This window comes from Dipteris shenzhenensis, chromosome 14 (assembly GCF_047967505.1).
Source record: "Dipteris shenzhenensis isolate YYH24624 ecotype China chromosome 14, Dip_SZ_1.0, whole genome shotgun sequence".
NCBI lineage: Eukaryota > Viridiplantae > Streptophyta > Polypodiopsida > Gleicheniales > Dipteridaceae > Dipteris > Dipteris shenzhenensis.
This window is the reverse complement of record NC_141609.1, coordinates 37184004-37256092: the sequence shown is the minus strand read 5'-3', so window position 1 is coordinate 37256092 and position 72089 is coordinate 37184004. Positions and strand designations below refer to the sequence as shown.

At 42.9% G+C, this 72089-nt stretch overlaps 1 protein-coding gene across 5 annotated transcripts; it reads right to left on the bottom strand.

Moving 5' to 3' along the window:
- Positions 1-32543: 32543 nt before the first annotated feature.
- On the bottom strand, positions 32544-64114 carry AUG1 (HAUS augmin-like complex subunit). 5 transcript variants are annotated; one of them, XM_087384906.1, is made up of 7 exons: positions 63747-64114; positions 63501-63633; positions 63290-63424; positions 63094-63217; positions 62875-63012; positions 62679-62801; positions 32544-32888 (listed from the first exon to the last, which is right to left on the bottom strand). In XM_087384906.1, exons 1-6 carry the CDS (start codon positions 64045-64047, stop codon positions 62691-62693), a joined length of 942 nt encoding a protein of 313 aa, XP_087241032.1. In that variant the 5' UTR covers positions 64048-64114; the 3' UTR covers positions 32544-32888; positions 62679-62690. The 5 variants fall into 5 exon arrangements, with proteins under 5 accessions (XP_087241032.1, XP_087241033.1, XP_087241034.1 ...); XM_087384907.1 differs by having other exon boundaries at positions 32546-32820; XM_087384908.1 differs by having other exon boundaries at positions 32815-32833.
- Between the last annotated feature and the right edge of the window lie 7975 nt (positions 64115-72089).

Here is a 72089-nt window from a genome sequence, read left to right as displayed (position 1 = left end):
AAGGGTGCTCTCTCCCCTCATGTCAATGGGGGAATGATCAAGCTTATACCAAAAGAGGGCCTCAAAGATGAGAAAAAAAATTGGAGGCTTCTAACAATCCTAAACTGCAGTTATAAGATCTTTGCAAAGGCTTTAACCCTTAGAATCCAAAGTAAGATGAAACACTGGATACTTCCTGAATATAAGGGTTTCATAAAAGGGTGCCATTTCCTTGAAGCCATTATTAATATCTGGGAAGGATGTGAATATGCTAAGGAGACTAAGCAAGATATATGATTCCTTAAGGTTGATTTTGATAAGGTATATGATAGACTGGAATGAGAATTTTTAATACAATCCTTGCAAGACATGGGACTTGGTCCTTCTTTTATCTCAAGTGCTAAACTCCTACTCACTAATGCTTTGGCAAAGGTAAATGTCAATGGAGTTATGAGTGAACCTTTTTTCTTGAAAAGATCAATCAGACAAGGCTATCCCTTAGCCCCTCTGCTCTTTGCTATAGCAGTTGATGCACTTTTAGAAATCAAATTTAGGAAGGTAACCTCCAAGGGATAGAGATCATGAATGAACCAGTTAGTGTGTTAGAAATTTGTAGAGGATACCATGCTTACCCCAAGGAAATATGAGTAGGATGTCAGATGTGTTATGGACTACCTTGACACTTTTTGAAAAGCCTCAGGCTCCATGATTAATCATTCAAAAATAGGCTTTGACACTTTAAGTGGCAAGGAGCAACTGGTTTTGCATGATCTAGGATGTCTCGGTATCACGAAGGGCACAGTATTCAAACTGTTGGGGATCCCCATGGGTTTTGAAATAACAATGAAATAAAGGTGGGAGTGGTTTTTGGATAGATTTTTAAAAAAATTGACAAGTGGAGGGGTTTTCAGGCCAATTCGCAAGGGAGGAGACTAGTTCTCAACCACTACATTTATCCTATTTCTCTTTTTTATCTCTCTTACTGGTCTTGTTCAAAATCTAGATTAGACAAATTCATTAGAATTTGTAGATCCTTTTTGTGGGGAGGCAGCTACAAGATTTCTAAGGTAAGATGGAGCTACTACATTAATCCTAGGAAAGAAGGAGGGCTAGGAGTTACACATATACTAGCTCGTAGCAGCCAAAAATCTCACTGTTACTTGGGTGATTAAAGCCCTTTTAAACCTAGAGTGTTATTGGGCTCAACTTCTGCTGAGAAATATGAAACACATTAGACCCTATAGGGCTCTCAAGTGGAAGAACTACCCCTTAGTTTCTATTGTTTTTAATCTTGAACCCTGCAAAGACAAAGGGAACCCACTGTGGAAATCCAATTGGGGAGCCTTTAAGGATATAAAAGACTTTATGTAGTTCTCTAGCAAAGGTGCTTTCATGGCCATTGATTTAATTTGGGTCTCAACAATTTTTAGGAACTCCCTGTTAAATGATGAGCAATTTACTATGGCAACTACTTTGTTTAAGAAAGGATTGCAATCTTGGGGCCAGTTGTGGCATAGATACCTTTTCAGAGGGAAGATATGACATGAGATCAGAAGGGACTTTTCTCTATCTAATCAAAGCCAGGGCCTTATCTTGAGCATTGGAACTATGGCAAGGAGATGTTAGATGGAAGGGTGGTTCTGTGCTAATCTTACGTATAGAATTCAGTTGGGTAGGATGCTCTTCTATCCTTCCTATTCCAACTCCAACTGCTGATATGGATGGCGTCTTTAGAACCCTTAATGCTAGATGGAATCTAAAGGACAATAGACATAAATGGTATGCCAGATTTGACAAACTATGGGTTAAACAGGTTCCAATGAAGATGTCTTGTCTTTCTTGGCTCATTCTTCACAATGCCTTATGTACAAATGCTACACGATTCAAAATAGGGAAGGGAGATGGGAAATGTAAAAGATGCCTTGGCCCTTTGGAGGATATTTTTCATTTATTTGTAGCTTGTCGTCATGCAAGAAGAGTTTGGAAATTCATACAGATAGAGTGTAGAGAGCCAAATAACTGGAAATCTATACTACTAGGGGATGCATGCAAAACCAAGCATGAACCTTGGTTCCAAATAAGGACACATGCTCTATGGTATATCTGGGTCTCTAGAAATAATTTTCAGTTTAATCATAAAGATTTACGTACTGATGCCTTGTTTCCTTCATGGTGGGACAAGAAAAAAAGAAGACTCAAATTTAAAATAGGGGCCTACAATATGGAACACACACGGTTGAATGCTGACATTATAAAGCACAAGCGCTAGTGTTTTATCTCGGATGAGCATGACAAGATGCCTCATTATCTACAAAGAAGACCCCCCACAACTGACCCCAGCCCTGCTGATGCTGTTGGCCCTTTTACATAGAACCCTTTTGCCCAAAGTCATGATGATGCTACTCCCTTACTTTAGCCTTTTCCTCCTGCTTCTGATGAGATGTCTATTGATCATTTTCAAGGTGTTCCTATTGCTTCTTTTGCTACTACTACCTCTGCTCACAGAGCAGGTCTCAATGAAGAGGCTACAAGCTTCTCCTTTCAAGTGCCTTTTGGTTCACATAGCAAAGTTTGAGGATCTTGTTTTTATTTTTTGTTACTGGTCTTTTTGCAAGATGTTAGTTCTATCTAGGGAGATCACATCTCTATTGGCTAAACTCTGATGATGTACAAAGGTTACTCAAAGATAATATAACATCTCTTTTTTTTTTGCACCCCCCCAAAAAAGAAAAGGTTTGATTCCTTCAACCCCCCCTCAACAAGGGAGCTACCTTTGTCCTTCCCCCTAAATGACAAACAAAATGCTTAATTGCAAGAATCATTTTAGGTTTTCCATCTCACTTTGCATTACATGTACACTCTATGTTCTTAATAAGAGAAGAAAGGGTAGAACCACACTGTAGCTTATATACATATGACCACAAATGGTGGTCTTTGTCTATTAAATGGTAGAAAGATCTTCAAGAGAACCTATTATGTAGCTATCAAGTTCTTTGGAGGGAGCTGAGGGAATGCGGCTAGGGCAAAAGGTGTGAAAGGAAAAACGAGCAGTATTCCTGGACGTCAAAAATAGGAATTGAATCATTGGTCAATGTCTCCAAAAAAAAGAGAGCTTTACCACACTTCTTTATGTTTCTAAATTCATTCTACCCTTATTAAAATTTCTCCATTGCTATTTTTAAAACCCCTTCCTACATGTGTACACATGTAAATCGCTACATTAAAAAAAACCCCTCCATTAATGAATGTGCTATATTACAAATATGTAAAGTGACCCCCCTTAGAACTCTTCCAAGTCAAATTGAGGCATTACTAGCTCTCACTTTAAAGAACCTTGAATATTTTGAGGCACTTGAAACCAAAGATATTCAAAGGGAAGAAAAAATCTAGAAAAGATGCCATAAACATGTTCTTGAAAAAATTGCAAGACTTCCATAGACTTAGAAATACCCCTCTTGAAAATCAAATCATGGAAGCTAGTCTTTACCTTGGAAATAAAGTGTATAAATGGTTCTTTTGGAAACAAAGTATATAACTGGTGGATGAGCCTCAAGGAAACCAATAGGATTCCAAAGTATGGGGCTGAGTTTGAGCAAGCTTTCCTTATCAAAATTTTACCTAGAAAAGGCATGGGAAGCGTGGGATAATTGTAGTATGGAAAAAAAGAACTTTAGTCCAATACATAGCAAATTATAGGGAGTCATTCCTTAAGTTAAAGGGAATAGATGAATTCAAAAAGATTAGAGAAGATGATGAAGGCGAGGGCAGACACATTGGATCGTGGTGGTCAATCTCCCCACACATAGCAGCATGAAAGAACTTGGTCACCTAAATGACCATGACCAGGCTTGATACCATGTTGGTGGATGACAAAAAAAAACCTTGGATTCCATTGGTCACTAAGGTGACTAGAACCAGTTGCAATACCAAGTTGGTCATGTGAATGACCATAAAAATCCTTGTCACCCAAAATGAGATGGACCAGTCCCGCCGATACTAGATTGGTCACATAAGACCACAAAAATCATTGTCATGCAAATGAATTGAACTAGTCCCAGTACCAAATTGATACAAGATTGGTCACCTAAGTTACCACAAAATCCCTTGTCATCCCAATAACCTGGACCAGTCTCGGTATGAACTTGATCGCATACCGTCACTCTAGACTTCAAACCCTCGTGGCAATAGCATACTTGAGAATTTAGAATACACAATTATAAGTTTCATGGCTTACACTGGCAGCATCACAAGCTACAAGCATCTCCTTTACATCCATAATAACATTGAACACCTCCTTAGCAACTCGCATACACAAGCCTTTTTGGCTTAGGTCCTTCAACATTGCAAGGACATAAGAGGGCTACAATTAAACTTGCAAAGGATATGATGTGTTGATATCACTTATGTCCATTGCTCCCAACACATCCTCCATAAAGTACTTAAAGAAGAAGGAAATCAATTTGTTAGAAGAATCAAGTGAGGTCATGAATGAGGCATTCTTTTTCCACTCCTTCTCCAAGGATGGTTGAACATGGAATGCATAGATCTTTCCAAACCATGTTTTCATAAATCTATGTTTGAGTTTGAGTCTTGCAATCTGTCTTGCTCTGAGGCCAGTGCAATTTTTTATCATGGAGATCCTTGTTTTCCAACACAATACATTCTAGAACTGGCACATTGTGACAATTGTGCTATTCCCAAATATTGTGAATTGTTTTGCTTGGGATCTTTGTAATTCACTTGTTTTCATAGACATGTTTTGAGCATGGACCAATAAATTACAATAACCAAGAAAACTAGCATTCCATCTCCAACAAAGTGAACAAACTTATGTATTGAATGTGGAAGAGTCTATAGGATACAAGTTGCCTTCCATTAAAGGTCAACTATGAGATGGATTCTCTTAATCAAGAGCTCAGTTCCTTTGGTCATACCACCATAGACCAATGAAATCCCCCTATGAGGGAGACTAAGTGCCATCATGAAACACTAAGAAAGGTGTATTGATGGGCTTACTAGATGGATTGTTAGTTCTATGTGTAGTAGGTGCCAAGCATGAGTTGACCTCATAACTATTAGAACTATATTTCTCAAGGATATGCCCCATGATCAGTAGAGGAAACTTGCACTCAAGGCCTACAATTACACTTTAATAGGTGGGAAACTATATAAAAAAAGCAGCAATTGAGTGCTTAGATGATACACATTGGCTCATGAGAGGCACTCAGTCTTAGAGGAAGCATGCTCAAGTGTACCAATGTGAAATTTTAGAGCCAAGGTAATTGCCTGGAACATGATGCAAGTAGGATTATGTAGGTTGTCCTACTCCTAGATTCTATCAATTATTATCAGCAATGTGACATTTGCTAATGAACGAATCAACCCCTACCATTGGATCTTATGTCCCTATAATCAAGTTGGACATGGAAGGAATTTCAATGTTGCAGGCTCAATCTTAGGGGTCCTTTCAAGCAAGCCACTCAGCCCCTACCATGACAATCTTACATCTCTATACCCAGGTTGGATATGGGAGGAATTTCAACATTGGAGTGTCAATCTTATGGGTTCTTTCAAGAAGGCTACTCAACCTACTCAGATTAACTACATATAATCTTAGCTACTACTATGCTACTAAATGGTCCTCTATGGAGAATTCACTCAGATATAATTTTGTATGTAGTATGGCAAGATTCATACTCATCAACATTATCATTTTTTGTTTTTGATTCCCTATCAATTTTTGTGAATAATCAAGGCACCCACCAATTCATTAATATTGTATTTTTTACCTAAACTTTTGACTTCATGGTCATGGCAAAAGTAGCTACCACATATTACATACAATGTAATAGGCAAGTAGAGTCAACAAAGAAAATACCGAAGGTAATATTAGCCAAGATAGTGAGCAAAGTAGTACAAATTTGGATCATAAGTTGAATGTAGCATAATTAACTTTTTGGATAATGGCCCATACAGTGATTACATCCCATATCCCCTTTGACTTACATATGGTCTTAAAGTGGTGGTACCCCTTGAGTTTGTGATACAAAGCCTGTTGAGATATCAAGCTCTACCCCCGATATATCTCCTGGATGACTATCATTTATGTCACCGCCTATGTTAGTTGTACTCGTGGTGTAGTTAGACTACCACGTATGTTTTTGGTTTGGGTTCACATATGAACCACGTATTCTAGGGTTTGACATATAGGGTATTTCCCTCTTCTATTGTATTGTTGTTGTGTGCAAAAGTGAAGAAAGGCTTCACCCTCCAACCTTGTGTCCTCTCTCTTTTGTGTGTTGTGAAGAAAGCTGAACTTGAGTCTCCTATCTCTCTCCCTTATTCTTTACATGGTATCAGAGCCTTGTTCGTGGTAAGGAGCTCAAGAAAGCAAGCCAAGTTTGTGGTGTCCTGGTAAGAGGACCAGTGTTGCTTTCCTATTTCGAGTTTGGGAGCAAATCTCTGCAGGTAGCACAGCCAGAAGTGCAGGAGTGAGAATCTGTCTACCATTGTCAGTGAGAAGCTTGACAAGAACAACTTCCAAGCATGGAATTCATGTTCCAAAAATCACTAAGAACCTGGTTTCAGTTGGCCAGATGGTTGAGCAAGGTCTGCAGGTTAGATTTAATCCTGATGGATGCTTTGTTGAGGACTTGAAAAATAAGTGCCGCTTGGTTGCGAAAGGCAACAAAAATGGCAGAATGTTCACCTTGGATGTTGATATGCCTGAGGTGAAAGCTGCTATGTTTGCGCATGGGAGAGGTGTCATTGCAGATATTGAGATATGGCACAAGCGCATTGGGCACGTGAATATACAAAGGCTGAAATCTATGCAAATGAAAAACATTGTTGCAGGTTTGCCTAAATTCAGAGTTGAGGGAATGCAAAAGGTATGTGAAGCATGCCAAATGGGTAAGCAGGCCAGACATGCATTTCCCAAAAATGCTAAGGTGAGCAGAAGACCTTTGGAAGTGATCCATTCAGATGTTTGGACAACCAAAGCTGCTTCTATTGGTGGATGCCATTATTATGTGACGTTTATTGATGACTACACTAGGAAGGTGTGGATTTATTTTATGAAGCACAAAAGTGAAGTGTTCAGCCATTTCAAGGCTTTTAAGGCCATGGTTGAAAAAGAGAAAGGTGTCCATATTAAAGTGCTAAGATCTGATGGAGGGGGAGAGTACTTTTCAGAAGAATTTTGTGAATATCTAAAAGAATAGGGAATTCAAAGGAAGTACTCATGCAGGTCTACCCCTCAGCAGAATGGGGTTGCAGAAAGGAAGAACAGGCATATTGCAGAAGTAGGATGGGCGATCCTAAATGAGAAAAACATGCCTGATTATTTTTGGGCTGAAGCAGTAGCAACTGCTGTTTATATTATGAACAGAACCCCCACTGCAACTGTCCATGGCATGACGCCTGAAGAAATGTATACAGGCCAAAAACCAGATATTTCTCACTTGAAGGTATTTGGTTGCATAGCTTATGTTCATGTTCCTGATGAGAAGAGAACAAAGCTGGATCCAAAGGCAGAAAAATGCATCTTTATTGGATATGCTCTGCACCAGAAAGGGTATCGCTGTTATAACCCTTCCACCCGCAAAATGCAAGTGAGCAGAGATGTTGTTTTTGATGAAATGAGCAGCTGGTATGCACCAACTGTTATGGTAGGAGATGCAGATGCAGGAAATGGGAATGCTGCAATAAATGCAGAGCAGCAATCTCAAGCCTTGAGTGGACCCAGAGAGTCCTCTACTAGTGGATCTAATGCATGGACAGGGAGATTGAGATCTAGTGAATCGTCACATGGCAGCCCTGATAGTGTTGTGCAGGTATCACATAAGGGAAAAGAAAAAGTAGACCATGCTCCAGTGTTTGATGTGTCTGCTGGTAGCTCTCATGTTGATGGAGAGTCAAGCGGCTCTGAAATGAGCCTTGATGAGGAACTTGGGATTCCTTCTGTTGTTACACCTGGTGCAAGGAAAAGCAGGCATGATTTAAAGACTCCTGCAACTGATCCAGTTGTACGGAGGTCCACTCGTATTAAGTATCCAGTTGACAGGCTGAGATATGATGGGTATACAGCACATCACTATGCTTATATGGTCAAGGTTCTAGAGGAGCCAGAGCCCACATGTTTTGAGGATGCAGCAGGGCATAAAAATTGGGAAGCAGCTATGGATGAAGAGATGGCTGCCTTGGATGCAAACCACACTTGGGATTTGATGCCTTTGCCTCATGATAAGAAGGCTATTGGCTGCAAGTGGGTTTACAAAGTAAAGCACAATGCTGATGGGTCTGTTAGCAGGTACAAGGCAAGATTGGTTGCCAAAGGTTTTGCGCAGACATATGGAATTGACTATGAGGAAGCTTTCAGTCCAGTTGCAAGGATGGCAACCGTGAGAGCAGTAATTGCTATGGCTGCTGCAAAGGGATGGTCTTTGCATCAGATGGATGTGAAAAATGCCTTCTTGCATGGTGATTTGCAGGAAGAGGTTTATATGATGCAGCCAGAAGGTTATGAGGATAATTCACACCCCGATTTTGTATGCAGGTTGCGCAAAGCCTTGTATGGCTTAAAACAGGCGCCGAGGGCATGGTCAGACAAGATAGGGCAATATCTTGTCACTATTGGATTTCAGATTTCCAATTCAGATTTTTCACTTTATGTGAAAAGGACAAACAGAGGGATTGTGCTTGTAGTCATCTATGTTGATGACTTGATTATTACAGGTGATAATGATGCAGACATTAATGAAGTGAAGTTGTTGTTGAAGCAGAAATTTGAGATGAAGGATTTGGGAGAGCTGCGTTACTTCTCGGGCATTGAGGTTATTAGATCCCCGAGTGGGATATGGCTGTTGCAAAGGCAATACGGTTTGGACATGCTGTCCAAATATGGGATGACAGGCTGTAAGCCTATCTCTGTTCCATTGGAGCAGAATGTGAAGCTCAATGCAGAGACAGGTGAGTTTCTTGAAGATATTACTATGTACAGGCGCATAGTAGGTAACTTGATTTACATGACTATAACCAGACCAGATTTGAGCTATGCTGTGGGGCTGGTGAGTCAGTTTATGCAGGCCCCGAGGAAGCCACATTTGGATGCGGCTAGGCGCATACTGCGGTATGTGAAGTCCACATTGCATTATGGACTGTTTTATGAAGCTGAGTGTGCATTACAAGTACATGGATACACAGATGCTGACTGGGCTGGTAGTGTCTCAAAAAGGAGATCTACTAGTGGTTTTATGTTTTCCCTTGGGAGTGGTGCCATCAGTTGGAGCAGCAAGAAGCAGCCAACAGTTGCCTTGTCGAGCACAGAGGCTGAGTACAGGGGTGCAGCAATGGCTGCATGTGAGGTAGCTTGGTTACGGAAGCTACTTGCAGATATGGGACAGTCAATTCATGCAGTAGTTGTCATTCATTGTGACAACATTAGCAGCATCATGCTTGCTAATAACCCAGTTTATCATGCTAGAACGAAGCACATTGAGGTGCATTATCACTTTGTGAGAGAGAAGGTTCTAGCTGGTGAGATTGATCTTGTCTATGTCAGCACTGAGGAGCAGGTGGCTGATATTTTTACGAAGGCATTGGGTACCGAGAAGCTTCGCAGATTTAGGAGCTTGCTTGGTGTACATGAGATGGATTTGAGCTTGAGGGGGAGTGTTGAGATATCAAGCTCTACCCCCGATATATCTCCTGGATGACTATCATTTATGTCACCGCCTATGTTAGTTGTACTCGTGGTGTAGTTAGACTACCACGTATGTTTTTGGTTTGGGTTCACATATGAACCACGTATTCTAGGGTTTGACATATAGGGTATTTCCCTCTTCTATTGTATTGTTGTTGTGTGCAAAAGTGAAGAAAGGCTTCACCCTCCAACCTTGTGTCCTCTCTCTTTTGTGTGTTGTGAAGAAAGCTGAACTTGAGTCTCCTATCTCTCTCCCTTATTCTTTACAAAGCCTAAGGTAGCATCTAGGAGTATAAACTTGGTGAGACCAAGGAAATACACTAGATATTAAATCAACTTCTATGGCTCAATGAATTCTGTGTCCAAGTTGCCTCGTAACAAAAAGTGATCCAAAGAACAAGAAAAGCATGGCATGATAGGCATATCCTACAAAAGCATCCTATGGCAATAATTGGAGAAGGGTATGGGAGTATTCTCTAAAATTCTTGGTTGGACCCCAAGAATCCCAACTTAAAGTTCAGCTAGAATCATCCCAAGCCACTGAGATGGGGTCCAACTAAGGAATATGTAAGACAGCACATGAAATTATCAAAAGGGGTTTTTTTAATAGACAACATACATATCTTTTATATAATATACTTATGAACTCAAGGAATTGAATGGCTATAGAGTATGTAGTAAGTAATTTGAATGATTCTTCACTATTGGAGATGTTGCCTCATAAATGCCAATGTGATTCATTAGATTTGCACAAAAATTACTCATTCCACTTATTAAAAACTGATATTTAAGATTTATTCATCAAATAAATTAAGTGTACTAATTGCCTAATAGCAATTCTATAAATTGAATCAAAAGATATTGAGCCTTAAACTTTCCTCCTTGAACTACACATATCAGAACATCCTTCCATTGTTCATATTAAAATGCTTAAGCAGACCATAATTGTTCTATTCTTCTAATGAAGATATCCATGATGTGTGTTGCAGTGCTTCTAGAGCAAGTGTAATTCAATCTATCATCACAAAATTACATTAAAATTACCATTTGTATGGAAAGTACGTAGTCATTATTGCCAAAGAAAGATTAAACCTTGGTCGCCTCAAATGCAATCTTTTTCATCCAACCATCATTACTTCATTTCTTGTAAGAATCAGATCATCAATGTAATTGGCCTATCAATTGTACTATCTACTTTAGTGTACCTACTTGCAACCAAATCCCATTCTTTTCTTTAGGTAACTCAAGTGAATTCTATGTATTAATTTACACAATGTACTATTTGTTAGCACTGCCCCGTTAGGGGCAAGGCTCTAGCTACTATGAACTTCCTATTTTTGTTGCCCTTTGAAAACGGAAGAAGAGGCAATCTACAAGCAGTTATACTCATCCACTTGGTGAGGCTTTGTAGTACGTGGGTAGACAAAGGGGCAGTGGTATCAGGTAGGGACTATGCCCTCTTGTTACACTACCTTGGACTATTCACTATGTGTTAATTTACAGAACGTACTATTTGTTACACTACCTCTAACTATTCAAAAGAAGATGAGCCTACATATGATGCAAGTTCTTTGACAATATCTAATAAAAGAGAATTGTTTGCACTTACATTGCTCTCTCTGTCAATATTCCTTGTCTGATCAGTTCCAAAATTAATTCTTCAAGTTGTGGACTCAATAGCCATAGCTCTTTACAACCCATAATATTGTATCATTACCTTCAATGGTAATAGAGAATTATTTTTTCTCAAGAGATGAAAATCGATCTTTATTTCTAAACAAGTGTTGTGTTGCACCAAAATCAACTATCCATGCACCTTCTAAATGCTTTGTCATATATGAACCATCAGCATCGTCTTCTAATGAAATCAAATTCCTTTCATCTAGTCTACTTACAAACCTTTTGTTGAAATTACTTCGAAATAGTCTATCTAGAAACTTTGAAATAGTTTTTTCGTTGAAATAGTTGAATTGAAATAGTCTATTTAGAGACTTCTTGAATTTTTCCCTCAATCCATCATAATGATTGGCATTTTTTCTTTAAACCATCTCCTTCATTATGAGGAATTCCCCACAATGGATGTAATTACATTGCTTTTTTTCTCTATAGTTATCATGTTTGGTATAATATCTTTACTAGATTTGATTGGCATTAAAAAGACTGTCCTTTTTTCTTAAAACTGAACTTGCCTTTAGCTATAATTGTAAAAGCCTTGTTGTTAATATTTCATTCTGTTATCAGAGTCAATATTGTTCTTCAATAAAAATATGTACACTTAATGCATTAAAAATCAAATTAGTCATTCCACAAACTTAGGTAGGTCTCAAGCCAAAAGATTAATCATCTCAAGATTAGTATCACGTCATCAATATCCATCAAGTGAGCTCTTATAACTACAAATCATCTCATCGTCTTCCATTTGCTGGAGGAAACATAAATTATTTGCAAACCTTGTGCATTCATTAGTAAGACAAAATTGTAATTTCATCTTCTCCATGCCCAAGATGGTTGACTCACATTTCTAGCTAAAGAATATCAACTTCCCAATATGGAAAGATTGAGCACCAAATTGCTTCATCATTCTTTTCAATCCGCTTGTTCTGTGATGTCAACTTTGATTGATCACTTCTTACCTTTACAAACATGCTGGCAAAACTTAATTGTAACGAGATCCTTCATCCAAATCTCCCAATTACATGATCTATACCATGTTTTTATAGTACACTTTGGAGATTACCACACTATACTAGAAGACTTGTATGTTGAGATTAATTCTATTTTAAGCCAAAATAACTCTTAGATTAAAAATATTTATCAATAACTATCTTTGGAATCATCAATATCAATGAACCTCAAAAGTCACCAAAAAATCATCAAAACATTCTTTAAGCATTGTCTAATCAACTCCAACAAACCATACTTGATTTTGCACTCAACTTTGGTCCAAAATCAAGAAGATATGGGCCCCTAAAAGTACCATGAACTATTTTTCTTTCAACATGCCACGTGCTTTCTTTAAGCCTTATATATTCCATAAATAGATATAAAATCTCATATAAAAGCAAAGGCACCACACTTCTGTTCCAAAAACGAAGGTATTGGGTGATGGTAGCCGTATGTTTAACATGAATATCACATGCACCCTTGCAGTTGGGTGCATTGCGACACACTGGCTACATTGACAAGTGCTTAGTAGATCCGTTTATAGATGACTTTGTCATATGCCGTGACCCCATTGTGATCCCTCCATTCAGGGACAGTCAGGCACGAGCTACGTAGGTTAGTCTCCTAGGCTTAGGGTCAGTCATAAATAACTTGTACCCACTGGAGAACTATTCAGGATAGGTAGGTTCAGCCTAAGTTAGTAGTTAGGAGGTATTCTTAATGGCCAAGTTTAGGCAACTAACAAAGCTTGATGGGTCAAAGGTTGCCCGATCAAAGGTTGAGAGGGCAAAGGATGCTCGATCAAAGGTTGATTGGTCAAAGGTTGCCCAGTTGACTGGTCAAAGGTTTCCCAATCAAAGGTTGCCTCATCAACAATTGACTGGCCAAAGGTTGATTTGGACAGTCTAACCAGCCTTAGATAAAAGGACTACTTGGAGCCTTTTCATGCATTCAATCTTGAGCCTCTCCTTCAGCTTCAATGCAGCTCCCCTCCTACCCTAAGAGTAGCCCCTGTGCACCCCAAATCTAGCCCTGAATAGAGGCAGATCCTTAGCAATTTAGATCAACCATCTTTGGAGGGTGTTCATGCAACACTCTGGCCAACATTTGGAGCAACAAACGGAGGGAGGTTTGAGTTCTATTTGGACAAGCTCTTTGCGGTTTTCTTTTATAATTTACAACAGCTCCTTTTTAGCTCTCTTTCTCCACTTCACATTTCCATTTTCTCTCAGTTTCTCAGCTCCATATCTCAGTCCTTACATCTTTCCCTTCACCTCTCTCACTCACGCAGTAACCCTACATGCCCATGGATAGCACAAGCCTCATCCTTAGCCTTGCAATGTGTCTTCAATGTAGTGTTTCATGCGCGCTTGAGACGAGTGTTATTTGTATTCTGAAGTTCTCGAAGTTAAAATCAAAATTTCCCCTATATTGGGGGAGGGGGGCCTCAACGGGTACAGGGACCCACTCGGTTAGCATCTCCATTACTCTATCCTTTATCTTTCTCTCCCATCTCTATGGTGTATAAATACGAGCCTCGCTAAAGGTTTAAAGAAGGTCTTGCTGTGATTAAATGATCAAATAACCGTTGCATGTTACATTGGTATCAGAGCTTCGGTCTATAATCCAGCTTGACTACCGCGAGTGTATGGTTGTGTTGAGATTCGGAAAGATCACACATCCAAGCACCATGGAATAGAAAAAGGAGAGATGAGTCCAACATCTTAAAAGACAAAGTTCCTCAACAAAGTACGCTTTTGCTAAGCCATGAAGAGATCATGATGCAAAAGCTTATGGAGCAGAACTAACTACTCTTGGCTCAACTCAAAAAAAATTCTTGGCAGCTGAAGTCAAACAAAGAGAGTTGGACAAAGAAAAGAAGCAGGTTGTAGGTTGAAGAAAACATGGAGTGAGAGCCTGAAGCAGTCAAAGATGTCTCAGATTTTGAAAATTTGCTCTTGGTTATGTGTGAAGAACGCAAACATGAGGCAATTCGACGCTCAGAAAGGGACCTAACTGAGCAGCAGCTTCATCTTGACCGAGAGTCCATGCTGCTCTAGCACAAACAGATGTTAGCTACTATGTAGGCAAGTTTGAGCGCAACAGTTTTACCCCAGTCACACTAGCCTCCACATCAACTAAGGTTAGTCCTCTAACCCGGTCCACCCCAAACTTCATCAAGTGTGATGGTAAGTGTGACCACTCATGGATGCGTCAATTTTACGAGCAAAAACCTATGAGCAGGTTTATCCGAGCGTGTTTTTCAAGAGATTTTTAAAAATGTTTTTCTTTAGGAAACATGGTTTTTACACTTTTATTTTCACTAGAACTAGATCCCTTTATCATAAAAATATACAGACTAGTCACTCATTCATTTTTACACAACATAATTTTCTTATCTAGAGACATCCCTTTGTACCCCTGTTATTACCTTAAAAAAGTGTTGATTCCTTTAAGAAACATTCCTCATAATCACTCTCAATGTAATAATACTATGCATATATAATTACTTATTAACACATTTATATCATATGGCAATATCTTTTTAGTGTTTTTATAGCATATTTATGGACATGTTTCTAAAGAAGTTTAAATTACTATAAATAAGTATTAACTTGGGCTTATATATCACTCTCATAAAATACATGTAATATTTAATACTATATATGGAAGATTTTCCAAAATATAACTTCATAGATGTGCTCAAATGGGGTGTTCCGATCAATTTGAGTGGTTGAATGACTATATTTGGACATTGGATATGAAAGTTATGTCACTTTTAAAAGTGCTGTCCAAGGTAGTTTCGCCAGCGAAACTACCTTGGGAGACTTGCTTCAAAGGGGTTTCGTTGGCGAAACTACCTGGATGGCTTGCTTCAATGAGTTTTCTTTGAAGAAACTCTTTCATGAAGATAGGTTGAGAGAGGGTTTTCAATGTCACCCCCTATTAAGTAAAAGTTGTAGGCAGGATCATAAGGGAATTTTTATAGAGAAGTCTACTCTACATGTGGGTTTCTTCAAAAGCCATCCCATTATGCTCTCACCATTCCTACAGATTCACCTAAAGATTTTTGTATAAAATAGGCATTGCTATAATACTTTGCATATTTCTAAGTGAAACTATGTTTTCTTTTGATCGATTTTTGCCATATTTATGCATAGTTGGAAGCATTTTTTTTCCTTCGCTCGGACGCTCGGAAGATTTCGCTCAGAAAATGCTCGTCCCCACCACTCATCTATATTGCAGTTCATTCATCAACTTGTGGCTCATTTTCCTTTAGCACGCATTCAAGATGAACAAGACAAAGTCCACCTTGCAGCCCCTCATCTCACAGGTGAGGCAGTTACTTGTTGGTAGCAACATTGGGCCAGTAACCATACTAACCCTAACACACATGTCACGAATTTTGTTTGGGCTACATTTGTTGCCGACATGAAAGCTCATTTTCTTCCACCCTAGTATATGCTTAACTTGGAAGATGAGTTCTCTCGTCTCTCCCAAAATGGTGTGCCTGTATTGTCTTACGGTAACAAGATCATCACGTTGGCGCAACAATTAGGGGTGTCGAATAAAAACAAGGAGAAGCAATTCATCAGAGAATTGGATTCCAACATTCTTTTCCCAGGATGGACTTTGACCCGCTCACCTATGAGCATGCACTGACCCTCACTCAGAATCAAGAAATGATGTTGCATGGGGGAAAGCCCAAGCAAGTCCAAAAGAATACCAAAGCCTTACAACAATCCTCAAACCTAGCGGGTAAAGGTGATCAAAAGAAGCACAACCAATATCATAAGAAAGACGGTCAATTCTCAGGTTAGAAAAAGGAGTCTAAGCCCAAGATGACTCTAGATGAAAAAGCTAAAGTAGGTATTACAAGAGGCTACTTATAGCCCAATGAATAGAAGCAGTACCACCAAGAATATTGATGTTTCCATTGCCATCATATTGCCCGGCATGGAAAGAAATATTTTCCAAAGCGACTGGCCAAAAAGGCATCAAAAGCAGCGGCTTCTATTGTCGCCTCTGTGATAGCTCTTCAATTGTGCCAGTACCAACTTTAGCTTACCAATTCAGTTTTACCTGCTTTAAACGACGCCGTTCGAGTGGTAGTCTTTGAAGGTAAAAAGGAGGGCGACCTCACAGATCAGAAGAAGGCTCTTATTGGAGCATATGGCATAGCTAAAGGAAAGCAATTTGTTGTTCTCTTTGATATGGGAAGTTCTAAAGATGCTATTTTCCCACAGTTAGCAAAGATGGGGTGCACTCTGGTACCTCATGAGCTTGCCATGGACGGCTTTACACTCGGGTTACACACACAAATCACACATCAGGCCTCTCAATTTGCTTTCACCATTAAGAAGGCTTCGTTCCAATGGGATTTTATCATTACACCTTTTCTGGGATGCAACATGATCCTTGGGATTCAGTGGTTTCGTGAGCATTCATTGGTTCTTGATTGGCAGCAAGATACCTTTACTTTTGTAAGATGGTCTACTTGAGCAGCCATTATCTGAGGCGATTTGAGTATACCAGGGATTCTGTCGATTTCTCATATTCAGGCAGCTCGAGCAATCCACAAGGGCGCAGTGAGACCACAAAAACAAGGATAATCCACCACATGAAGACATGGTATTGACCGTAAGCCTTACAAATGGAAAAGGCTACTATGTGCCCACACCATACACATAGGTTCCACCTAATTTATTTAAGGCAGCCAAGTCTCCATCACCCTATCAAAAATCTTATCCAAGAGGATATCCTCTAATCATCTTGATCTCTAAACCAATGATAGTACTACTACCACCAATATTTGGACACATAACTAATGGTAATATTACAATTACCAATTATACTAGATGCTTTAATGTCAACAATGCTATTATAAAACGTCAACAATGCTTTAACGTCAACAATGCTTTAATGTCAACAATGCTTTAACATCAACAATGCCCAAGGTGTGTTAAGTCATTTGAAAGTTGCTATTATAAAAAATAGCTCACAAGATCTCATGGGGAATGAAATCTTTGTGGGCAACCTTCGTGGCAAAAGAGATTGACTCAAAAATTGGAAGAGGCTATGGGGACATCTAGGTGGATGTATCATCCTAAAGACCAAGGGAAGAGAAACTTGAAGGGAAGAATGAAATAGGGTGATGCACAGATTCCATTAGCAAAAGTGCTTTGGCTGTGGACCCATTATCTAAGTTGGTCCCCACTCCTTAGTGCACGTTGTCCTGGCCTTCGTCATGTTGGAGGGAGGCTACAAAGCCAATTTGGGGTCGCCTATGCCAGCTTGGTCATCCTTATCATCCGGTCCACATCATTGAATGAGCTTGGTGGGGTGCTTGTTCTGCTCCAAGGTTTCCATGTGCTCCAAGAGAGAAGTTTTTTCAACTCACAATCAATGAGAGATGGTGCAAGTGTTGCAGCTCGTGCCAGGTACTGTTCCTTGACCAGCTTGGGCTTTGAGGTGTTCAAGATATGTTGGGTCTTTTAGATTGAAGATTCAAGGCCTGATGTTTTGCTTGTAGCTTCTCTTGGTTGTCAAACAAGGCCTTGAAGGCCACACTCAGTGTGTTGAGCTCCAGTTGTAGCTCATTTATCTTAGTGTCCTAGGTGGTGATCCCAGTTGTGAAGTGTTCTTTGAGTTGTTGCTCATAGGTCTTATATTACCTTCTATTTTATCACAACACCTAGGGGAGCCCATTCTTAACAATGTAATGCAAAGTGTGTATAGCAATGCCTGCCTCATTCTGCAATGTCTACATCAAATAAGGATAATGATCAATGCCTTCGTGGACAAAGATATTATTTTCTATGCGAGGTCTTCTTGCTCCAATTGCTCAACATCTTTCTACTTTGGTTTCTCAAGGTGTCCCTACTAAGGTTTCTTGGTGTCCTTTTGCTCTTCAAATTGCTCAAAGGTAATTTCTTTGCCATCAAAATGCTCAAAGATAGCCTTGTCATGATCCTTTGGCTCAGCTTCCTTATGAAGATGCTTGAAAGAAGCCTTCTCATTTTCTTAGTTCTACCTCAATGTACCCCCCCTTTCATTAAGCTTGCCTTCACTTGAATGGTCATCATTCCAGTCATCATGAACAAAATTCAAAGCTGTACCTAGCTGCTCTTCCTCGAGTGACAGTTTACCTGCTAAAAGCTTGAGAGAAGGGGGTGCAGGAAGTTGAGGGCCTGGTCTAGCTAAGGTACCAGGCCTATCAACCAAAACACGGAGAGGGACCTTGGACACTCCTTGGACAGTGGGGCCAATCGATATCTGAACATGCACAAGTGGGGTCCAAGCTTGCAATGAGCTTGGCCCTTGCTTATTAGTTATAACTGCAAGTCAGAATTTTTGGCAAACACACAGAGCCAATTGATAACTCACTTATTTTCATAATCGCTAATGCCTTAGCCACAAAAGTGGGTGTATGCTACTTTTAGAATTCTTAAGGCCAGTCGCCAATCGATATCTGAACATGCACAACTGGGGTCCAAGCTTGCAATGAGCTTGGCCCTTGCTTATTGGTTATACTTGCAAGTCAAAATTTTTTGCAAACACACAGAGCCAATTGAGAACTCGCTTATTTTCATAATCAGCTATTAATGCCTTAGCCACAAAAGTGGGGGTATGCTACTTATAGAATTCTTAAGGCCATGCCTTAGGATTAGTGTCACAGTTGCTTGTCAAGAAAGAAATGCCTTATCTCCTTCAAAATAGCTTAAACATTTGCTAGCAAGCTCGAAGCCTTGACTCCACCATCTCTATTAATCCAAGCTTTAGGGGATGAATCTAAAAGTTACTTTTTCCTCAATGCCTTCCTCATGTAACAATGTTGTGACTCCCTCCAGGGATGTTGAGTGTCTTTTCAATCACGCTTCCATCAATAGAAAATTTTTGACTATGATAAACAATATGTCCCCCCTCCTTGATGTTTTCTTCTTTTGACATCTTGATGAAGTTGGCAAGAGAACACATATCAGGCATTCGAAGCTGGATGGGACTATGTCTCACAATTTCAAGATTGGAGGAAAGTTGGATGGGACTACGTCTCAAGATTTTAAGGTGGGAGGTGTTAGATGGCAAGCCAAAGGGATCCATTGGGGAGGGTTGTATGGTGAGCAAGAGGGATCCATGGGGAGGGGATAGATTACAAGCCAGAGGGATCCATTGGAGAGGGATTGGATGGTGAAGCAGAGGAATCCAGCTAGGCTTGGCAGCCAAATTAAGTCAATTGGTAATTAATTCAATCACTATGAAAAAAAAGAACACGTAGCAGCATATAAAGGGCAATTTAGAATTTGGAAAAAGCAATGTAAAAGAAACTTGGTATACCACATTGCTGACAACTAAATCTCTAGGTAGCAACATATATAAAGCCTCCTTTAACATGCATTGGTAGTAGCAAATAAGAAGTAGTTTCCACTTCTAAGCACAAATGGTACAAAACAATAGCACAAAATCACCCTTTGCTAGTAAGGTTAGTTCTTTGAAAAAAGCAGCAACGTGTTACTAGACATAGAGGCTTCAAAAGCAGTAAGTCATGGGCTGCAGGAGAGGAAGTGTACAAATGGCAAGTGGAAAAAGGATGGAGAAGAGCCTAGTGCTTTGATACCATGTTAAAAATCAAGATAGGAGAGAGTGCTCATTATAGAAAGAAGATCAACGTGGGATATGAGAGGAGAAGATTTGGAGGTGACCACAAAAACAAGTATAAGCCACCAACTGACGACATGATATTGACTATAAGCCTTATAAATGGAAAAGGCTACTATGTGCCCACACCATACACATAGGTTCCACCTAATTTATTTATTGGCAACCAAGTCTCCATCACCCTATCCACCAAAATCCTATCCAAGAGGATATCCTCCAATCCCAAATCAATAATAGTACTATTACCACCAATATTTAGGTTGTAACCATTACCATTATCGATTATTGTACACGCTTTAGCATCGACAATGTCATTAGGACCGATGGTCCAATTTGTCACCAATTTTACCATCAATACTTATGGCCTTTACTAGAACCAGTGGTATGTCTAAGCGGCAATAAGTTTAAATTTACTGATAGTAGCAAACATATCATCTACAAGAAGTATTGATCAGAGTACCAATAATAGATTGCTAGTTTTTACCTTTTGTACACCGGGAATATTTTTTGTAATTGCATCTATCATTGCATGAAAATGATATCCACGAACATATGGCTCCTACACTCTAGTCAGTTGCTTAATTTGTTTTTGGTGAATGGAGGCTAATTAACCTATGTTATTTCCTTGGGTTAATTTATTTTATGCATAGGCTAATTTTTATGTTTATCTATGTCTAGGAGGGGCTTCCCCAAAGGTTCAAGAAAAGACTAGAACCCAAAATCTTGTTTTTCGCACACGTGAGCCCTACCACTAAGCTATAAATTAATAACATATCCCATGTTTGTTATACTAATATTATAAAAGGTCCCTCATCCCCATCCCCCTTTGGGATGTCCTTTCCTCTTTAATGCACCCCCTCCTGAATCTCACATCCCTGCCTCTTTAATCCCCCCACCCTTCATTATTATTTAATTGAAGCTCTCCCCCTCCCCCCTTTATCCCTTACTTTAATCTTGGCCTTGCAATCTTCCTTCTCACCCTTCCCTCTCCCCCCTCCACAATAACTAATTAATTATACCCATATTTTCAAACTTGGGGGCCCTTATTCACCCATATAAATCACACAAAATGCACGTGATATGTGAATATGCAATCTCAACTATATACAAAGGGCAGCAAAATGACTAGTAACTCCTATTTGATGGAAAACAACAATTTACTCTCTACTAGCCTTGTTGATTGTATTGGCCTTATTGTAACAACAAGTAGTCGGGTGAGTATATCATTGAAATGATGAGGATGACGAATCTCATGCATGATGAGTGACTTTATGCTATCAAATTAGATAAATGGAGGATAAAGAACATCACAATATGCTATTTATGCCATATGAAATGATGAGGCTTGAGTGAATATAAAAATAAGGAGAGCACCATGGTGAATAAGGATGAGCTTATACTGAGAATAGTATACAAATCGAATTAGAGGGAGAGTATCTAATTACAAAGCCCACCTCAAAATGCGCCCTTTGGAAGGTAATACCATAGCATGCTATCATAACATGTAAGCTATTGTGTCTCAAGGAAGTATAAAAGTAAGGAAGCATGTGAAGTAAAGTAAAAGAGAAAGCTCCATTGACATAGAGTAAAAGAGAAAGAGAGTATAAGAGTAAGGATAGCATGTGAGGTAAAGTGAAAGAGAAAATGAGTTTAAAAGTAAGGATAGCATGTGAACTAAAGTAAAGTATCCTCATGACAATGAGTAGGCATCAATATGTAGCTTTTGTGGGCAAACTTTTGGTGATTTATTATATATTTTATGCCATGCAAAATATTGATTCTTGAGTCAATATGAAGGTAAGTAAAAGATTGATTCTTGCATCAAAATGAAGGTAACGCAAAGGTGGCCATGTATTGCAAAAGCAATAAATAAATTTTTTAGTACACTTCATATGCTATTTTTTCCTTGTGTGCATTTATTTTTGACTGAACAAAGTAGCTATCCTTGCCATTACCCCTCAACTTCGGAAAGGTGCCCTCACATATGCCCCTTTTCGATCGATGGAAATGTATTCAACCTTTTGAATCAACAACACGACCATTATTTGGTGAGTATAAGAATTTTAAATCGTTTTAAAATTGCAAGATTGTCTTAGAATTCTTTAAATCATCTTATGTGATATCTGAACTCACTACGAATGTAAGAATAATACATGAAGGTAATCAAAAGAAGAAGGTGTCATTGAAAAATAGATAAAACAAGTTGTTTTTTTTTAAACATGGTTAATTAAGTAAATATGGGGCTTGGTGTATGAAAGCATCTTGTCTTATTGATACCAGGTTGAAGATTGCTTCTCTCGTAAAATGAAATTCGAGCACATTACATGGACAAACATGTTAAGACATGCGCTAATATAAAATCGACAAGCATTCTTAGGTGCAATGGGAGGGCATCTTTACGTAGCATCCTTGTGTGAGGAATGTTTTTGCAACCAATGCCATATTACACTCTTGGTATCATATGGAATGTTGATTCTTGAGTAGATATGAAGGTAAGGGTAGCATATGTGGACCAATAAAAGGTGACCATGCATTGCAGAAGAAGGAAGTTAATGTAAGTACAAGTGACTATATTTGCGGGGAAAAATAATGCCACGCTATGCTATTTTTGCCATAAAACATATTTATTCTTGAGTTGAGTTCAAGAGAGGATTGACATAGGGTATACCTTTTCCCAAAGGAGCTTGCCTCATTTGCTCTCCATGTGGTATTTAAGCAAGTTGCCTACATGAGATCATTTTTTCATCTTGATTGGTTGTCTTCTCAGCTCTCTCTGTGTGTATGTGTGTGAGTTGCTTTGGACAAGTCACCTTGGTTGCTTGTTGTCCTCCACTTGCCTCGCAATGTTTCAATGGTAGATTAGTTGTAAGGATGATCATCATAAAACCACCTTATTAGCAAAGAGATGAGGCCTTAGTGTGTTTGGAACTAGGTGTTTCCTTTAGGTGTGCAAAATGGCCAACATATTGTGGGATTTCTATGGATTAACGAAGAGCGTTTCATTGGAGGGTTCAATAGAAGAGGGAGTAAAAGATGTTGAGACGAAGGAAGTTGTGGGTTGGGAGTTGAGGGAGTTGAGTGATTGGAAAATTCTGCATGAGAATGTGACCAGCCAAACTTGCAAGCTAGAAACATTGTTTGTAAGATTTGTAAGACGCGGCAACGGCAGTTCGATAGATTTCTGGGAATCATGCCAAGTCGTGATTGTATAAGCTTTTCAGGACATGCCGCTGACATATGGCAAGGCGCAGAAGATGGCGGAGTTGCTCAAGGCACATCGTACCAACAAGAGGTTGAGCTTGTGCAACCTCGGATTTGTAGATTGCATTTTTGATTCTGAAGAATGTAGATGCGTCCAGAGAGTCCGAATTGCTCCCTTGAAGGCTTTGTTCTTGTGAACGTGACTACAGAGTCGAGCTTATGACAGATTGGCCGGAGCTCTTCTGGGAGGGAATGGCAATTTGAGGTGTTTGAACGTGACGACTGGGCTCTATTTCGGGAGTGACGCGGGTTGGCTTAGAAAGCTTGATCAAAGCGTTGCGGACTGGGAAATGTAGGCTTTCAGATTTGGGCCTCGAGTCTGGCAATTTGCGAGGAGAGGATGCACAACTCCTCCTCAACTTCCTTGAAGAATACACACTCTATCGCCTCCGGAGCATTTAATCGAAGGCCCTCGATGCTACCTCAGCGGACGGCAGCTCCATCAGTTGGCGAATTTGTCGAGTACAGGCAGGCTCATCGGATTGTCTTTCCGCCTAGGGACAATACAGCAGACGAAACTGAGGCGGCTGCGATCGTCGCAGTGCATCTTGGAGAATTTAAGCATTGAAAGTGCACAGGCGATTGCGAAAGGCTCCTAATTGAAGCCACGATGGGCTAACTGCTCGTTGCCAAACCTTGCTTACGAGAAACAGAAATCTAAAAGCAGGGTGCCTGCTAGAGCAAGAGCAGGTGAAGCCTCACACAGCCAAGCTCTTCCTTCTCGTCCACCCCATGGTTGGCAAAACCATCCTGAGAAGGAGCCTGAAAAGGGCCAAACAAGGGCACCCATGCAGCTTCCTCGTGGGTAAGGGGTGCATGCCTGAGCGTCAAACCAGAGGCATGGAGTTGGAAAGCTTGCCCTTCAGAGCAGGACGACGCCTTGTTGTCTGTGATGTAGCAGGGCAAATGGAATACCTTCCATCACTACTTCGTCGCAGGCAGCGACAAGACATCTTCATTGTCGTAATTTGCAAATGCGAGGGATCTCAACCCCCGGATGAAATTCAACGCCACCTCAAGTATTGGCTCCGTTGCATTGCGTCTCATCGCACTCCCGCTCAACCCCTTCCCAAGGTCATTCTGGTCTTCAATCACTTCAGATCTGCACGGGACACCACCAATACATTGACTGTGCTCTCTCAATCTATGGCGGAAGGTCCTCTCCAGGAGTACAAGGACGTGCTTGATTTTGGGCACGGGCAAGCATTTGGGATCAATGCAAAAAACCCTTCGCACTTGACTGCCATCATCGACGAGCTGGAGGGACTTCTAGAGCAGTTACTCGACCAAAAGCCTCCGATTCCAAAGATCTGTACAGACATTTCTGCTTTTCTCCTAACGTCGCCAATCGAAAGATAGCGCACCTTCTTCTCGTCACACAGATCTAGGTGACGGGTGCCATTGTGTCTCAAGCTTGTCGCATTTCGCAGCTTTTACAGATTTTATGTACAACTAATACTCTCTGTGTAGTCTCAGTGCCAGCTTAAGTTACTTGGTTCACCATCTGTTGCTGCATCATAAGTTACAGAATTCCTTTGAAACAGAGAAGATTTGCTCGTTTGATTCATAATCATACAAAACCACGGACAGCTCTCGCTCTCGTTCGCTAATGTTTCATTGTTTCTCACCTTGTGTTGTTGGTCGTTCTATGTTCGTGCAGGTTGAAGCGGATGGACCATAGGAGTGAAAGAAGGTAAAAAAATCTCTCTGAAGAAGTGAAAGATATCAGGAAGCTGATGCACAAACTAGTGGGAGACTTGGAGGAGCATTGGTGGGAAAGGAGGTCCAACTGCACTTCTTGTGCGAACATCCAGAGGGAACTCATGAGATTGCTGGACAAAAAGGTGTGTCCATCATGGTAGAGACGAAGGAGTGGGTGAAAGCCGTGGTTCCTGTGTTCGTCCCTGCTCTCACTGTTATTTGCTGTATCGCTAAATTGGTAGCAAATGTTTATCTGCCCGGTGCTCCTATTTTCATTCCTTCACCAGTAGATTTCTTTGAAGCTCTCGGCATCGATCGCTCCATCATCTTGAACATCAAATCTTGCCCATCATCTTGAATTCATTTGTGGACGACGTAGAGGAGCCGCTTGAATCAAGCCTCCAAAGTCTCAACCACCCTTTTCACCCCTCCAAGCTCCAGGAATTCTTAGTACCTTTGCTGCAATCCAAGCACGTTGAGATGTATTGGGACTTCCGACTTCGGCGGTTTTCTTGTAAGATGTTCTCATCCCTTACGTTATAATGTGCCTACATACATTTAGGCACGTGTTGTCAACACTTTGGTTGTTGAGCTATTGCAACCCATCATGTAATTGTCTATATTGACTCTCTCATATATTCGTGCAATTCAAGTACTTCTTCATTGTGCAATCCTTTCCTTACATTGTGTAATTCTTTCTTGCTTTTTTATTAATTAAGTAGTGTAGGTTCATCTCTAAATTGTAATTTGTCCATATGTATATTTAGGCAACCATGAGTGTTTGATTGAGTTGTTGCGTAATTACGATGATTGTCTATATTGACTCCCTCATATATTTATGCAATTCAACTACGTCTCCATCGTGCAATTCTTTCCTTCCATTATGCAATTCTTTCTTTCTTCTCTTATCTCTTACTATATATTAAGGAGAGTGAAATGCAAGAGGTTGCCACTTGTCACATGGAGAGGGCATGGAGGGGAAGCTTTGAGACTTCCATGTGTCACTTAGTTGGAGGATTGTACTGAACACTTTCACGTGTCGCTTTGCAAAAGAGGAGGGAAGGGTTGGAGTGGAGGGAGGGGGCTGAAGAGTACCATGTGGAAGGTTGGAGTGGAGACTAGTAAAACGCAAGCAAAGCCTAAGAACCTCCCTATTTTTTATTCAAATTTAGAGCCACGTGTTGCACTGAAAGGAATAGAGGGGAAGCTTTGAGAGTGCCACGTGCTGCATGGAGGAGAGCCATTTTCTTGCTCAACACGGCAACATTCTCTCTCTCTCTCTCTCTCTCTCTCTCTCTCTTTCTCTCTCTCTCTCTCTCTCTCTTTATATATATATATATATCTCTCTCTGTGTGTGTGTACCTCACTCGCCACCTTGTGGCGTGCTTCTTGGTGAAGCTACCATGCCCACACCTTCACTCTGCCATTGCTCTCTGCTCAAAATGTTGTCCTACCATGAGACTACCTCCTCCTTCGATTTCGATAACCTCTCACACATCTTGCTCCCTTGCTTCCCTTGGCTTAACCCATGGGTCTGCCATCATGGCTACAAAAGAGCCAGTGTACTTCAAAGATGTAGTTGACGAGCCAGAATGGCAAACTTCTATGAATGAAGAAATGGAAAATTTGTCTGAGAATAATACTTGGGAATTATGTGACCTTCCACCAGGAAAGAAGGCAATCCCAAACAAATGGGTATACAAAGTGAACTACACTCCAGATGGAAGCATTGAAAGATACAAGGCCAAACTAGTTTGCAAAAGGATTCGCACAGCAATATGGTCAAGACTATGATGAGACTTCTTCTCCAGTAACAAACATGGATTCCATATGGTTCTTGATATCACTAGCAACACTCAGTAGATGGAATGTGTATCAGCTCGATGTCAAGAATGCTTTTCTCAATGGTTATCTAGACGAGGAAGTCTACATGCAACAACCAGCAGGTTATGTTGAACCAAGGAAAGAGAATCAGGTTTGCCATCTCAAGAAAAGTCTCTAGGGCTTAAAGCAAGCACCCACAAGATGGTACAGCAAAAATGACAAGTATTTTGCTACTCTGGGATACATGAAATCCAATGCAGATGATACTCTCTACTACAAAGTTCAAGGGGAAGACATTACTATTGCACTTTTATACATAGATGATCTGATTGTGACCGGAAGCAAGGATAGCTTCATCAAAAAGTTGAAACAAAACTTATCTACAGAGTTTGACATGAAAGATCTTAGACTTCACTATTGTCTTGGTATTGAGTTCTGGAGAAATTCAGACAATACCTTTAAGAGTCAACTCAAATATGTTGACAATCTCCTAAAGAAGTTTCATATGGTAGAGTGCATGTTAATGAGTGATTAGAGCTTCATGATTTACCTTTGTGGGAATTACTACCCAATTTGAAACTTACAAAATATACAAAAAAGCCTACAATCAATGACAGGTACTATCGGCAGCTCATCGGATCTCTTATATATCTGACTATCACATGGCCAGATATTTATTATGCAGTAAGTTCACTTGCACAATTTATGGCAAACAGTCTCACTAGAATGCAACTAAAAGAGTCTTGAGATACATCAGAGGTACAAGATAGTTTTGAATAGAATACCGAGGCTTTTATCTAAGGTTGCATGGATACTGTGACAGTGACTATGGTGGAGTTCATGAGACCAAGAGATCGACACAAAACTATGCATTTTTCCTTGGTCAAGGATACTGTGACAGTGACTATGCCGGAGTTCATGAGACCAAGAGATCGACACAGGGATATGCATTTTTCCTTCGTCAAGGTGCTATATCATGGTTGTCAAACAAACAGCCAACTGTTTCTTTGTCTTCAACTGAATCAAAATATAGGGCACTCACTACAAGTGCATGTGAGGCTATATGGCTCAGAAGACTATTGTCATAGAAACATATTACTTTGATTAATCAAAGCCAACAACAATATACTGTGATAATTAATCAGCTTAAGCATTGGCCAAGAATCTCTTATATCACTCCAGGACAAAGCACATTGATATCAGAGAAAACTTCATAAGAGAAAGAGTGTTACTTGGTGACATCATACTGCAGCATTGTGATAGCAACAAAGAGAATGTTGCAGACATCTTTACCAAATCACTCAATAAAGAGCTTTTCGAGAAACACCGACAAGCTCTTGGTTTGATGCAGAGGAAGGACATTCCCATTAAAGGGGTGTGATGGAATGTAATGCTTAGTCCTTCTTCGATTCCCTAAAATCATCATCTTGAGGGAAGGCCTACTTTATAATGTTGATCTTGAGGGAAGATGTTGAGAAACAATGCTCAACATCATGTGATCATATGTGCATAGCACTAACCCAATAGAGTGCTATAAAGGAAAGGGTTAGATGTCCTAACCCAATAGGGTGCTATAAAGGAAAGGGTTAGATGCCCTAACCTTAACCCTAAAATGGTTTGTATATATTTTACATTTTCAACTAAATCTAGTGTACAGTTATTCATTTGTGGTGTGCTCTCTAGCTGTGCCCTCTCTCCTAATCTCCACTCTTCTCCTCTCGTCATATGTGTCAAAACACACACACGCACACCTCTCTCTATATATCTATCTATCTATCTATCTATTGATAAATAGATAGATAGGTAAATAGATAGATACCTATGCCTAGCCAGGTGGCTATATTTTTTACCACAAAATAGTAATCTAATTTTTACCTATATATAGATAGATAGATACATAGATTTTAGATACCTTTTCCTACACCTTGGTAAGGTGGCTATATTTTCAACCACAAAACAGTAATATATTCCATTCAAAATGGCCAAAAAGTGATTATAGTGGAGGTGGGAACGTAACATCCATCCCACAAATTCCACAGAGAAACCAAAAAATGGACATAGGCGGGGATGAACAATCAATCCCTAGCGTATCAAGAACAATAAAAACTCTATAACCTACTATAGAAGAAGACAAGGGGGATGACCTGATTATGGTTCTCCAAAGGAAAATTGGCAAACAACGAGTTTGCATTGGTTATCAAATTCACAAACCGTGCTAGATTCCTTTCCAATTCCACTTTTTGGTTGGATCAAGTAGTTGGACGTGAGAACTACTCTTTCATGGATGGGTATAGTGGCTATGCTAAATTTTAATAGAAGTAGAGCATCAACAAAACACTATGTTAATTACTGAGTGGGGATCCTATTGTTGCAAGTTGATGCCATTGGATATTGGAAATGTCCCCTTAAATTTACAATTTCTCATAATTTAGACATTCACAATAGACTACCTCATAGATCTCATGGTAATGTTTCTTAATCGTTTCTATGCTTATACGACCAAGAAAGCATACATAGTACATTTGGGTAAGGTATTAAGGGCTCTAAGAGATGTTTATATCCTTAAATTCCATCAATTCATATGAGAGGTTAATAGTCTTGCTTAGTGACATTGTATGAACATAAGGTATACATAATGGTCTAAAACTGAAGCAATCAAAAAGTTTCCCGATAGAAAAAACTTTAATCCTTCAAGGGCTTTATTGATCCTTCATGGGATTTATTAATGACAAGTTCATTCAAGCCTTTGTTTCCACTGTGAATCCCTTCTATGAATTGACACAAGGAAGGACATTCATTTTGCATGGTAGCACCCCAAGATATTTTAACAACAATACAATCTCGTATTTTGTAGCACTTATGATGGGATTTTTATATTTCATGTGCATGTGGATGCTTTAGGCTTTTCGACAAAATAATTTTGGTACAAACTAAGGGTAAAGTAACAGTGCAACAAATCAAAAAGCCCTTGGTACCTCTATAGCATTCAATTCTTTAGGCACAACTTGGGAGCTCCTTTATTTTCCTTGTGAATTAACAATGTTTACTAGATCTCATCAGGAAAATTCATTGAAGGATGACTATGAGATGGATTCTCTTACTTCAAGAGCTCAGTTTCTTTGGTCATACCACCATAGACCAATGAAATCCCCCTATAAGGGAGACTAAGTGCCATCAGGAAACACTACGAAAGGTGTATTGATGGGCTTACTAGATGCATTGTTAGTTTTGTGTGTAGTAGGTGCCAAGCATGAGGAGTCAACCTCATAAGAACCGTCAAAACTATATTTCTCAAGGATATGCCCCATGATCAGTAGAGGAAACTTGCACTCAAGGCCTACAATTACACTTTAATAGTTGGGAAACTATATAAAAAAAGCAGCAATTGAGTGCTCAGATGATACACATTGGCTCATGAGAGGCACTCAGTCTTAGAGGAAGCATGCTCAGGTGTACCAACATGAAATTTTAGAGCCAAGGTAATTGCCTAGAACATGATGCAAGTGGGATTATGTAGGTTATCCTACTCCTAGATTCTATCAATTATTATCAACAATGTGATGTTTGCTAATGAATGAATCAATCCCTACCTTTAGATATTGTGTCCCTATAATCAAGTTGGACATGGAAGGAATTTCAACGTTGCAGGCTCAATCTTAGGGGGCCTTTCAAGCAAGCCACTCAACCCCTACCATGACAATCTTACGTCTCTATACACAAGTTGCATATGGGAGGAATTTCAACATTGGAGTGTCAATCTTATGGGTTCTTTCAAGCAAGCCACTCAACCTACTCAGATTAAGTACATATAATCTTAGTAACAAAAAGCTGCCTCGTAACAAAAAGTGATCCAAAGAACAAGAAAAGCATGCCATGATAGGCATATCCTTCAAAAGCATCCTATGGCAACAATTGGAGAAGGGTATGGGAATATTCTCTAAAATTCTTGGTTGGGGACCCCAAGAATCCCAACTTAAAGTTCAGCTAGAATCTCCCAAGTCACTGAGATGGGGTCCCACTAAGGAATATGTAAGATAGCACAAGAAATTATCAAAAGGGGTTTTTTTAATAGACAACATACATATTGAATGGCTATAGAGTATGTAGCAAGTAATTTGAATGATTCTTTACTATTGGAGATGTTGCCTCATAAATGCCAATGTGATTCATTAGATTTGAACAAAAATACTCATTCAACTTATTTAAAACTGATATCTAAGATTTATTCATCAAATAAATTAAGTGTACTAATTGCCTAATAGCAATTCTATAAATTGAATCAAAAGATATTGAGCCTTAAACTTTCCTCCTCGAACTACACATATCAAAAGGTCCTTACATTGTTCATATTATAACGCTTAAGCATACCATAATTGTTCTTTTCTTCTAATAAAAATATCAATGATGTGTGGTGCAATACTTCTAGAGCAAGTGTAATTCAATCTATCATCTCAAAATTACATTAAATTTACCATTTGTATGGAAAGTACATAGTCATTGTTGCAAAAGAAAGATTAAACCTTGATCTTCTGAAATGCAATCTTTTTCGTCCAACCATCATTACTTCATTTCTTGTAAGAATCAAACCATCAACGTAATTGGCCTATCAATTGTCCTGTCTACTTTAGTGTACCTACTTGCAACCAAATCCCATTCTTTTCTTTAGGTAACTCAAGTGAATGCTATGTGTTAATTTACATAATGTACTATTTGTTAACACTGCCCCGTTAGAAGCAAGGCTCTAGCTACTAGGAACTTCCTATTTTTGTTACCCTTTGAAAACGAAAGAAGAGGCAATCTACAAGGAGTTCTACTCATCCACATGGTGAGGCTTTGTAGTATGTGGGTAGACAAAGGGGCAGTGCCATCAGGCAAGGACTGTGCCCTCTTGTTACACTTCCTTGGACTATTCACCATGTGTTAAAATACAAATGTACTATTTGTTACACTACCTCTGACTATTCAAAAGAAGATGAGCCTACATATGATGCAAGTTCTTCGACAATATCTAATTCAAAGAGAATTGTTTGCCCTTACATTGCTCTCTATGTCGATATTCCTTGTCCGAACAATTCCAAAATGAATTCTTCAAGTTATGAAGAATCAATAGCCATAGCTCTTTACAACCCATAATATGGTATCATTACCTTCAATGGTAATAGAGAATTATTTCAAAAGTAACTTTTCTCAAGAGATGAAAATCGATCTTTATTTCTAAACAAGTGTTGTGTTGCACCAAAATCAACTATTCATGCACCTAAATGCTTTGTCATATATGAACCATCAACATCATCTTCTAATAAAATCGAATTCCTTTCATCTAGTCTACTTAGAAACCTTTTGTTGAAATTACTTCGAAACAGTCTATATAGAAACTTTGAGATACGTTTTTCTTTGAAATAGTTGAATTGAAATAGTCTATTTAGAGACTTCTTGAATATTTCCCTCAATCCATCATAATGATTGGCATCTCCTTCATTATGAGGAATTCCCCACAATGGATGTAATTACATTGCTTTTTTTCTCTATAGTTATCATGTTTGGTATAATATCTTTACTAGATTTGATTGGCATTAAAAAGACTGTCCTTTTTTCTTAAAACCGAACTTGCCTTTAGCTATAATTGTAAAAGCCTTGTTGTTAATATTTCATTCTGTTATCAGAGTCAATATTGTTCTTCAATAAAAATATGTACACTTAATGCATCAAAAATCAAATTAGTCATTCCGCAAACTTAGGTAGGTCTCAAGCTATAAGATTAATCATCTCAAGATTAGTATCATGTCATCAATATCCATCAAGTACTAGAAAGCGTCTCATCGTCTTCCATTTGTTGGAGGAAACATAAATTATTTGCAAACCTTGTGCATTCATTAATAAGATAAAAATATAATTTCATCTTCTCCATGCCCAAGATGCTTGACTCACGCTTCTAGCTGAAGAATATTAACTTCCCAATATGGAAAGATTGAGCAATCATTCTTTTCAATCCGCTTGTTCTGTGATGTCAACTCTGATTGATTTCTTCTTACCTTCACAAACATGCTGGCAAAACTTAATTGTAACGAGATCCTTCATCCAAATCTCCCAATTACATGACCTATACCATGTTTTTATATTACACTTTGGAGATTACCACACTATACTAGAAGACTTGTATGTTGAGATTAATTTTATTTTGAGCCAAAATAACACTTAGATGAAAAATATTTATCAATAACTATCTTTGGAATCATCAATATCAATGAACCTCAAAAGTCATCAAAACATTCTTTAAGCATTGTCTAATTAACTCCAACAAACTTGATTTTGCACTCAACTTTGGTCCTAAATCAAGAAGATATGGGCCCCTAAAAGTACCATGAACTATTTTTCTTTCAACATGCCACGTGCTTCCTTTAAGCCTTATATATTCCATAAATAGATAGAAAATCTCATATAAACGCAAAAGCACCACACTTCTGTTCCAAAAACGAAGGTATTGGGTGATGGTAGCCGTATGTGCCACATGAATATCACATGCACCCCTGCACTTGGGTGCATTGCGACACACTGGCTACATTGACAAGTGCTTAGTCGATCCATTTATAGATGACTTTGTCGTATGCCGTGATCCCTCCGTTCAGGGACAATCAGGCACGAGCTACGTAGGTTAGTCTCCTAGGCTTAGGATCAGTCGTAAATAACTTGTACCCACTGGAGAACTATTTAGGATAGGTAGGTTCAGCCTAAGTTAGTAGTTAGGAGGTATTCTTAAAGGCCAGATTTACGCAGCTAGCAAAGGTAGACTGGTCAAAGGTTGCCCGATCAAAGGTTGACAGGTCAAAGGCTGCTCGATCAAAGGGTTGATTGGTCAAAGGCTACTTGGTCAAAGGCTACCCAGTCAGAGGTTGACTCGTCAAAGGTTTCCCGATCAAAGGTTGCTCGGTCAACAGTTGATTGGTCAAAGGTTGACTTTTCAAAGTCAAAGGCTGACCAATCAAAAGCTAACTAGTCAAAGGGTGATTGGACAGTCTAACCAGCCTCATATAAAGGACTACTTGGAGCCTTTTCATGCATTCAATCTTGAGCCTCTCCTCCGGCTTCAGTGCAGCTCCCCTCCTGCCCTAAGAGCAGCCCCTGTGCACCCCAAATCTAGCCCTGAACAGTAGCAGATCCTTAGCAATTTAGATCGACCATCTTTGGAGGGTGTTCATGCAACACTCTAGCCAAGATTTGGAGCAACAAACGGAGGGAGGTTTGAGTTCCGTTTGGACCATTTGTGGGTTTCTTTTATAGTTTACAGCACCTTCTTTTCAGCTCTCTTTCACCACTTCGCATCTCCGTCTTCTCTCAGTTTCTCAGCTCCATATCTCAATCCTTACATCTTTCCGTTCACCTCTCTCACTCGCGCAGTAACCCTACATGCCCATGGATAGCACAAGCCTCATCCTTAGCCTTGCAGTAGCGTAGTGTTTCATGCGATCTTGAGATGAGTGTTATTTCTATTCCAAAGTTCTCCAAATTAAAAGCAAATTCTCCCCTATATTGGGGGAGGGGGCCCTCAGTGGGTACAGGGACCCAATCAGTTATCGTCTCCATTACTCTATCCTTTATTTCTCTCTCTCCCATCTCTACGGTGTATAAATACGAGCCTCACCAAAGGTTTAAAGAAGGTCTTGCTATGATTAAATGATCAAATAACCATTGCATGTTACATTGGTATCAGAGCTTCGGTCTGTAATCCAGCTTGACTACTGCGAGTGTATGGTTGTGTTGAGCTCTGGAAAGATCACACATCCAAGCACCGTGAAATAGGAAAGGAGAGATGAGTCCAACATCTTAAAAGACAAAGTTCCTCAACAAAGTACGCTTCTGCTAAGCCGTGAAGAGATGATGCAAAAGCTTATAGAGCAGAACCAACTACTCTTGGCTCAACTCCAAAAAAAATCTTGGCAGCTGGAAGTCAAACAAAGAGATTGGACGAAGAAAAGAAGCAGGTTGCAGGTTGAAGAAAACATGGAGTCGGGGCCTGAAGCAGTCAAAGGTGTCTCAGATTTTAAAAAACTGCTCTTGGTTATGCGTGAAGAACGCAAACATCAGGAGGCAATTCAACGCTCAGAAAGGGCCCTAATTGAGCAACAGCTTTGTCTTGACCGAGAGGCCATGCTGCTCCAGCACAAACAGAAGTTAGCTACTATGTAGGAAAGTTTGAGCACAACAGTTTCAACAGTCACACTAGCCTCCACATCAGCTAAGGTTAGTCCTCTAACCCGGTCCACCCCAAACTTCATCAAGTATGACGGGTTCCAACATTCTTTTCCTAGGATGGAACTTTGACCCACTCACCTATGAGCATGCACTAACCCTCACTCAGAATCAAGAAATGATGCTGCATGGGGGAAAGCCCAAGCAAGTCCAAAAGAATACCAAAGCCCCACAGCAGTCCTCAAACCTAGCGGGTAAAGGTGATCAAAAGGACAACCAATATCATAAAAAAGACCGTCAATCCTCAAGTCAGAAAAAGGAGTCCAAGCCCAAGATGACTCCAGACGAAAAAGCTAAATTGGGTATTACCAGAGGCTACTTATAGCGCCCGACGAACAAAAGCAGTACCACCAAGAATATCGATGTTTCCATTGCCATCATATTGCCGAGCATGGAAAGAAAGATTTTCCAAAGCAGCTGGCCACAAAGGCAGCAAAAGCACCGGCTTCTACCGTCGCCTTTGTGATGGCTCTTCCAACCCTGCAAGTACCAGCTTCAACTTACCAATTCAGTTTTATCTGCTTTGAACACCGTTTTAGCGGTGGTCTTTGAAGGTAAAAAGGAGGGTGACCTCACAAAGCAGAAGAAGGCTCTTATTGGAGCATATGGCACAGCTAAAGGGAAGCAATTTGTTGTTCTCTTTGATATGGGAAGTTCAAAAGATGCTATTTTCCCACGATTAGCAAAGATGGGGTGCACTGATGAGGTGCACTCTAGTACCTCATGAGCTTGCCGTGGATGGCTTCACACTCGGGTTACACACACAAATCACACATCAAGCCTCTCAGTTTGCTTTCACCATTAAGAAGGCCTCATTCTAATGGGATTTTATCATTACACCTTTTTGGGACACAACATGATCCTTGGGATTCAATGGTTTCGTGAGCATTCATTGGTTCTTGATTGGCGGCAAATACCTTTACTATTGTAGATGGTCTACCTGAGCCAGCCATTATTCGAGGCGACTTGAGTATACCAGGGATTCTGCCAATTTCTCATATTCAGGCAGCTCGAGTGATCCGCAAGGGCGCAGTGTGTGCATTGATCTATGTCAGCTACCAGCTTAACCCGCTCCTCCATGGGGGCAAGCCATGGCCACTCTACTGCGAGAGTTTCAAGATATCATGCTCTGTGACAATCTGCCACCTCAGCTTCCACCGCACAACCCGGAAGACCATCGTATTGAGTTCATTCTAAACTCCACTCCTCCAAGTTTATCGTCTTTCCAAATCTATGGAGGGGGAGTTAGCGCAACAATTGTCTCAATTACTGCGCGACGATTTTATACGACCATCATCTTCGCTGCTCCGATTCTATTCGTACAAAAAAAGGACAAGTCGGCAAGCTTATGTGTTGAGTATAGGGCACTCAACAAGCTCACAGTAAGCAATAAATTTCCCATGCCCCGCATTGAGTACATTTTGGAGCGACTCAACGGTGCAAAAAGATTGATGTCAAAAGTGGCTACCATCAATCTGCATTTTTGAAGCTGACATTCCAAAGACAGCTTTCAGGACGAAGCAAGCTCATTACGAGTTCGTTGTTATGCCCTTTGGTCTCAAAAACACACCACCCACGTTCAACAAGATGATGTCACGGGTCTTTGCTCCGCATATTCACGTGTGCCTATTCATCTTTTTAGATGATATTCTTATATTTTCAACTACATCAGAGCAGTATATTAAGGATGTTTGGAATGTGTTATAGTTATTGCGCGACAATCAGCTCTACCTTAATGCCAAAAAGAGTGAATTTGGGCTGATGGAGATTCAGTATATGGGTTACATCATCAATGCAGATGGCATTTGCTTGGATTCCGAAAAGATTCAAGCTATCACTAGTTGGGCTATCCCCATGACGACTCAAGAGATCCGATCATTTGTTGGTCTTTGCCAGGCGTATCGCTCTCATATGGACTGATTCTCGACTTGTGCGGTGCCTCTTACAAATCTATTGAAGGGGGTGAAAACACGCCAAGTGTCAGTTACAAATAGAGCTTTAGAGGCCTTCCATGACTTACAACAATTGGCTACCACACCGCTAGTAAAGAAAATAGCATCGTGGGATGATCCTTTCCTAGTCATCACCAATGGCAGTAGCCATTGGGGCAGTCTTACAACAAAAGATCGACCCGTTGCTTACTACACTCGGAAGCTCAATGACGCCGAGAAGAACTATTCAGTATATGACAAGGAATCGCTCGGGATTCTTTAGGCATTAAAGCACTAGAAGCTGTTTCTTTATGGACGGACTTTCACAATAAAGACAAATCATCAAGCTCTTAAGTGGCTTCAGACAGTTCACAGTGGAGTGATCAGCAACAAAGAGTCAGGTCTTTCAACAGTTTGGGGGTATGATTGAGTATGTCCCTAGCAAGAACAACCCCGTTGCCGATGCTCTTAGTCAAAAGGACTCATGTGATTTTGCTGTATGTCGTGACCCCATTATGATCCCTCAAACCAAGGACAGTTGGGCACGAGCTATGTGCGTCAGTCTTCTAACCTTAGGATCGATCGTAAATAACTCTACCCACTCGAGAACTAGTCAGGATGCTTGATCAGCTTTGTAGTTTTCTTTTATAGTTTACAGCAGCTCCTTTTTAGCTCTCATTCTCCACTCCAATCTCATCTTTCTCTCAGTTTCTCAACTCCATATCTCAGTGCTTACATCTTTCCGTTCACCTCTCTCACTCACGCAGTAATTCTGCTTGCCTATGGACAACACAAGCCACATCTTTAGCCTTGCAGAGTGGTCTACATCACCCGTGTGGACAGCATTGAGGCCTCGATCAGTGGCTAGTCTATTGCTCGGGTTTTGGGTTAGTTCACGAGGTCAGAGTGTCTCTTTAGAGTAGCGTTTCATGCGCTCTTGAAGAGTCTTATTTGTATTTAGAAGTACTTCAAATTAAAAGGAAATTCTCTCCTATATTGGGAAAGGAAGCCCTCACTGGGTACAGGGACCCAATTGGTTGTCGTCTCCATTACTCTATCCTTTCTCTCTCTCGCCCCTCTCTGTGGTGTATAAATACGATGCCTCGCTAAAGGTTTAAAGGTCTTGCTATGTATAAACGATCAGATAACCGTTGCACGTTACAATGAAGCTCACTAGTCGTTTGAGCTTTATCATTGCCACCCATAATCTATATGCATCGTTACCCATTTTAGTAATATAATTATTCACCACCATCCTTATCACATGACTCTTGATTAATTGCCTTAGTCTTGATTTCCTTGGTCCTCTAGCTCCGATCTTCACACGACTACATGCAACATTCATGTCTTCATTGTCATGCAACATTCATGTCTTGATTTCCATGTCGATATCTAGTCTTCAATTGTCATGCCTTGACTAACTATCTTTTAGTCCCTACATATGACTATGCAATTCACAGCCACCATGCTAAATATATTTTTTTAAATATAAAAAATGTCAAACAACACAATATTCTTGTATCTCATGACTTATCTTAAAGTCCACAATCCAACTTGTTGTATGTGCTTTTTGTGTGACTCTTTTAGGGGCTTTTTCTCTTAAATAAACCCATTGAATGATCTCTTAGCTCTCTTGATTCATTGAGCTCACACCTTTTAAAAATGGTATTCTCCTTCACAAGGATTATAGCGATCATCCTATACCAATCATTCGTAAGAGCCTTCAGTGATATTTAAGTTCTCCCTCCTTAAAAACTATGGGAATCTCATAAATATGAGCACTATCATGAAGTAAATGAGTGAACATGTAATGAAGACTATTTCTGAAAGAGATGGGAACATATCTAGAAGCTCTAATGATATGAAGCTTTGAAAGGAACAAAGGGACAACGTGCTTTTGGATATTACGAGGTGGCTCGTCCAAGATTAGAATCCTTGAGGCATAGCAATCTATAAGGTGTTGTTTCTTAAATTGAGTTGTACTCTCTTTTGTCTTAATTAGAAGTTTCTAATTTTTTTGAAAAGACAATATATTTGGTAGTGGCCCAATAATTTGGTAGAGTTATTTGATTAAGATTACGCAATTAGAGGATTAAAGATAGTGGAACTATTAACCTAGAATGTGTAAGGTAGGCGTGCCTTATCCAACCCAATGGTGAAACACAATGTATGTCTAACGTTGACACTATACATTATCCTCTAGATGGTGGTGACTTTTAGGCATACGGTCTATGTTCTCACAAACAAGTCCCTTATGTGAAGGTGTGTGTCCCTTCATGATTTGGTGCATCCCTAAAATTGAGCGTGTCCCTTCACAATAGGGCATGTTCCTTGAGAAGAGATGTCTCTCTTCATGAAGGGGTGTATTTGTTGAATGAAATCTTGCACTCCATTGATCTGGGACAAGATTCTAGGTGCACACATTCAAGCCATGGGGTGATGTGTAGGGATCGTGAGACCATTATGCAAGTCGTGTGTAGCACAAGTGTCAAAACAAATGTGCCATCTCTCCATCTCTTCCATGCACATTAGCATGGATGCCTTCTAGCATAGTGTCTAGTATCACAACTAGTAAAAATTTTCTTTGATATCACGATAAGGAATCCTAGCAATCTACTATCATTACAGCAAGTTGAGGGGAATGATACTGCACAGGAGAGAATAAAAGTATGTATTTAATATAATGTATGAGATGAGAGATCCATACCATGATGCTTCTTTGTAGAGGATGAACAGTAAATTTTGAAAGGAGGTGCACCCCATAGGGAATATACATGAAGAGGTGTGTACACTTTATGAAAGGCGAGATGCTTTATGGGAGGCTATGCATTAAATTGCCATTATGAGAGAGTGTGTCTCTTGCATAGAGTTGTGGCTCTTGTGAGGGTTTGTAGACCACGAATATCCTATTGAAAGGGCATACAGTTGTTCATTCGTGGAAACATCCATAAGTAAAAGGTTAGGGATTGAATGTGTCACACCCACCCCTAGTTAGGGATACAATTCTTAACTGACACCAATTGGCAAGTGCCTCATAACACTTGTGCTTGCCTATAGGATCAAAGTTTGTGATTAACACCCCTAAGAAGGTTGTCCTCAAGAAGATGCATCACATGAGGTTCATCCAAATCCCAATCCTACTATCAAAGGTTGTGTTTTGATGCCATCTGCTAAAGGCCTTACTACATACAAACTCTTGATAATACGACGTCTAGGCACCTTCGATTTTCATTTCTTTGCCAACTCTAAGGTTTCTCTTTCTTTTGTTTTCTTTTCTTTAGTCTTTAAATTCAAAGTAGGTATATCCCACGTACTTTAAATAAAACCATTTGACTAGACAAAATGAAAGAAAACCCCTTGAGTATAAGCACTTCCTCTTGATTCGATTATACTACGACAACAAAATTTGGCTTTGCGAATAACGTAGGTTACTAGAGATGCCATCACGTTCAAACTTCATGTGAGAACCCAACTATTCCTTTAATAGGGATGGCCATTTTACAAGCTCAAAGCTTGCAATCTCTTGATATTCTAAAAATAAAAACACCAACCTTGGAATCATGGCAACTATCTTTCTTGTTTGTAGACCCTTAATTTCCAACATAATATATGGCATAATGACCACAGAATACCTTCTAAGTAATATCTTTTACATATTAACCCGAGAGGACAATAAAAGACAAGAAACACATGTTAGCTTGGAGGCAAAGAGCATGCCACGTGTCCACAATTTCAGCGTCCAACATACTAGGAGTTCTTGCATTCTACGTGAAATGACTCACGTTCCAATAATTCAGAATTGGAAGCGTTTAGCATTCCCACCTTCATTCAACAACTATGAATGATGGCTATCAGGTCTCTCATATTGCACTAAGGGTCTAATGGCTCTAGGGAGAGCTTTTTCTTTGTTTAGTGTTCGTAGGTGTTGGAGAGTTTTTTTAGGATTTCAGCCACTTGGGTAGAGGTTAGGGTCACTCCCCACTCAAGCTCATGCCTAAGGTATTTTCTTTATTAGCACTAGCTCGTAGAGATAAGGCTTTAGGATTTGATCTCCAAGTTAGTCACAAGTTGTGTGTTTTTCCACGTATTCTCTATTTTCTTGAAAAAACCATGGACTTGAGATCATGGTGGCTTCATTGAGGTTAAGGGTAGGGTGTCCACCTTGCATCGACACTTGCATGGCTTTTCCAATCTTTGTATGTAGGTCGCAGCCTCTTTATCTTCCACCCCTCACCATTTCATATGCCCTGCAACGCGAGCCGTTCTACTATCTGAGAGCTACAGCTAGTGAGCAAGTCGAGGAGCAAGAAGGTGGGCTACTGCGCTTGGTGAGCCATCTAGAAAGCGAGTTGCATAGAGCCATCTAAATAGCAAGTTGCGTTGAGACCCATGGGGACAACCTCAGTGGTCATCGAGGAGCTTGAAGATCACTAGAAAGGGGAGCCTCATTAGTTTCCCAACATGTTTCAATTTTATGGCCAGATTGGTGGTCAAAAGGTGCTTATCCTGGCAGATTCAGGAAGCTCAGAGAACCTCATTTCCACCAAAGCAACGAAGAAGGCCCAGTTGACTCTTACGCCAATGGATACCATTGCCTTGAATGGCGCACTCCTGACGCAGTAGATATAGAGCAACATGGAGGTCTCTTCAGTCACTTTGAAGATCTCAAGTGGGTACACAGTTATGCACGCAACGGATACCATCTTGGGGACATGATGGTGCCACTAGTTTGAAGTTCGACCAGATTATCATAACCAAGGCTTGGATATCAATATCCAAGGCCATAGGTCCAAGTTCATTTCTTGGCTTAGACGTGTTCTGCCTTGACCTTTAATTTCCGTAGTTCAAAGGGCTCGGGACACAATACCACTACAGGACCAAGTTGTCTCCCTCATGACAAATCTTCCTCCATCCCTATCACCAATATGCACAAAGAAGAATCAAATTAAGCATTTTCTTGGATCATTACACCACAGCAAGTATACTTACCACAAGTCAGCTAAAGACCTTGGGATTCAGTTCTGACAAATCAAGATTCATGAGCCAAGTATTCAATTCCATCAGATCAAGATACATGAGGTAAGTATACGGATGTTGCAGAAGCCCTTTTCACAGGCTATTTCCACCCTTCAGTATCCCAAGTGGCTCTCTCCAAACACTAAGTCAATTTCAAACAGAAGGGGATGTCACGGGCATCCACAGCTCATGGCATGCTGCAGCGCCATCAAATACGACCAAAAAGCCTCAGAAGACAACGTAGGTTGAAAAACACAGATTCGACTTTTTGTTCAAAAGTCAACGCGTTGGCTTTTTTTCCAACATTGACTTTTGACCGACCTAGTCAACGGTCAGCGTTGACCAGTCGACCAGGGTCGGTCTGTTGGAATGGTCACCTCCCCATCTGTGAGCCCCCAAATAAGGAGAGCATGGGGGGGTAGACCTAGGCATGGACAGAGAATGGGGCTGCCACATGGGCAGCACATGGGCTGCCATGTGGGCAGCACACAGCAAAGGGCAGAGGCTGCCATGTGGGCAGCACACACGCAAAGGGCAGAGGCTGCCACATGGGCAGCACACATGCTGCCATGTGGGCAGCTGTCAAGGCAGGGCCAGTGGGCTGACAGAGGAGCAGCATGGCGGGACAAAAGGCACCTGCAAAGGGCGGGTCATGGGCCTGCAAATTTCAAAAGATCCTCGACAGAACAGCACAAGGTGCTGGCACAGGCACACAGTTGGCAGCATGAGCAGGGCCGATAGGCGTTTGCATGGGAGACCTGGAGCGGCAGATACATGGACAGCATCAGGCACTGAGAAAGGGCATACAGGTGGCTACGAAGGTTGCAGCAGATCAGGGCATATGTGGCAGGGATGGGGGCCTTGGATAGCCAGCCATCCAGCCCTAGAAGAACCCAAGGGTAGGGCCCTATATGGGCTGCCCTTGGGGCCTGGCAGGAGCCCAAGAGAGCCACCCCACGTCAGCCAATCAAGGGCTGCCTGGGAGTTGGTTTACAGACCGCAAAGTCGGGTAGGGGGCGGCAGTCTGGTCGGCCCATATTCACCTACCAGGTCGGTTTTTTGGAGCAGGCCTTGCGCCTATAAAAGGGGGCCATTCAGCCCTCACAAATTATCTTCTGGAGCAGCAAAGCAGGAGCAGCAGGAGGAGCACATACCAGCACACTTGGAGCCTATTCTTGGAGGACCAAGAGAGTTGGAAAGCTCCAGATCTAGCTCAGCAAGGTGCTGCCCACCTAGGCTGATTCACAGGCAGTAAGGTGGAGAAGAACATTCTGGACAGAGTCTACTACGCTCGAGGTGGAGCACGCGGACTCAGGGTTCTAGAGGACACTAGCAGATAGAGAAGGATCTTTGGTAAGATCAGAGGACCACATCATTGGTGGGACTCTGGATCTATCTCTTTTGTTGTGTCCATAGTTTTGGACGGAAATATATTGTTTTTGGTGGATTCTATATCTGGCTATGTCTACTGTCTATTCCTGATTTGCACATCTATGTGATGCACATTAAGTAAAGAAGTTTGTGATTCCACTCCCCACACACACAGTGTGAGCTCCTGGGCTATTCTATCAGTCTTCCACTGTGCGTACCCTCTGTTGGTTGATTTCAAACATGGTATCAGAGCCCAAGTAGGAGGCTCACAGGTGTGAGAGCCTGAAAGCAGGGACCTTGCTGAAGGACGACCCTGATTCAGAAGCTCTTGGGAATCGACTTCCACGACTGGAGGACGATGCCCTTGCGAGAAGGAGGGTGACTCAGGTTCAGTCAGGTGCGTTCAGAGTCTAGGGAAGGTTGAGTTTGTTCGACTGTGCTGTGTGGTTTAGCAGCAAAGATGTGAATCCCAGAAGCCTCTTCAGCCCCTTCTCTCCCTTCCTCCTCCCCCCATCCCTAACTTTGGAGAGCTGAGAAACTGGATGGGACAAATTACCCTATCTGGAAGGTGAAGATCCGGAGTCATTTAGTGGCTCGGAAGCTGTGTCAGTTGGTACAGCCAGGTGGTCGGCTGATTTGGGGCTGCTGGGTCGACCTATTTTGGGGCCCTTCAAGGCCTATAAAAGGAGAAAGTAGCTATGCAAATGCTCAAACCAACAACGGGAACATCGCTCCACCATGTAAGTGATCTACAAGCCGTCCATCTTGGGCAAAAGGTAGTTATTTTTCATAATTACCTTATTAAGACCATTAGTCAACCATGTAAGCGATCTCTGAGTCATCATCCTAGGCAAAAATAGTAATTTTTCCATGGTTACCTTATTGAGATCTTTACAATCCACAAAGATACACATGGTACTATCCTTTTTACCCACCAAAAATGACTGGTGCTCCCCAAGGAGATTTACTAGGAGATGTACATCGTATTATCCCTTTTACCCACCAAAATGATTCGTGCTCCCCAAGGAGATTTACTAGGACGAATATATTTTATGTGAATATATTCAGAAAATTGCCTAGCAATTTGATGTTCTTCTTTGAGGCTCAATCTATACGATTGCTTAAAACACCTAACCTCCAAAAAGCTGCTCTATCTTATGGTCCACAATCCGCTGAGGTGGAAGATCATAAAGTAGCTCAGATGGAAATACATCCAAAAATTACGCTAACAGACTTTGGATATTGCCGTATGATAAAGTTGTGAAGCTCTAACAACAAGTATAATACCTTGGATTGAGTCCACAATCCTATTAGTACATCTAGAGTCCACTAGATAAAATTCCAAATCCATGGAATGAGCTCTCCAAGAATTCCAAATCTTTAACCTATTAACCAAGGACACCCAAAAAAAAAGGAGAGGGCACGTGGTAGGTTGGAGGAGAAGAGCATGCCGCGTGTCACAAAGAAGGAGCTCTTGGATGGAGGCTTGGAGGGGGGAGGAGGTGGAAAGACAAGAGGCAACTTTAGGGGCAAGGAGGAGATAGAAGGTCAATTGAAATCCAAGTATGCAAGGTGAATTGATTAGCAATTTAAGAATCAAAGATCCACCTTCATATGGGGAGTGGTTGAGGATGGTCATGCATCTTTGCCCATGCAAAGCACGGGTTCATCAATACTCGTTATTATTAATATTAAAACCTGAATCTTCAAAATGACTTGCTTCATTAACACACAAAAATAAAATCATGTTTGATGAAACAAACATGAGCAATACATTCGGGATCATTATTGAATTGACTACGAGAGCTATAGAAAAATAAATTCGTAGAAGCATCATGAAGTACTAGATGCTTGTCTTTATTGTAAAACTGTGGATTACAAAATTTGGCCACAAGGCCATTGAGGTCAATCTCCAAAGTAATACGCTGACCACGCATAGAAAAAGTAATGGCATGGCCAACATAATCCATATCAAGGTTCCATCTAAAGAACCGCTCTTTGCCAAGCAATATATAATGCGATCCATTTTCAAAATATGATATGAAATTGTGTCTTCGTATTCCTAAATACGTAAGGAAGCCGCAGGTACACTAAGATCCCAAACCTCAAAACCATCCTAGGTAAACTTTACCACATAAGTGTGGTTGCTGAGGTTCAGCTAGTAGCATGAAAAACTATCCCTTCTCAACTTCAACATCAGCTCTCCACTTCATTTGTGTCAGTAAAGTTGCACGGAGTCTCCTCCCCTCCAGCTGTTTTACCTTTCCTTCATTCGTTATTCTTCTTTTGGGGCCACAATGGTACAATTCTTAGCTTAGCAATGTGACCAACGCCAATCCAGGTGGCAACGCAACCCTCTCATCTCAGGAGAAGACCAAGAAGAACCGGAGCAAGTGCTACAAGTGTGGCAAACGAGGCCATTTGGCAAGGGACTGCAAGTCCAAGGGTAAGTCTCAAGATCAGGACTCGTCATCCAATTCTGACCACTCAGGAGGTTCCAAGGCAGCTGTAGCACGGACTGTCAAGGACCGCAAGATAGTACAGCTTTCTGACATTGAGGTGTCCTCCCCCCATGGGTCACAGCCACAGAGTGTGTGTGGGTGGGAGAGAGGGCTGCTTCTGGCCCTAATCAGTTGAAATGCTGGCAGGCAAGGTGACAGTGTATAGCTATGGACCAGATGCGTTTACGGTTCATTGCTTGGTGTTACAGTGATTATGGATTAAGGAGCTCAAGTTCATTATCAAGGGTTCATGTATGTGATGGGTTCACTGCTTGGATACTAGATGTGGTGTGTTCACAGTTCATATTAATCCATTGGAAACTCAATGCGACTGGCTTGGGAATACAAGAGAATACGACTTCTTTGTTGTTCGAGGTGGCACTTCTTCGGGGGCCCAAGCTATTGGAAGCTTTCTCCTGGGACATTTCCATCCTAGAGGGTCCATGGTGGCATGTCTATGAGCCGACTTCTTCAGATAATTTGTCCACCAGGAGCTACAGAGAGGGTGTTAGAGTATTTGGCATCTCATACAAGAGAGAGGGCTTCTATGTGGGTGTGCCCACCCCCTGTTAAGCTAGATTAGGGAGAGGAGAGAGCTAGGGTATAGGACTGGAGGCAGGGCCACATATGCCAGATGGAGAGGCTTGTGGGCTAGCCATTAGGGTGGAGGCAGGGCCCCATATGCCAGATGGAGAGGCTTGTGGGCTAGCCATTAGGGTGCCCACTGTGCCCTCTAGCTCCTTCTATAGAGGGTAGGGGTTGAGCCAACTCAACCGACTGGACAATAGGCTGATGTCAACCCTCCAGGTGGCTATGTCAGCCTTCCCCTATGCCCTATTTATAGGGCTCCTCCACTCCCCTTCATTTCATCACTTGGAGCAGCATTTCTCCATTGTATTTGGGTGTTCTCCCCCTACTATATACACAAGTGCACTTGCCTCTCTCTCTCTCTCTCTCTCTCTCTCTCTACTGCATGCTTCCGCACTTTTCCACTCTCATAGAAATGTTGGAGAAATCATAGCCAAAGAGTGTGTTTTGGTGTGTTTACTAGGAGTTCTAGTAGTGGTTTGATGTGTGAGTGACACGTGTCATCTTGGGAGTCCTTGGTGCTAGTGTGTGTGTCTAGCCCATAAAGGCTTGTACTTCACTTGTCTCATTGATGATCATGAATGAATGAAAGCCTTTCATGGTGTCTACATTTGAGTATCATTTCCTCTCTCCCTAGCCTCTCTCTCTCTCTCTCTCTCTCTCTCTCTCTCTCCATGTTTCCTTCATGGTATCAAAGCAAAGTTAGTCCTACGCTGCCACGTCATCGTCCTTTCAGCCCTAATCCTAATTTTGCCTATGCTGCCACCTCCTCTCAGCTAGCTCATTTTGCCTCTATTCTGCCTCCTCCTTGCAGCCATTTGCTTCTGTTTTTGCTTCCTCCATAGCCAGCCGCCTCTTCATTCCTTTCTGTCTTCATAGCTGCCTTCATTTAAGCCCTCTTAGAGCTGTATCTAGGCTCTTGGTAGCCACCCTGCTTGCTGGTCGGCTCACTTCTCAAGGTGTTTCCTGCACGTGTGGTCATTCGAGGATCTTTTGGAACATTATCTAGGGATTTCTGAGCTGCTACTGCATAACCACCTATAACAGAGCCATTTCGGGCCTGTTTCTTGGCCTCTAGTACATCTACATCCGCCGATTTTTACATCAGTGACCTGCTGCAGCACTTTGAAGAGCCCTGGTGAGCCGCTTTGCAGATTTCGGGCCTTCTGTTGTGCTTTGGAACACCTACACACCTGCAGCATTTCGAGCAGTTATCTCGACCACAAAGGCTCCTTTTCTAGTTCAGTTCTACATTTCGGAGCATATTCTTGCTGTGTTTTGATTAGGGTTGGTATTTGGAGCACCGCCAGCCACCTATCTTTGCCCTTTTTGCATATGTTGAGTCTACTTTTGTGTTTTGGAGTCCTAGACCAGCCGCCATACTTGCTGGTTCTTCATCTGGTGCTGCAAATTCCTTACCTCAGTTTGCCCACTCATCCTCATGGTGAAGACCAGTTTGGGATGACAAGAATGAGAAGGCACTAGCGTTTATTGGTTTGAGGCAGGCTGACAATCTGCTTCATCATCTTAACCACAATAGTTCAACCAAGGAGACATTGAACAAGCTCGCGAATATTTTTGCCACATCTATTGGACCTGAGGAGCAAGATTTATCTGCTATATTCCATGATCTATCCCTCTCTAAGGTGGTAGATGATGATTAGTGGTACTAGTCTTTTTTTTTTGCCGAAACAACAGTGCTGATTATATTACTTCGAAAAAACAAGATACATGGGGTCAGTTTTGCAGCTGACGGGGCTGTGTTCACAAATCGGACGCAGCCCTAAGTGGAAACAAAAAGCTCTCTCTCACGGAGGGATCAGGCGGGTGTGAAGAAACAGCCAGAGAGGCGGTGAATAGCGCCACTGAAGGCCCTGAGAAGTATGCTCGAAGAAGAGGCCCTGCGTATCCCAATCTCGGAGGAAACGTCTCCGCTTCTCCCGGCCAGCCCGAGAATCCCCCTGTATCTGGTCCCACTGGCCTCTGAGTGTGGATAATCTCGCTCCAGATGTCGGCCATGACCTGGGCAGTCGAAAGAGAGGTACCACCGAGGATCTGCGTGCAGCGCGAGGTCCAAATGTGCCATCCGACGATGCTGCTAATAATCTCCCAGACTGGCTGCCTCTCCTGAGATCCTGTGTCCGCCTCTACCAAGTGCTGCGGGATGCCCTCAAGCGGCCCCCAAGTCCCCTGTGTGATAAGGAACATGGGGTCTTGCGGGCCTGCCTCGAACAACTGATGATAGCCAAGTGTGGTGCTGCACCAGCAAAACGCGCCCCAGGTAATCAAACCTAACTCCGGTACTACGCGAGTAAGGATCCCGAAGGTCCACCTCCACACTTCCTGTGCGCGAGTGCAGCTCCACAGGCAGTGCTTTGGTGACTCCTCGTCCTCATGACAAATCTGACAAAGTCCATCCTGACCAATCTGCCGCAACCAGCTCCCCACTGGAAGACCCTTGTGGGCGAGTAGCCAGAGGAAGTAGGAAATCTTCCGCGGCCGCCAACTCTCCCACAAGGCCTTCCAGAAGGCCTGCAAAAATAGCCTAGAGATACCCTGAGCATACCAACTGGGCCGCTGGGTGGGCGGGCGGCTCTGCATCCTCCCGAGAACTCTCCTGCCCAATGTCGTGCTGTAAGCGAAGAAAGGGGTCGGCCCCTGGCCTGCCACAACCTCTGGCCATCTCCACTCACCTGGGTCCCAATCAAGCTCTGACAGGGCCCGCCGCCCCTCCCAAAGCCAGAGTCGCCATAACTGCAGCTGATCCTGCTCTATACTAGGATCGATCCGCCAAACCTTCCCCACGAGGCCTACGACACGAACCCTCTGCCACGAGAGAAGGGGGTCGATGAGCACACCCTCTCTCCTGAGTCGACCGTCCCCCAAAACCGCGAAGAAGGATACCGAGGTGTCGTCCATCCGGCCTGCAACCACCAGTGGGATGCCACGGGGGGTGAACTGTCCAAGCCAACGGGCGTCACCACGCATGAGGATCTGAATCTTGGGTGAAACTAACCAACCGCTATCTCTGTGCGTCTCGCCTGAGCTCCACGGACACCTCCGGCTGCGGCTGCTAGAGCAACGGTCTCCAAGTGTCTGTCCCTCCAAACTCGAAGGGACCGGGCTGGCCCCCGCATCCAGCCGTCCCACGGGACATGTGACCTCTCCCCCGGCTGAAGGCCCAAGGTATCTCTGACCTAATCGTTCCAGATGAGCGGCTAGCGGTCGATCTCCTCCTGACTGCTAGGAGGGGAGTGGAGGAGACTGAGACGGAGTCGCCTCCAAACCGTGAGAAGGCTACGAATGAGCGAGGAGCGGGAGTGAGTAAGCGGTGCAGAGGTGAAGATCCACCGGAGGGACAGTAGCCACTCTCCACCTCGACGCTCCACCTCGACACGGGACGTAAGAACTGATCCCCTGTTGAGTAGCATCTTCCACGTTTGCCCCCCGGAGTCAAACCGCGGATAACTAACTTGCCCAACAAGGCCTGACTCTGAAGCTCAGGATCAATGACTCCCAAGCCACCCTCAGCCTGCGGAAGAATGACTGTCTGCCAGGCTACCCTGGCTCTGGTATCTCTGAGACCATCCCCCCAGACCACAGGAAATTCCGGACCATCCTCCTGAGCTGTGCCACGCAAGATCTCGAGAAGCACCAACAAGAGGCCACATACCAAGCTGTGGCCAGGAGAACCTGGTTGACTACAAGAGCACGACCTGCAAGAGAGAGCTTAGCAGTGCTCCAGAAAGCCAGCTTCCGCCGAATGGAATCTAGCACCGGGAGAAATTGCTGAGCTGATGTGATGTCCAAGCCGACCTGAAAGCCAAGATATCTAGCAGTCTGCCCCCGCGGGATCCATCTGAAACCCAAAAACCTCCCCCACTGTGAGCATGCCCTAGGGTTTGTGAGAAAACCAACTCATTTGTTCCAGTTGATTTTCGCACCGGCTGCCGCTGGAGAGTCTCCTCAAGAAGGGCTCTGGCTCGAAGGGCCTGGATCCGAAGCTCCTCCGAACCCGGAGCTGCCTGTTGGAGTCGTTGAATGGAGGCGAGGTCCCTACGAAGAGCTCTCTCTCTCCCCCACCACTCCTGGCGAACCTGAAGGGCTGCGAGCTGATAAATCTGACTGGACTCCTGCAGAGCCTGCGCCACCGACTCTACCAGATCCACGCACTCGCCCCAATCTCTGTCCCAAAGGCTACCGATACTACTGCGCACCTCCTCCCTAGAGAAGATGGAATCAGAAATCCTGCACGAACGGGGAGGAAGGGACTGAGCTGCCGAGTCTAGTGATAAGAACACTGACGCGTGGTCGGAGAGTGTCGTCCCTGGCACTACACCCACCTGACCACCTCTGCTGATGGCCCAATCACTGACATAAAATCTGTCCAGTCTCTCCAGGAGTCTGCCTCCTTCCCTGCGGAAGCCCCATGAGAACTCCAAGCTCCCGTGCCATCGACGGAAGGACGGGTCTCTCCAGCTGTCCCTACCTCCTGTCGCGAAGATAAAGGAGTCCCAAGCGGACTGCTCTGCTTGAGCTATACCTGTAAACTCTGGTCCTCTACCCTGCTGGTCCTCCAAGGTCTCCAGATTGTTGAAGTCACCTCCAACAATCCACGAATCCATGTCTGGGAGAATCTCTGTGAGTGTCCTCCAGAAGGTGGCTCTGCATCGGAGGTCTGTGGGTGCATAGATGTTGAGGATTTCTATTTTGGAGCCCTCCAACTCTAAGCCAACCCAAAGTGCACGCATAGTTACCAACCGAAACGAAAATGGAAGAAACGGAAACGGAAGAAACGGAGTTTCCGGGCCCCGCCGAAATGGAAACGGAAGAAACGGCAATATGATACAATTTATGTATAAAATTTTATTTTTAATACATAATATAATTATCAATAGAGTGCAAATCATACATAATACAAATTACAATTATCTATACTTGAAGGCTGAAGCTTCAGGCTTCAGCCTTCAAGCATCAATGCATCATTCATGATTCATGCCTCTATGATTCTAAATTCTTGAATGATGCTTCAATAATCTGAAATCAACATGTATCATGAGTCATGACTAACAAGTTTGGCATTACAAGAATTTAGAAGTTTGAAGTACTTAAAAGTTTAAACTTAGCACACAAGTTGAAACTTGAAACTTGAAACTTGAAAGTATTCAATGTCCAGACTCCATAGATGATCATGATTCATGGTCCACAAATTTCATGATCATGATTCATGACTCATGACTCATGAGTCATGCAAGACTCAAAATAAAAGCACTCATGGATGATATAAAAAAACAGCAAGACTACTGATCATCTGCATCATCCATGGACTCCTCGTCATCGTCATCCTCTGCGTCCTCAGATAAGTTCGAGGCATCTGTGTCACTGTCTGAAGAAGAATCATCAACATCAGGATCAGGACCATCGGGTGCAACTGAAGTACTAGCACCATCTCCAGATGGTTGAGTGTATGATCGTGTGTGGTGTGCTGGTGCTGACAGCTCCTCATACAACATGGTGTATATGTCCAGCTCCTCCCGTGGGATATCTGGTATGACCTCCATCTTCTCCACGTCCACCTTGTCTACATTCACTTGGCGAGGTTCGGGGCACTCGTACAAGAGCCCTAATGTGCTTCCCTCCATGTCTGTGATGCGAAGCACCGTGTAGATAGGATTAATCGATTTGATTGCCTCCGCCTGATTCCACCAAGACTCATCCATGATCATGCGAAAAAATTTAATAGACTTTGCTTGGCCTCTATCATCCCAATCTCCCCACTCCCGAGACACAACCGTGCGCAACAAGCCCTGGCGCACTCGCACAAGCCTCTCCACCACTATGAACATGTAAGCAAACCTTGTGGTTGGAGGTTTCAATAGCTCAAGGTCACTGTAAGCCCGATAGATGCTGAGGACTTTGGGTCTCTTCATGACAAACTTCACGATACTGCGGGCTGTGGAGAAGATGGCATCAATCCAAGGTATCTTCCCTAGGTCCTCGATCAAAAGATCAAGGCAATGTGAGGCACAGGGTGTCCACACAATCTTAGGAAACTCATCTTCTAACATGGCACCCATTGACACACAATTGCTGCCATTATCTGTCACCACCTGCACCACATACTCAACACCTATCTCCATAATAGCTGCCCGTAAATGCTCCCAAATATACAGCCCTGTAATCACTGTACCTGCAGTGGAAGCGTCTATGGCTCTCAAGAACATGGTTCCCTTGCAAGAAGACACTAAAATATTGTACACATTCCTCTTGCGTGCATCTGACCATCCATCGCATAAGAGTGTGCATCCATATTTTTTCCAAGTCTCTTTCAAGGGCTTCATTTGGTCTTCCACACATTCCCTCTCTCTTCTTAGCTCTCTTGTCCGCAAGGCCTCATATGTAGGCCCTTCCCATTCATACCCAATGCGGCTTACAGCTCTCATGGCCTTCCTCCATCGTGTAGTCTTCGCCACATGAAAGGGTATTGCACATCAAGAGCTTTGTGAGCTCACTAGTGGCCTCCTTCACTGCTTGCTTTTGCAAGCGTGCTTGAATGCTAGACCTTTGCAGTGATCCTCTTTTCCCCGCACTAGCATCCACACTAATTGATCCATGTGGCAAGGGTGTTCTTGTGGCACTAGGACCCGCGCTCGATGTAGTTGATGCCCGTCTACTTCTCTTTGCAGAACCCAATGTGCTGGCATCATCCAATGGCTCAGTGTCAGCAGCCTCTTCTTCATCTTGCAGCCCTTGTCCTCCACTTTTTGCAGCCAAGGCTGCCATACGTGCACGCTTCCATTCTGTTAGGCCACCTTTCACTGGAGTAGGCATGAACTCACAAGGTCCTACATCCTTGCAGGGAACACCTGCTAGATGGTCTTTCACCCGTGTGACAGACCCTGTCTTGCTTATGCCGCAATAGTTGCATCTCCACTTCTTGGAGCCACCGCCTCCTTTATAACTATCCAGGAGGGAGACATGGACCCAATAAGCCTCTCTCGGCATTGAGGAGGATGGAGAGGTGAGAAGGAGGATGGAGAGGTCACAAGTGACTCGTGAGAAAGGATGGGAGGTAGACTGTAGAAGGAGGATGGAGAGATAGAGATAAAAGAGGATGGAGAGGATGGAGAGGTAGAAGTGAAGGAGAATGGAGAGGAGGAGGATGGAGAGGTAGAAGGTAAGATTAAAGAGAGGATGGAGAGAAGAAGGATAGAGGGATGGAGTCAAGAGAGCAGGCTGCAGCTTGCAAGATGGAGAAGATGGAGCAAAAGATGAAGAGGATGGAGAGAGCTCAGAGAAGGATGGAGGTGAGGGTAGGTCCAAGAGCAAAGGATGGGATGGAGAGAGCTTGAAGAAGTGGAGGAAGGATGCTGAAAGGATGCGGGAGGCGGCGAAAGACGAAGGCGGCGAAATTCTGGAAGAAAACCTGTTTTTAGGGTTTCTGGGAAAACAGGAAAAACGAAACGCCGTTTCTTGATGAAACGGCGTTTCCGTTTCTGCCCACGAAACGTACGTTTCGTGCAACTATGAGTGCACAGCCTGGGATCAACGTACCATGGCCAAAAACTCCCTGGGCAAACGACTCGCAAACGGAAGTGCAGACACCGTCACTCCTCCCCTGTGCACCGATCGAGGGCTCCCAATAAGTGTGAGAGCGTCCAGGGAGGATCTTCCCGCAGCTACGGGTATGAGCCACTGAAAGCTTATGCTCCTGGAGCAGGAGTAAATCCAAGCGACCAATCACTGCTGGTTGAAGTTCCTGTCTCAAGATGAGCTTCCTAGGACCACGGGTGCCAAAAGAATGAAACCCGTTCACGTTCCAGGAGACAAGGTGTAAGCTCATGATGAGGACTAGTAGGCTGCGAACAACTGTCTCCTCGCGGCTGAGGTCGATGAAGAGGTTGGTATTTCGGAATGAAGGCGCTGACGCTTTTGTGAGGGTTTGGAGGGGGAGGCGAGGTCATCCTGCCCGTTCTTCAAAACTTTTAGCAAAGGCGTGAGGCCTTTGGTGCCATGGACAAACGCTTTCTCGAGCCAACTCGAGATCTCTGAGGTAGTCATCCCGTAGAAGGCGCAAAGTTTCTGAGGAGTCCAGGCTCTGACATCCTGGGGGAGGGGCCATGACAGAGGGGGCCTGAGGATCACAATCAATCTGAAACGCTTGGCGGCGCAACGCCACCATAGGCGCACGTCACCCTCGGACCACTGAGTCTCGAGAAGCTGTCCACCCGACGGGCCTATCCAGGAGCAAATCTGAGCGTGCGTCTGCTCTCTGAGAGCCTCCCATACCGAGTCGTCTATCCAAATCTCGGTGCCGTCGCTGAGAAAAGTGAAAGCAAAAATGGGACCATCCCTCGTGGCCAAGGCTGTGATCTTCCCATCCGCCCCTTTACGGAGCAGGAAGATACTGATGTCGAGGCAAGTTGGGAAGGTCCCGAGGTCGGCCACGTCCAGGTAATCCCAGGGACCGGACCTATAGAAGTCGCAAGGAAGCTCTCTCTCCTGGAGCTGAGGCCCGCCAGAGTCTGCAACTGAGGGGGCCGGGCTAGCAGACAAGGAAGACTGCTCCAGGGGTGGTGCAGTCTCGGGGTGCCCTGCCTGGGGTGGGGAAGGGAAAGGAGGCTGAGGGGTAGGCAACTCAGACTCCACGGAAGCGACTAGCGGGGGGGGCGGAGGAGGAGGAGTGGGGGCTGAACGCGGCTGAGGAACCACCGGTGCAACTGACACTGCGGAAGAGCTGAGAGGGGCGGGGGAGGAGGGATGGGACTGGGGCTGGGACTGGGGCTGAAGAGGAAGAGGAGGGGGCTGAAGAGGCAGGTCGGGAAAAGGGGGGTGTGGCTGGGGTAGGGGCTGGGGCTGAGTGAAAGGGAGCTGGGGATCGGAAGAGAGGGGGACCTGAGAATGCGGAGGGCGGACTACAGACGAAGAAGAAGCTCTCCCAAGATCCTGGGGCGGCTGCCTGTCAGGTCTCTGAGGCGCTGCTGCAGGTTGGGTAACCTTTGCCTCCTTGCCTTTGTCAGAAGTCTTCTTATTCTTTCCTCTTTTTCTTCTGACCTCGGTCCAGCCGCCAGCCACCTCTCCGGCTGCCTCTGCTCTTCCTGACGTGGCTGCCCGGAGAGAGGAGGGGGCTGGGGGGGGGGGCGGGGGGGGCCGAGAGGAGCTAGAGAAGCGTGGACAAGCAACAGCCAGGTGCCCAAAGCTGTGACACCTCAGGCACTGGCCTGACTGTCCTGACTACCATGCTCTGAGTAATGCTGCCAGCATCTGTCACGATCTCAATCACTGCAGGGAGGGACACAGGGTCTGCCACAGCCACACAGACTCTCGGAGCTCCTGCCGCAGCAACCGCGTCGACGAAAGTGTCATGCATCACCCAGCCAAAGTGGGAACCCAGGTCCCTGACTATCGGCCGCAACTCAGCAGCAAGGCCTGGAAAAACTAGCGTCACTGGGTGGCGAGGTATGCGGAAACGAGCATCAAAGTCCGCTGAGCTGAATCCTCGGTACCAAGGGACTATCATGATGATCTTTCCATCCACAGATGCGGGGGAACCAGCAATCAGGTTGCTCGCAGCTTTCGCAGTGGAGAGTTTAAGCCAGAAGATGCCCCTTCCCATAAGGGAGCATCGACTGAAGTGAGGGCAAAGTCATTGGCAACCTGTTGTACCCGAGACGACTGTTGCTCTGTCAAGATCACGTGGTAGGCATCAGGAGAGAGAGGGTCCGGCTGGGCCTCCGGTTCCGGACAGGGAGCCGCCATACCGCCAAGACAAACTGCGAGACCTCCAATGAGGAAGAGGCTACAACCTAAAAGGGGAGGGAAATAGACGAGGGATGGAGCCTGGGTGTGACGGAGGAGAATAAGGCGAGGCGAAGCGAGGCGGGGCGGAGGAAGAGGAGGCGATGGCGGGACGAGGCAAGGCGGCGGGTATAGGGCGGGGGGGCGAGGTGAGGGCGGGGCGAGGCGAGGGCGAAGGACGGAGGTCGAAGGCGAGGGCGGAGGTCGGGGCGAGGGCGGAAGACGGAGAGCGAAGGCGAGGGCGAAGGGCGAAGGCGAGGGCGGAGGGCGGCGACGGAGGCGAGGGCGGAGGGCGAGGCGTGGTGGCGAGGGGCGAGGCGAGGGGCCCCTTGCGAGGGCGTGGTGGCGAAGGCAAGGCGAGGGGCGAGGGCGAGGGGCGCAAGGCGGGGGCGAGGGGCGAGGGGCGCGAGGCGAGGGCGTAGGTGAGGCAGAGGAAGGTAGGGAGGTAGAGGCTACGGAGAGGGGGAGGAGGGCTCGCAGGAGCTCAGCACTATAAACACGAAGCTTTCCTCCATCAATCATGTGGTACTAGTCTTTTTGTGTTGAGTCAATAAAGGTTCTCAGCCTTGAGTAGTCACTCTAAACTGAATGTATTTGGAGTCAATAAGGGTACTTTGCCCTGGGTTGTCCCCCAAAAATGATTTTATGGTTTTTTACTTTGGTACGACGGTATTGACCATACCAGTTCAGAGTAAGGAGGGGGAGACGAGTGATGGTCTACCCTTGCTAGTCGCAAGCTTACTGAGAAATCACTATCACACGGGAGGTGTTGGATAGTTGGACTTGCTCTTATTGCGGTGGAGGGGGGATCGGTCTACTCCTTACGGGTTGGGTCTCACACTCTTTCCTCTAAAGGGGCTGTTGGAGAAATCATAGCCAAAGAGTGTGTTTTGGTGAGTTTACGAGGAGTTCTAGTGGTGGCTTGATGTGTGAGTGCCACGTGTCATCTTGGGGGTTATCCCATATGTACTTGGTGCTAGTGTGTGTGTGTCTAGCCTATAAAGGCTTGTACTCACTTGTCTCATTGATGATTATGAATGAATGAAAGCCTTTCATGATGTCTACATTTGAGTATCATTTCTGCTCTCCCTAGCCTCTCTCTCTCTCTCTCTCTCTCTCTCTCTCTCTCTCTCTCTCTATGTTTCCTTCAAGAAACTTGTGTTGCAACAAGACAAATTCGTTGTTATACAACAACTTCAATCCTTTTCCCACCATGACAGGCCTTTCGAGAACTTCTTTGTTAATTCAATTTTAAATTCAGTGCAAGCGTGGAGTGCTTCCAAAGTTCCTCTTCAACTCTTGGAACCACATACTGGCATTCTTACGCTAGTATGCCTCCACAGTAGTCACACACTGAACTTCTGAATAGTACACCAAGCTCAAATGCCCAACTGTTATGCCAGGACTGCACATATTCAAGATTTTTTCCCTTCTTCTCCGCAGCATGGGAATGAGGAGGAAACAGTGGTGGATGCCCCTGTGGGGCAGCGGGCATCACAATCTAATGTAAATGCTACTGCAGATATATAACCATTGTGAGAGTGCAGCAGAATGCGAACTGCAATGGAGAGCACACACACAACAAACTGAAAAATGCGAACAGGGAAAGAGAGACTCGCCTCAAAAGGTAGGAGAGAGTTAGAAAACTCTGTTCACTGAGAGAAAACCTGAGCACAAGACAAGGAAAAATGGGAGAGGAGCCCTACATATAGCCCACCCCCCTCCCCCCAAGCCAACCTGGCCAACCAGCAGATCGGGTAACCCGACATGGTTGGGGGCCTGGTTGGCCCCCCAACAACACAAGCGGGTTATAGACGCCTAAATGGAGATACCCCGGGTGGGTGTAAACAGCTTGACAACAGCCCGTAATTCCAGGGGTGGGTGTAAACAGCCCCAAAACCCCCTGGAAAGAGCCTAAATAGAAGGTCCTTTCCTCAATGCCGATGACGACTCTTGGCAATCATCAAGATCTTCACTCTCATGCATCACCTTGCCTTGCCACTCTTCAATTTCGAGAGAACGATATGTTCGAGTCAAAGTCACAATAGATATTCTTGTCAGCTACAGTGGAATCTGATTGGCTCTAATGGATTACTATGCCCTCCAAGTCTTTCAATATTGAACTATCCTTGAATCATTAGCATTCAAATCTCTTTTCCCCTCTGGCTTGTGCAATCCGACACTCTTAACATCAGACAACAAAACGTTTAAAGAATAGAGAACACGTGACTAGACTTCATTTCACTACTTTAACAATCATACATGAAACACATGAAGGAAAAATGTTGAAGATTAAAGAATTAGAGAAGCCTTTTGTTCTTCAATATGCGGATACTGCCATTGTCAGGATTACAAAGAAGAGGACAAGAGAATGTTCGAGCCTCTCCTGCATCACTCCGTCCTAAACTCTGCTTTATAGAAATGAGTTCCTATGTGATCTTTGTCTATTCTTTTTGAATCTATAGATCTATATGCTCACCTACATAGCATTGGTTTAGTCTATCGTCCTTCCACAGCCCCTTCATGCATCTGGGTGGTAGGGTAATCGGCATTTCCAAATGACTATTGAGTGCCGCTCTTCGTCGCGTGGCTGCCAGTCAAGGCTAGTGAGAGCAAAGCATGGTGCACAATGAATCGAGCAACTGAACGAGAGAGAGAGAGAGAGAGAGAGAGAGAGAGAGAGAGAGAGAGAGAGGAAACAATATCCTCCAAGTGTCCGGATCACCCCAATCAGAAACACTCCATCCCTATAACCAGATCCTGGGTTTGTGCCTCCACCTGCCCGATAGAACAATCCCTGATCACATGTACCTTCTAGATACCTGAGGATTCTCATCCCTGCATCCCAATATGTCTTCAAAGATGTCTGCATAAAGGAGCTCAACAGCCACAAGAAGAAGCTGAGATCCAATTTGGTGTTAAAAAGCCAGATCAAGGATCCAATCAGCTTGCAGTGCAAACCTGCATCCACCTTTTCATTGGGATCATATTTGGACAGCTTTGTGTCCGGGATCCATAGGGGAAAAAATAGGCTTACACTCCATCTTGAAGGCTGCCAGCAGCTCCTGCACATACCCCATTGCTTAAAAACAAAGAAACCTTCCATACCACCAAATCTCCAAGCCTAGGAAGAAATGGAGTAGCCCCAAATCCGTCATCTCGAATGCCTGTGACAAAGCAGCCTTGGTCTCAGCAATATGTGCCACATGACTGCTTGTAATAAGGTCATCAACATACAAGATGATCAAGGTAACCAGCCCGTCCTCCAAGGAGACGTACAAGTTTGGATCTGCTCGAGACCTCTGAAAACCTTCTGAAGAAAAAGCATGTCGATCTTCTGGTTCCACACATGTGGGGCCTGCTTGAGACCCTACATTGTCTTCTTGTCTATACATGCTAATTTGGCAAACCCTAGGGGCTGTTTCACATGGATTTCCTCGTGCAGGTCACCGTTAAGGAAAGCTGACTTTACATCCATCTGATAGGTTGGCCATTGCTGATGAGCAGCAACTCCCAAAACTGTCCTGAGAGTTGATGTCTGGGCGGTGAGGGAAAAGGTGTTTTCATAATCAAGCCCTGGTTGCTGTGTGTACCCTTTGGCCACAAGTCTGGCGTGCTTGTCCACAGCTCCATCTGAAGTATACTTGGTCTTTTAGACCCATTTGACACCAATATTGACTGCCGCAAAGGTCTCGGAACCAGCTCCTAGGTCCTGTTCTTCTCAATATCTTCGATCTCCAGCACCATAGCTCTCTTCCATTTCTCTTGAGAGAGCGCTTCTTGCGCAAAAGATGGTTCTTTGTCTCGAATGATCCGAGACATCAAAGATTAGTTCACTTGCAGAGGTGTGGCCTCCAAAACTTTCTCCTTGCCATGCTGTGACCTACATGAATCTTCCTCTTCCTTGAGCCACGACGAAGGAATATCACTCACTCCTCAAAGGGTCTCAATCAGCCACTTGGGTTCCTACTGAGAAGTTGAACCCTCCCCTTTCTCCTGAGGGGGTTATCATCTGGTTCACTGTCTGGATGATCTGCTTGCACCTGCGCTAGCTCACGCACAAGAACAATGGCACTATCTCTTCATCAACCAGCTCACCAAGGATAGGTGGCTCATCAACCAATGAGGACCATACATGTTTATCGAAGACAACATCCCTGCTAAGTACAATCTCTCTCCTCATAGGATCATACAACCGATATCCTATTTACTGAGAGGTATACCTAAGAAAGACCCACCTTGTTGGATTTTGCGTCCCATTTCCCCCTCTGCTTCTTGGAATATGGACGTAGGCATCACAGCCAACCACTTTGAAGTGAGAAACATCACGTTTCCTTCCGAAGTATGCTTCAAAGGAAGTTACCTTAGGAACAGCAATCATTGGAGAGCCGTTGGGGATGCGAACTACTGTTGTTGTAGCTTCTGCCTAGAGAAAATGGGGAGCTTTTCGACACACCAGCATAGTCTGAGACATCTCCACTATTGTCTTGCTCTTCCTTTCAACTAACCCTGCTTCAGAGGCAGTACCTGTGTTTGCAAACTCTCGCCGGATGCCCCTCTCCGTGCAAAACCTGTCAAATGCTTGTGAACAAACTCACAACCCTTATCAGCCCGAAGGGCTATCACAATCAGCATGCATTCATTCTCCAAGAAAACGATATATCCTTCTGTGCGAGGAAGTATACCCATGTGCACCCCCAAGGCGCAGGATCGTTATTGGACCATTGAGATCCGTATGAACCAGCTCAAGGGGTTTAGAAGCTCCCCTCGCAGCCTGCTTCCAAAAGCCCTCTCGATGCTAATTCCCTTGTAAACATGAGCTGCAATGCCCATGCTTGATATCGATATTGGGCTCTTTGGTCTTCGTATCATGCTCGTACCATTCGACTGTATGAGAACTCTTCAGTGAATGTTTTTCCATGCTTTCGAGTTTCTTTGCTTTGGTCTCTACAGGATGCTCATTCCCTTGGAGACCTTCCTCAGGCCGAGTTGGAAGTTTTTTATTACTGTTTTTAGTTTTGAGTAGTAGCTGTAACACTCTGGGACAGCTATGAATGTAATATTTTTTTTAGTCAGGTCATAACAATCAGCTCCTTCAACCTCAACAGGCCTTCAGGAGAGATCAACAAGCAGCCCCATAGCAAGAAATAGGAGTAGAAGAGGAGGAGCAGTCTGGCTCTCTCCACTTCAGTTTCACAAGAAAGCGCCAAACTTCACCTGCAGCTGTGTACAGATAAAGCCTATAGCTATACAGGGATACACTATGGTGGAGGGCCAGTTGCTCACGTGTATGCAAGCACTTGTGTACATTTCTATTTCAGTTGAGTTACGTCTCCACACTCAGTTAGATAGCTTGTGCAGACTAGTGAGAGAGGAAGGTAGTCATGTATTGGTGTCAGAGCCTCGATTATTTAGCTGAGCTTGTGAGGTGTAGTTTAGAGAGGTTTGTGCATGGCGTTGACAAGCTCCAACAGGTCAACCATGAGCAATGAAAAGCCCTCCAACTCCAGTCATCAAGAGGCGGAGATCGCACCTCCAACTGGGCCCGCAGCCATCATGGAAGCACCCAGTACTCCCTAAGGAATGTTGGCCATGATGCACTGCAAGCCCACAATCAAAGACCCTCGTCACAAGGACCATGCAGATGCAATTGCACTCCTTCAAGATGCCAACGCTGCAACTGAGCGCATGGTTAGGGAGGCCAAGGAAGAATGGCACTTTGCTGCTCAAGAGGCCAAGAGAATTACAGTTCAACTCAGGAAAAAAGGGATCAAATGTTGCTCCTATCAGCGATCACAAGGTCAACCATTGGAGAAGTCAGGAAGATTAACTTTTAGAGATATGACGCTAAGACCGGCCCACAATTATTCATTTCTTGGCTTAACACGTTTAAGAGCTATTTTCAACTATCAAAACAAAGGGCAACGAGAAGTCCATCCTTGCTTCCATGCACTTCATATGTGAAACAGTCACTTGACAACACAGTCACTTGACAAAAAGTAGTTCAATATGATCGGGGGGATTCATCTAGGACATCCGTGCCAAATTCTTGCCACTACAGTCTTGGACCAGCGGCCTAACAAGACGGTCAACCAATATGCCAACCGGTTCATACAAGGGGCCATACAGTGTGTCCACAGCCTCTGTTCCAACATCTAGTTGTATGGCTGAAGCTTCAAGCCGAAGAATAACAGCACTACATACAATCTCACTCAAAATTTCAAGCTCATGGTCCATTTGTTGAGATACATGCGCACATATATGCATATGTCTACACACACCCCCACACATACACACACATGCATGTCTACATGTCTATGCGTAGGTGATTTCGAAAAAATTTATGAAAGCTCCTATATTTATCTCAGGAGAAAAGCCTTTAAACTTCAAGAATCCATTGTACTTTTTCTGTATATATGGCGAAATCGTGAACAATACCCGACAACTTAATTATTCACTCGGAGTGTTGAGAGCTGATTGAAGCGCATCTTCAAGGTATTTTTCAGCTGCCTCAATTTCCCGCCTCTTATCCTCAATCGCAAGCTCTGCGAGGGCTTTGTCCTGCAGGCCAATTCGATGTAAAAAGCAGTCCGAAAAAACAAAATAATTAAATTACAGATAGATGGTACGTCACCGGAGGAAGATCTTGATAACTTCGAAGAGTATCCAATATCGGTTTGGTTTTTCTCTCTAGCTCTTTCCGAAGCTCGACCATTTGCATCAGAACACCGTGATTAACCTCGGGAGTATATCCAGCGCGTTTAAGGACGGTCTATAAACACAGAATGCTTATTAGCAAATCCAGTTAGAAAGATCTACGACACGTCTGCCCAAACAAGAGACTTTCAAGCACCTTGTAATTCGCAAGCTGTTGAAGATATTGACGCTCTTTCGATGCCATCATTTTCAGATTCGACTGCCATTGCATCATGGGGCCTTCGCAGGTTGCTACCTCCTCTTCAAGCTGTGCAAGCGTCCTGCATGCCCTTCGAATGTTAGCAAAACTGCAGTTTGTACGGGGACCGAATTCAGCCTGAAATGAGTCCGACCTTTTCAGGTACGTAAGCCGGGCAATTGCCTTCCGTGTATTGTCTAGCAGCATTTTCGACTCCTTTTGAGCTCTGGATCTCCTCTCCTCGACGTCTGATTTTCGCATACATAAATCCCCAAAGGCCACGACGAAACTGGACAGAAAAATTTCAGCCTAACATCGCAGAGATCCGGTAATAACTTGCGAGCAAATGCAACTGGCACCGTTACCTGCTTATTTCTACGTCCTTCAAGTTCAAGAGGTGGGCGACATTTGCCAATGTTTGAGCTGAAGCGACGGCACTCTGTGGCAGGTTCTCCTGAGCCAGGCCCGCGCACTCCAGGATCTCTCTGATGCGTGCAGCTGCACACGGATGACGATCGGACAGACGGACGCATGAGCGTTAATGGCCACGAGCGGGTGGCAAGAAGGATCGAAACGTTGCAGGAAGACCAGGAAGGAAGAGCGGGCAGCACCTTCGCTACGGAACTCGACAGCTTTTAGGCGGAGATCGGCAGCGACGATGGCAGCGGATTGCGTCCGGCGCTGGGAAATGGAAGCGATGTTGTGGAGGTGGGAAACGGAGCGAGGAGTGTATTCGAAGTCAGGAAGGTCCTTGGAAGCGGCATCGAAGGTGGAGGAAAGCCAAGATTTGACATCGGCGATGTGGGAAGCATCGAAGGGGGAAGCAGAAGGAGTATCAGAAGCAGAAACAATGCTAGAGTTGGGAGAGGCCAAGCTGCCGGACTCCATAGCCAGGGAGCTCAAGCCCGCCATAGCCAGGCGGCTGCTGCTGCTGCTTCTTCTTCTTCTTGTTCACCTTCCAAAGCTCAAAGCCGCCATAGCCAGCCTTCTCCTTTTCTTCTTCTTCTTCTTCTTCTTCTTCTTCACCTTCAAATGTGCCAATGTCCACGTGTCCCTTACTTGGCCGCTTGCGTGTCCCCTTGCTTGGCTTCTTTCATCCTACTTGGCAGCTCACTTCGGTTGCCCAACGTCTCTGGGCGCCCACGATGCAATACATGCATCTGAACCGTGGGCCGGCTGTGGGCCCGCAATCTTGCGCTTGCCCACGGGCGGGCAAGTGTGTAAACACCCTAAGAGCACCCCCTTTACACACCGCCCAACTAGCCGCCCCAACAATGGTTTTGTCACTGAACACACTTGTGTCATTGGGCCAGATTTGAAGGATGCCCATCGTTGGACAGCCTAGCTTAGTTGCCCATGGAAGCACTTGGAGAGGGCAAGACGTGGAGTGGAAGGTTTGGTCATGGACAGTGCGCATGTGTGTGTAACAAGATGCCCACCCATCATTTAAAAACTCACCTCCTATTGGTTCAATCATCACCTGGCACGTGGGAGGTCGTGAAGGGCAAATGGCTCCCGTCTGAAGGCATGGCTCCACCAGATAGACTCAGCCAAGCTAGCATCGCCTCTAAGCCCTTGCCTCCCCTTCCACCTTAGTCGATCACTGCATTCCTTCCAAGCCACCACTAGCCCTGAGATCAGCAGGTCCGAGCCTACTATCTTGAGGGGAAAACCGGACACGATCCTATGCTACCAAGGGAGATTCTTCCATGTGCCTGCCGATTTAGACTAGCCATTCTCAACAAAGTGAATTACAATTTCCACCCAAGGGGAGGGACTCGAAAACAAGCACGAGAGCCACTTACTCAAGAGAGAGAGATTACCTTTCGCCCGAACAACTGGCTAAACCAAGGTGAATCAGACCTACTGACTGCGGTGATGGAGCGAATCCCAGACGAGAATCCCGGACGATTGGCCTACTAACTGCATCCCCTCCACTGAGGGCCGCCAAACCAGTGGCTCTTGGGGAGGACATGTCTAAACCACCTCTCAGCAAGGAGCGTCTACAAGTACCTTGAGACAAATGGGCCTCATTTCGCAACACTTAACAAAAAATGGCAGGTGAGAAGAGGCCATGTTTGGTGGCAGAATAGGTTCATCGATATCTAGAAGCATTGCGGGGCAAGGAGGGCTAGCTTCTTACTGTGAAAGATTACCAATTTCTAGTTGCCTGTCAGAGGGTCGCTTGTGAAACATATCCCCATTTCCCCGGTCTTGCCCAGTTACCAGGGAGGCCTGGAGCAGAGTGGAAGCTGCAATCAGAAAAGCAGGGGTCATGTCTCAGTTCTGTCTTAAAGGAAGATGGAGAATGGTGCTCCTTGGTGAAACCTTCAGACTCTCCTCAACCCTCCTGGTGTCCTAGCAGTATGTTTGTGCAGCTGTATGCCTCTCCATCTGGGATATGAGAAACCGCCTGGCCTTCAAAGTCCAGATCGCGTCGCTCGGCCATAGGAAATCAGCCATAATAGCTATGGTCAAGGCGAACCTCAGGGATCTAAGTTTGATGTTAGGGGAGAAATCCCCAATGACTAGTCACTGTCTTCTCAGCATTGGCTCCTTGGTCTAAATAGTTGTGTCTTCTTGCTCTAACACCGTAGGCCGCGGGTGTCCCCCCTTGTAATCGGCCCATTTTTGTAATTGGTCCTTTTTTTAAGGCCTAACCAGCCGGCCTAACCAGCCCTTTAATATATCCGGCATTTAACTAATTTAATTTTGAAAAAAATCATCACTTGGCTATGATTAAGGGTGGCTTCCATAGTGATTCCATTGGAGGCGGGTTCTGGTGCATGGCGATTGTTTCCCAGTTACTTGCACTATTCTTTGTTTCCCCCCTACTTCCCTTGCCTATCAACACTCTTTGGGAGGGGCATGAAATGTCTTCTTTCCCCTTTTTTCAATTAGCCCCAACTGTGACATTGAAGGGCTTCCACCACTCAATGTCAACACATTGGAAGGGGATAGTTGGGGTCTTTATGTGCAGGTGTTTGTGGCATGCTCCTTGCATGAATGAAGCCGAGTTCAAGGAATTGGATGAATTCTTTTTTCACCCCCATTGACCTAGTTTAGATTCATTGTATACCTTTATTGCTATATGGGTTTGGCTTATTATTAAAGCAATGCAGTACTGATAGAGCCTAAGAGGTATACCCAAAATATCAGTGTAGTTCTATGCAAACAGGTCTCAAATTTTTCAAGAACGATTCAATGCAAAAATTTGAATGTTAATAGTTGACTTAATTTTTATTATAGGACGCTTTTACTTGGTTTCCAAATGAACCTCTTGTCCTACTTCATGGAGAGGCTTATTCAAAAATTTCAAATAACAGACTTGGATACAATGTTCTTGTTGCACTATATGCTCCCCTTCTTCATTCTCAGTAAAGTTGGTGGAAACATAACTTCCTCCTTGAAAAATTCTTGGCACCATGTAATTATGTGAGCTCAATCACCACATGGAACAAATCTATATTTGCTACACGGATGATATTTATGAAGTATCTCCATGGTTCATGACTCAAAGTCTTGAGGAAGTTGGTTTTCTACTTCCAATTCCTTGAGTCGATTTGTTGATACCTGTGTTGACACGTGGTGAGTTTTGCAAGCTCCAACATCGTATCAAATCCGGTTCAATCCAATGGATTGTGTGCGGTGTGGTGGCTATCCATGTGACTAATGTGTGGTGATGGCTATCTCTATCTAGACTGCTACGAAGGGTCATGATTCATGGAAGGCCCGTGAAGTGTGACTTTGGGTGGTGAAGTCATGATTTCTGGTGTCTGACTATTGTAAGTGGGACTTTATGTGGACAAGCAACTACTTGCACCAACACTTATCTATCTATTGTGTGGCATGGACTTTGAGGTACTTTGGGTGGCTTTGATTTTTTGACCCCGTGTAATTTGTATCGTGCCAATATGGTTTGTGCATTGGCATTTGATTTGGTCAGTCCACCTTTCAAGGTGATGAGCTCATGTAGGTATTGGTGGGAATGCGCTAACCCCCTTGTGTGGCTTGTATTGTTAAATGGCTAATGGGTGAAGAGCTGCTTATGGTGTTTGTTGACATATGGTGCCTTCTATGAGCTCCAACTTGGATACCATTTCCTTTAGTATATATTATAATGATCTTAGTTCCTTCAATTGTTAATGAATCAAGATTAAGCCACCAGGGTCTTCTTTAGTAGGATGAGGTGTAATACACCCCATTGATACCGATGCACATATGCAAAAGCATTCCCTTTGGAATGATTAGTGGTTGATCTACCATATAGACTTGAAAGGGAGATATCGTTGAACACTTAAATCACAATTCAATGGTGGTTGGGCCTTAGCATGGTTAGGTGTCATGCTTGTGCTAATCACAATACTCATAACACAATGTATCTACCATAAGATATGAAATGTTTTTTATAATTTATGTGTCTTCATGAAGTTACATTATTGTAAATATTGAAAGGCATATTTTAACATTAGAATTGAATTTTAAGTGTGCTATACTACTTAATAGTAGTAATGTCACAAATAGTGCTTTGTTGGTCACCTAATCTTGATTTAACCTAACTAGCTCTTCCAAGATTATATTAACTCCAGATCCATAATCAAAGGCTACTTTGTTAATAGTATAATTGAAATTATAGTCAAGATTCTTGGGCCAACATCATCTAACGGTGTCTTCATTATTGCTATATTGACCAAACTATTAATGGTCTATGTTTCTTCTTAAAGTTGTTCTTAGTAGAGTGTGAGCTGAAGCAGTTTAAATATCTTTGCAAAAAAATAAGTTCCTTAAATAATTCCCATGCAGAACTTGCAAAGGCATCTTTCTCATCCTCTTCCTATTTTGCTCTTACTAGGTAGTTCCATCTCATCCATGAATTTATGGGGTAATTCTCTTATCATTGAGGCATTATTACCCATATTAGGTGCTTTCTTTTATAACTTACTATATATTACTCCATTTGTGTTCCTTTTCAAGTAAGTGCACTCTTAGATTTTATACTTTTGGATTTACCATTGAGTTTTAAAATACAGAGTTTTGGATTCCTTAGCCAATTATTGGAGTTGCTCAACTATTTGGAGCCTTGCCGTTTAATTATTTGGTATATTTTGAAGCTACATTTTCTTTGATCTTTTCATTGGTTTCTTATGTCTTATGAAGTCTATCTAGTTGTTTTTTTTTAAGTGGATTAAGCACACCAATGGTGGGGGAAGGGTGTCAAGACTAAGCCATAGTAAGCCTTTGCACCTATTTTGAGGTGCTTGCTATCACTTCTCATGAAATTCACTTGTTCACACCACAATTTACATTTCAATTTGATGTGGATCTCTTCCTTATAAAATAAATTGAGGAAAGGTCACCAAGATACAAGCATTCTATTGAAGATAAGGAATCCAAATTGTCAGAGAAATAGTCTATCATATAGAGATACATGGCTTTACTTTTGAGCCTAAAATTAGAAATTATAGACATAATAGGAGGAACTTGACGAGACATTGGCATTGATATAAATTTCATTGAAATTGGACTAGAAAGTAAGAATTTAGAACCATTTTGTCACTAAGGGGTCAAACTGGCACTCATAATGCACCATCACACTATAGATTTGTAACATTTAATTCAGATCATCAAGCCACAAAACATGGAGCATTAAATAGATCATAATTATCATACTATAGATTTATAACATTTGATTCAAATCATCAAGCCACAAAACATGGAGCATACAATAGATTATTTTGAAGAGAGTTAAAATAATATAAGTTTTACTAAAATTGAAGTTCACAAGCATAAAGTATGATCATTTAACCACCAAGGGTCAAACTTCTCCAAAAAATGTGCTCTTTTTGGCTTGACTGCACTTGGGAAAAATATCCTCTAAAGACATAGTCTCTATTAAGGATCCAAATCCCATAAGAAAATAGCCAAAAAAGGCGAGCGATAAAAAACAATAAAAGATTTATAAATCCCCCATTTTAGTAGTAAAAAATAATAAGTTATTCAAAAGTCCATATGTTTCCTCAATGCTAGAAGGTTAAATATGCATATAGCTTTAAAGACACTAACATTAATTTCAAATCATCCATGAGACACTTTGTATGTTTAATTTCCAAGTCATTGTTTGTATCAAACATAAACCCTACTGCAATCAAGTTCTCTCTTTCCACTAGAGTAATTGAGATCATCAATGCAGCCTTCCACACAAGTGGGGTGTTTCCAAGGACTCCTTGCATGGATTAGTTTGGATTCCATGTATATGTAAATGCTTAGCTTTTTTAACTATGTTCACTCTTGGAACAAAACCCATGTTTCTTTGGTAACTGCAAAAATATCGTTCCCTAATGATTTATTCGTACCTCCCACTAATCTTACCAATGCAACAAATTGACCACAAATTCATATATTGGTGCATTAAATTTTACTAGATGGTGCACAAAGACATGATAATCATCTAAAGTACACCTTGCCGTTTGATTTGATATGTAATATGACCCCATTTGGACTTGTAAATCAAAAGATACAGGGATCTGAAAATGTTGTCTTTTAGGCTAAAACAGGAAACGCGCTCCCTGTTTTGGCCCAAAAGAGGACATTTTCACATCCCTATATTTTTGCAAGATGTCAACATTTGATTGTCTATTTTGGCAAAAAAAAATCAAATTTTAACATCCTCTTCCTTTTAATTACACTTTCGGGATCACTCTTCATAAACCCATAAAGCATGTGCAAGCAAGCATGTGTTGAAAATTACCCCTATTCTTGCATTTTTACATTTTCTCATGTAAATGGTTAAACCCCTGTACGTGTTTACATTTTCAATCTTAAAATGTGACACTCCTTCATAGATCTAGATATATAAATTACATTAAGTTTCTATTTTATAAATCCCCTCCTCCACATAAATAGCATGTAAGCCCCCCACTAAAAAATACCCCTCAATGCACTAAAGTGCTATATTACATGTTTATGAGTGATTCCCCGGGATAATTGCCAAATTCAAATGGGTCATGTTACAATAGTCCTTAACTTTAGACTACTCAATTTCAAGAAATGTGACACACAACCACCCTTTTGAATACTTTATACTTCAAGCAATTATTTTATAAAAAACATAGATTCTTTCTTTTCTTGCTTGATTTAATTGTCACTCATTTTTTTGAGCTCGCTCTATCGACTACCTCAGGAAATTTTATGAGGGAGTTATCATCCCTCATAGTGGCTTAGAAAACAATTCCACCCTATTTATCTACTATTGAGCATCCAAGTAGAGGCCACTTTTATGCTTTTTGAAGAACAAAATGAAGTAAGAGAGAAAGAAATGAGATATAGACTCATAATAGAGAATACCAAGTGAACTCTATTACCATAATAGAAATGGATTCACTCAAATCAAGAGAGATTGTGTACTCAATGGAAGAGAGAGAGAGAGAGAGAGAGAGTTTTCCAAGACTACTCATAGAAGAGAGGACTAAAAAATATAACAAGGAAGTACATCGAAGGGATCATGGTAGGAGCTACAAGAGCATGATGGTAGAGGTGGAAATATTATTGAACAAGGGGGGGGCGAGCTCCTTTTATAGATAGTGTGTCAGACTCCTTAACCTAATCTAAGTGCATCTTGTGGATATAAGTTTATTAGTGGCTCTACTTACACTAAGCAACATTTCCTACAAATGGGCATGAATGTTGAATCTTGTACATGCCCTCCATGCGATGCATTTCCCTTATGCAAGTCATATGTAGAAAAAGTAAAGAGAGTGGTGATCCTACTTTAAGGGGTGATGGAAGTGTCGATGCTAGGATTGAGGTCACTGAAAATGAGAAAGTGAAAGAGCCTCTAAATGCAAGACAAGAACATGTCAAGGATGCATATCTATTGGCAAATGGATTAAAGATAGTACATGATGCCTTAAATGATAGTACATGATGGATCAAAGATACTAAATGATGCCTTAAATGAGGGTTAGGATAAAAAGAGGAAAAACGTAGGACAAATACTCACGGAGGATGATCTTCTCAGACAATAAGTGCTTGAAGATCCCTTGAGATGGATGGAAGCATTTGTAAAGAATGGCATAGAAGTTAATGTCATGAGAGATGAGATGTTTTGTAATGCCTTAAAGTCATGCACAAGACGACTTGGATTTGTCTTGCTACATTGTAATAAAATGTGAGAATGGTTCATCTTGATAAAGTAAAAAGACAATGATGGAATGCATCAAAAAAAGGATTCTAATTTTGTTCCTATATACGGATGTACTCTTGCTTTCAATGGGTAGATGAGTAAGCAAGCCAGACCCTCAATAAAGGTAATGTTCATTACTCCTTAGGGAACAATGTTCTTAGAGATTATTGATACTTCTCTAAAAGAAAAGAATGCACCTTACATTCATAAAGTATATGAAAGGGCAATTTCCAAGATTAGTCATAGTGATAATGTTACTGCATTTGTAATGGATAATGCATCAAATTATAAGATTGCAAGTGAGATAATCATGGCAAAGTGTCTCACGTTGACATGGGTGCTATGTGGTGCTCATACACTCAACTTGCTATTGAAAGATATTGGGCAATTGCCATTTGTTCAACCAGTGATACAAGATGCTAATAGTCTTGTTAACTTTATAAAGAGTCATCAATACCTAGAAGATGTGTTTAGAGAGTGCTCAATGAAGTAAATGTGACAATTTTGAAGACTAGATTTGCCACATCTTTTCTTGTGATCATGTTAGATTGCTAGAAGTGCATCAGACTTTAGTCAAGACGGTTGTTGATAGAGGATGGGTGAACTAGCTTGAGAAAAAGACACAATAAACACTAACAGGTAATAAATGCACACATTTTGTACAAGCAGGTGTATTGTAGAGAAATGTGGAAAGAATCAAAGAAGGTATAGACAGTAGAACCATTTGTGCTTATGTTGAGGAATTTTGATGCAGATGCCTTTGTTATGGGTA

What these genes read in the sequence shown, in the direction of transcription:
- AUG1 (XM_087384906.1), bottom strand. Translation starts at nt 64,047, where the DNA reads ATGGCGGGCTTGAGCTCCCTGGCTATGGAGTCCGGCAGCTTGGCCTCT. An exon ending in CGGCTTACGTACCTGAAAAG is followed by an intron (nt 63,218 to 63,289) that starts GTCGGACTCATT and finishes AAGGGCATGCAG; the next exon opens with GACGCTTGCACAGCTTGAAG. An exon ending in GTTATCAAGATCTTCCTCCG is followed by an intron (nt 62,802 to 62,874) that starts GTGACGTACCAT and finishes ATTGGCCTGCAG; the next exon opens with GACAAAGCCCTCGCAGAGCT.